Below are 72089 nucleotides of genomic sequence, written 5' to 3'. Positions count from 1 at the left end.
TTATTTGGGTGAGGAAGATGAACTTCCGTCGAGGACAACTTCATTTCAAGAAGGGGAGGATGATGAGGACATCAATACCATTGTTACACCCACAGCCCCTGCTGCTATACATACTGGACCAATTACTAGAGCTCGCGCACGCCAATTAAATTACCAGGTACTTTCGTTTCTTGGTAATGATTTTAATGTTCATAAGAATATGATGCTGCCTAAATTGGATACATTTGTTTTGCTTACAAATGAAGGGACTAGCTTGGAGAAGGATGAACATTGGAGCAAGAACAAGCATGCAGATGATGGCATGCGCAAGGGGAACAAGAACGGAGTTACAAGTGATGATTTCAGGACTTTGAAGCCACCATAACGAGTGCATGAAGCCTTGGACGAAATATACAAGATGCGACTTCATAAATTTCGTCCAGAGGCTATTCTAGGTGTTGCGTCACCTTTTTATTGGGCCGGGCCCATGTAATTTCAAAATACATAAGTATAGGCTATTTTTAGAGTCCGTATGTGTGGGGAAACAAGAGATAGGGTTGGTTTCGGACCCCTCCACCAAGGGCCACGAAATCCCCCCCCCCTCCTCCATATTTACAGCCCTTAGGGCACCGTTTAGACTTTGGGTTTTGTTTAGATTAAAGTTCTCCATAGCTGCAACTTCACGTACTTCATTTGTGTTCAACGACCAGACAAAGACGTCACAGAACCCCACCTTCATCAATAAAGCTTTCATCTTATATTCGCAATATCCAGATTGCAATCTCAATTTCTTGCTTGTTCTTTGTTTGCTCGCAGGCAACAGACCCTCGTGGTCAGGTTGATCGTGCTCCGGCATGGTCAATAACCCCTCAGAAGTTGGTTTAGCGATTGCTAAGGCGTGACGTCTCGCACGTTCATAGTCGGATCGTCAAGGTCGACTCGCACAGAAAATGATAGCCACCCTCTCATCGAAACATCGGGACACCTTTGCCTCTATCAGGCTGCCTTGGTGCTCGACCCAATAATTGATGGATACCATCTCACCCGAGTCCTTATGGACGGCGGCAGTAGTCTTAATCTGATATACCAGGACACTGTCCACAAAATGGGGATAGACCCGTCAAGAATCAGCCAAAGCAATACTACCTTTAAAGGAGTAATACCAGGCATCAAGGCCCGATGCACGGTCTCTCTAGTACTAGAGGTTGTATTCGGTTCTCCCCACAACTTCAGAAGCGAAGAATTAATCTTTGACATTGCTTCATTCTGAAGCGGCTATCACGCACTACTTCGAAGAACGGCCTTCGCTCGTTTTAATGCAGTACCGCACTACGTTTATCTCAAACTTAAGATGCCCGGTCCACATGGCGTCATCACAGTTAGCGGAAATAAAAAGCGTTCTTTACGTGCGGAAGAATATGTGGCGGCTCTAGTAGCCGAACACTGAACGGCATCTCCAACCAGAATAAATGATCGGTCATCAAGACCACGGACACGGTTAGATGAGTCCGGCGCACCACCTGTTGTAATAGCCCAGATAAACCTGAGCTTGGGACGATGGATATACCCCCATAGGTGGCGCTAGGGGCTGCACGCATGTAAAAGAGCCCATAGTTCGGCTTGACCCTACTAATACAATAATAGATTGCATCTTCATGATCGGTTCAGAATAACCAATTCCTCGAATGAAGTCTTTCACCTGGCTTTTTCCTTTTTTTTCAGATGATCATCGTGCTAGCCTTCCAGGATACGGCACAACGGAGATAAAGGCGCGGACGTGCAGCAGGGCCCCGCTCAAAGGTTTCTTTTTAGATTAAGACCCTGCGTAAACCTTTTTTAATGTCTCTTGTTGCTTCTTCCCTTCCGGACACTTAACACAACCGGGAGGGATACTGGTGTTATTGGCATTTCGTCACGCCAGACTAATGCATGTACCTGGAAACTCAGGTCTCATTATCGAGGGCGTTACTCAGCCCAGTATATGTTGCAAAGTCCAAATCCCTTAGGGAGTGTTCGGCGTCGCGAGTTTGGCCTTATATGCATTAGCTCCGAATCATGTCTTTGGTCAAATGTTGGGTTTGCCCGGCTCCCGTGTTTTGCTACCTTACGTTCCACTCTATCGGCTAAGGTGGCACCGGGAGAACTACTGTGATTGTGCCCTGGTTCATCTGGATGAGCACCTCAGTAGAGAAAGCCAAAAACTGACTGTCATGATATAGTGCGAGACTGGTCAACCACTCGATGACTCAGTGGAATCTTTGTGATTCCTCCGCATTAATGAAGGACCTGTTTCCCGATCATGTACGAACGCGCACCATATTCGGATGAACGAGGAAGTACCAGGGGCTATATAGTAGCCCCACCGTCAAACTCCTATGGCTAAGTGAAAGTGTTAAAGTTATATAGTCCGATTGCCTGGTTCGCCGCGCTATCACCTCCTTAATGGACCAAGACGTTGGATCAAGTGTGATTACGCGCTTTTTCGAACACCCTCACAATATATGTGTGGGGGCTGAAGCCAACCACTGCAAACTTTCAGGTTATACACATACATAAACGGTCGCGCGGGAGGCACTACAATACTTTCGGGAAAAAGTATAAGCATAGCCTTTATAATCAAAATAGCATTGTTTTTACAATACATGTCACTCGAACATGGCACTCTTCGAGCACTGAGCCTCTATTAAACGGGCGCCCTCCAGGACTTCTTCAAATAGTGTGCGGCCGGGTCCTGGCCTCCCGTCGGACCCCGGGTCGCAACAACGGTGGCCTCCGTCCCTTCCCAATATGTTTTAACACGGGCAAGAGCCATCCGCGCGCCCTCTATGCATGCCGACCTCTTCACAGCGTCAATATGCAACACAGTACCAAGGAATTGTTGCACCAAACCAAAATAATTGTCCGGCCTTGGTCCCTTCGGCCAAAGATGATCCACGACAGACCTCATAGCAAGCCCGGACAACCTATGGAGCTCAGCCCATGCGGCCATCTTTTCATTCAACGGCAGCGGACGCGTCGGGGCACTGAACTACGACCAGAACAACCTTTCTACCTCATGATCCATCTCATCTTTGTAAAACTCAGTCGCATCAGCAGCACTCTTTGCCAAGTCCGCATACGCGTCTGCAGCACTCCATAACTGATCCAGAGGGGCATACTTCGGATCTCTGAACTTCATCCGCAACAAAAAGGGCCTCCCAGCGGTGATATCTCCGGCTTCACAAAGCTCCTCCCTTATCCCTCTAATTTCAGAGCGAGTTTCCTTGGCTGCCTCCAAGGCCTTCTTTAGGTCAGCCGCTTTCGCTTGGCTTTCCTTTTCAAGGAGCTCATAGCTGCCGGCGCCATCTTTCAGCTCAACAGCCATCTTGGCTATTTTTTCTTCGCTCTGGCGATGAGCAGGCTGTTCGGCTCTTAACTCTTCAACCGCCTTCAGGGAGGCCGCATCACTTATTCTGGCTTGTTCCTTGGCTTGGGCAAGTTCCGCCCGAAGGGTCTCCACGGCGGCAGCTCCATCTGCAGTCACAGCATATTATAGATACTAGCATCATGCTCCTCTTAATATTTGCTGATAAGCCAAAAATACATACCCTGTGCCTCGTCAAGCCACTTGTTCACAAGCGCGATGTCAGCATCTGCCATGTCAAGTTGTCACTTCAGTTCGGCAAAATCAGCAGTCCGGTCAGCCGCCGGACCCCCAGCCGCCTGCACATGGAAGCAGCACGATCATTACCTAGGACTATGATCCTCTGTTTGCCACCTCTGGATGGCAACCAGAGTCTCAGAGGCTATATAGAGCACACCTAGCGTGTGCGGTGCCGTCAAAAATACATATATTATTTTGCGTACCTCAAAGCCTCTTAGCAGGCTCGTAAAAGCTTCATTCAAACCGCTTTTGGTGGATGAAATCCTCTCAACCACCATACCCATTAAGGTACGATGCGCCTCTGAGATAGCCGCTCGCTCCAGAAGACCCATTAGTGCGTCTGGTCGTGTGTCGGACAATCCCGGACTCTTTCTGTTGCCCTCCTTGGGAGCCGAATACTCCGGACTTTGGGCAGCCGGAGTGTTAACTTTTGGCCTTGGCGGATCAGGAGAAATCCTCCATGACGACACCTCGGGGTCGTTCGCCCCATGTGGCGGGGAGGCAGGGGGAGGCGTTTCGCTCTCCATCATCTCTGGAAGAAGATCCCCGAAGACGAACTCTGTGGAGAAGGGCTACGAGCCGGATTGCAAGATATATGTCTCGTTTATTATTCTTAGAGATAAAACAGGATATATTTACCGAAGTACTTTTTTTACTTACAGCTCGGTTGAGGGTTGTCCCCCTTGCGGGTGCTGTGCGGTAAGGACGCCCTCTGGGGCAGGGCTCCCAAGCGAGGGTTTCTTCCCTCGTTTGGAAACCTCTGTTTCCAAGTCTTCAGAGGAGTCCCTTTTCTTCCCGTTAGGAGAGGGGATTTTAGATTCACCTCCCCGATTATCCTCCTTCGTTGAGGCACTTACTCCCCCGATTTGGATGTGTAAAGTATGAAGCCCGCCTGTGGCTTCTCTATTCCTCCCCTCATCTTCTCCTGATGGCACCTAATACGGTGCGCGCTCAAGCATCCTGGTTAATAAAGGATCCGGCGAGCCTTCGGGAAGGGGGGCCGAACACCTGATCCTCACCGCCTTTCTTATCCAGTCCTGGCAGAGAGCAATTTTTCAGAATGATGTTGTAACAAACATAAAGGGCGGCATGTTCGGTAGCGGAATTACTTACTTGGGTATCCGGATGGTTGTAGTTGAGACCCGCATCCTCGGTGGTGTCCGGACACTTTATTCGTGATCCAAAGAACAATCCATACATCTCTTTGAGCGTCACGCTGAAGAATTGTTGAATAGTTCACGGTCCTTCCGGGTTGAACTCCCACATACGGAGAGATCGACATTGGCATGGCAGGACCCGATGAACCAGCATTACTTGCATTACCTTGACAAGACTGACATCCCTCTTAAGGAGGTCTCGGATGCGGCTTTGCAGTGTTAGCACATCGTTAACTAGCCCCCAGTCCAGCCCCTTGTTGACCCATGACGCCAGTTGAGGCGGAGGGCCCAAGCGGAATGCTGGAGCAGCCGCTCGCTTTGTACCTCGGGGAGCTGTGATGTAAAACCACTCCCGTTGCCATAAGTCGGAAACCTCCATGAAGGAACCCTTTGGCCATGGGGCGTCGGTGCTTTTGCTTATTATAGCGCCTCCGCACTCCGCGTGACACCCGTCAATCATCTTCGGCCTCACATTGAAGGCCTTGAGCCATAGGCCAAAGTGGGGGGTGATGCAGAGGAAGGCTTCACACACGACGATAAAAGACGAGATGTGAAGGATGGAATCCGGAGCTAGATCATGGAAATCTAGCCCGTAATAGAACATGAGCCCTCTCACAAAGGGATCAAGACTAAAACCTAGCCCTCGGAGGAAGTGGGAAATAAAAACGACACTCTCGTTGGGTTCGGGAGTAGGGATGACCTGCCCTTGAGCAGGCAGCCTGTGCGGGATTTCGGCGGTGAAATACCTGGCCTCCCTAAGCTTCTTATGTCCTCCTCTGTGATAGAGGAGGCCATCCATCGACCTTGAAGGTTGGATCCGGACATGGTTAAAGGTCCAAAGCGCTTAGCTTGAGCCTTGGGTGTTAGAACTCGAGGTGGGGGAAGGGAAGGATCGAGCGTGGGAAGAAAAGGACAGGCCTTGGCCCCTTTATAAAGAGGACGAATATCAAGCGTCGCCCGCGTGGCCGTTTGGAACTTGCCTAAAATCGAGGAGTCATATTAACAAGTGTGGTTGGGTTACCCACACCTGTATTGATGAGAATCCCGTGATAAGGGGAACACGATCTCTACTTTGACAAGACGTGCCAATAAAACCACCTCACAACACGTGCAGTGGCAGGCTGGGAAAAACGGTTCGTAATGATCGGGCCGTTGCATATGTCACGCTAGGAAAGGTTGTCAACAGATTAGATTTGTGGAATATTGTGCTCTCTATGGTGGTATGTGGAATTTGTTTTGCAGAGCCGGACACGATCCTTGTGTTCAAAATCTTCTATGGAGTATTCGAACAAGGAACCCGCCTTGCAATGCCGAAGACAATCTGCGCACCAGACTCATCGTCATTGAAGCCTGATTCAGGGGCTACTGAGGGAGTCCTGGATTAAGGGGTCCTCGGACAGCCGGACTATATACTTTGGTCGGACTGTTGGACTATGAAGATACAAGATTGAAGACTTCGTCCCGTGTCCAGATGGGACTCTCCTTTGCGTGGAAGGCAAGCTTGGCAATTCGGATATGTAGATCTCCTTCTGTAACTGACTCTGTGTAACCCTATCCCCCTCCGGTGTCTATATAAGCCGGAGGGTTTAGTCCGTAAGACGACAACAATCATAATCATAGGCTAGCTTCTAGGGTTTAGCCTCTACGATCTCGTGGTAGATCAACTCTTGTAATACGCATATCATCAAGATCAATCAAGCAGGAAGTAGGGTATTACCTCCATCGAGAGGGCCCGAACCTGGGTAAACATCATGCCCCTCGCCTCCTGTTACCATTAGCCTTAGACGCACAGTTCGGGACCCCCTACTCGAGATCCGCCGGTTTTGACACCGACACCCCGCGCCCGGTCCCGTCCTTCCCTCATCGACTTCGACCTCCTCCGCTCGCCGGAGTTCGCCGGAGCTCCTCCGCCCCCGATTGGGACCAGATCCACCAAGGCGACGATCCAAACGCCGCGCCTCGACCCGCACCGCTTCGTCCCAGGATCTCCTCGTCCAACTTATCGCGAGGTCGATTTCGCCCGTCCCTGAGTTTTCATGATATGTGTGCACTTTGCCATGTCATAACTTTGTGTGTGTTGCTCCGTCTTGCGTGCATAATATGTCAAAATGTTCATTCATCTCAGAGTGCTCTTCATGATGGACTAGTTTGCATGCATGTTCCTGTTCATATTGATGTCTTAATCTTCGTTGCAAAACTGCTAAGTGATATAAACTGTTGGAATCTGCTGATTGTTAACATCATGTATGCATCTTGTGAGTGGTGTCACTTTGTCCCTGTTAATCCTATGATGATGATATTGATATGCACATGTTCTGCTCTTCATGCTATACATGTTGGTGTGCTTTGCATTCATGTTAGGATGCATCTTGATTTCTTAATCTCTATTGCAAAAGTGCATGTTGTTCTTAACTGCTAAAAACTGATGTAACTTGCCTATTTGTTTTTTTTATATCTTTTTGTGTGATTTTCCTTTGAGCAACATGTCTACATGTTTTAGGATCATATTTATGCCATATTTACAGTGGTGCAATCTATGTATTTTGATATACCCTTTAGTGAGTGCATCAATGCTCATGAAGTGGGCTACTTGCTGTTAATGTTCTGTCAAGTCTGTTTCTGTCATATCATGTTGCTATGTTTGCTTGATGCTACCAATTAATCCATGCATATTCTGGAGATTCTTATTTGACATGTTTTGTTTTCTATGTTATGCTATATCATGCCATGCCTTTTGATGTCCTATATATGTCATGTAGAATATGTTTTCATTAACATTAAGATGCCTACATGTTGTTCCAGATTTCTGTTAACTTCACGATGCCTTGTTGTGAGCTTGTTATTGATTGACCTATGCCTATTCTGGAGATGCTCCAATTACATGTTTTGAAGTATGCTATGAGTGCTTTGTCCAGATGCCAAGTTTGATAATTTTGGATGTCATATGACCTCTGTTTCATGCTTGCAAACATGCCATGCTAATGTTGTTGTTTTACACTTGCTGAAATTGTTTCAACATTCAAACTTGTCTTGTTGGTTCCCACTAATCCGTGAGCCTTATGTATATGATGCCATGATGTTATTTTCTCTTTGTTATGTGTACTTTGATGCCATGCCCTTGGTTGCTAGGTATATTTGTTGTAGCATCTTTGTTTCATGCCCCCAACATGCCATCATATTAACTCTGCTCATGCATATGCTCCTGTGTTATAAAGTTGCTTTTTGCATTAATCCTATTGGTTTAATCTTGATGCCTATGAACCTGAACCTTAATGATATTGGAAGTATGTTATCTATACATGAAGTGCATGTCAAGTTTGTGCTCATATGATTCCTGTAGCATGTTGTTTTGATGATTGCAAAGTGCCTACTTGCTATTTTGGTCAGTTTGTCCTTTAAACTAGTTTGGAGTGTATGTGTTGCACTGTTGCTCCGTTTTGAGCATACTCTATATGAAACTTGCTTAGAATTGCATGTATTTTCATCATGTCATGTTGAATCCTTGTTTGAGAGTGTTTGCTTGATGTTTGAATGCATTATTCATCAATGCCATGTTTGACTTGTTTTGCTCATATCTTCTAGGCCGTAGCTCCGAACTAAATGAACTTTACATGTAACTTGACTAGAATTCGTGTAGATCATCTTGGTGCATCTTAACTTGCTGTTTAATAACTTCAACATAAGGTTTATTCAGATCTGGACCAATTTCGAAATTTGCATATGAGGGCTTACCGGATTTGTTATAAGTTGTTTCCGGCCTCATTTAAACTTGCTTTGAAGTGTTGTTCTTATTTGCATCATCTCTTGACATGAGTAGCATCATATAGCCTTTGTCATGCATCATGCTTGGTTGTGCATCATGTCATGTTTATGTGTTGTGTGTTTACCATGTTGTTTGCTTCTTTGCGGTTGTGCTTCTTCTCGATAGTTCTTGTTTCGTTGCGACCGCGAGGATTCGTTCGACTACGCTTGGTTCATCTTCGTCCGTTCGTCTTATTCATAGACTCGTTCTTCTTCCTAGTAGGATTTCAGGCAAGATGACCGTTACCCTGGATTTCACTACTATCATTGCTATGCTCGTTGCTTCGTTCTATCGCTATGTTGCGCTACCTGTCACTTGTTTATCAAGCCTACCAAATTGCCATGTCAGCCTCTAACCTTTTCACCCTTTATAGCGAACCGTTGTTTGGCTATGTTACCGATTTTGCTCAACCCCTCTTATAGCGTTGTTAGTTGCACGTGAAGTTGAAGATTGCTCCAGGTTGGAACATGATTATGTCGGGATATCACAATATCTCTTATTTTAATTAATGCATCTAGGTAAAGGGTGAAAGGCTCGGCCTTATGCCTGGTGTTTTGTTCCACTCTTGTCGCCTTAGTTTTCGTCATACCGGTGTTATGTTCCTTGATTTTGCGTTCCTTACGCGACTGGGTTTATGGGAACCCCTTGATAGTTTGCTTTGAATAAAACTCCTCCGACAAGGCCCAACCTTGGTTTTACATTTGCCTAACAACCTATAACCTTTCCCTTGGGAGTAATTAACCCAAGGATCATCTTTATTTTAAACCCCTCCCCCCCCCCCCCCTGGGCCAGTACTTCTCTAAGTGTTGGTCCGAACCGAGCAGCCTGCGGGGCCACCTCGGGGAAACTTGAGGGCTGGTTTTACTCGTAGCTTGTCTCATCCATTGTGTCCTGAGAACGAGATATGTGCAGCTCCTATCAGGATTTGTCGGCACATCCGGGCGGTCTTGCTGGTCTTGTTTTACCATTGCCGAAATGTCTTGTAATTGGGATTCCACGACTGATTGGGTCTTCCTGGGAGAAGGAATATCCTCCGTTGGTCGTGAGAGCTTATAATGGGCTAAGTTGGGACACCCCTACAGGGTATAAACTTTCAAGAGCCGTGCTCACAGTTATGTGGCAGATGGGAATTTGTTAATATCCGGTTGTAGAGAACTTGACACTTGGCTTAACTAAAATGCATCAACCGCGTGTGTAGCCATGATGGTCTCTTCTCGGAGGATTCCGGGAAGTGAACACGGTTTGGGTTATGTTTGGACGTAAGTAGTTTCAGGATCACTTCTTGATCATTACTAGTTTGCGACTGTTTGCGTAGCTTCTCATCTTATTCTTGTATTCATAAGTTAGCCACCATATCATGCTTAGTCGCTGCTGCAACCTCACCACTATCCATTCCTTACCCATTAAGCTTTGCTAGTCTTGATACCCATGGTAATGGGATTGCTGAGTCCTCGTGGCTCACAGATTACTACAATAACAGTTGGTGGTACAGGTAATGTGATGATCATGACGTGAGAGCGATGCTTTCTTATTTTGGAGTTCTTCTTCCGCTTCTTCTTCGTTCAGGGGATAGGCTTCAGGTCGGCAGCCTGGGCTAGCAGGGTGGATGTCGTTGGAGTTTCTATTTGTGTTTCATCCGTAGATGGATGTTGCTCTTATGTATGAGGTTATTGTATTCATGTGACATTGTATGCCTCTTGTATGTATCCCCAACTATTATGTAATAGTACGTTGTAATGATATCCACCTTGCAAAAGCGTCTCCAATATGCGCTTCTATCCTTGGTGGGACCTTCGAGTTCCTTTAGGATAGGATCGCATATTGGGCGTGACACCGGGTCTGGCTTGTGTTCATCATACTCGCCATCTCCTATCTCCTCGTCGTGGGCACTTTATTGGTCGTGGAGGGAAGGTATCTCCTCATCGTGGGCACTTCATTGGTCGTGGAGGAAATGAAGGTAAGGCGTGCTTGGCTGAAGTTCGTGCATGCCTTCACATGGACCGTCATGCTCTCCTAGCTCAGAGCTTGCTACTGACAGGAGTTAGCATCCATTGTATATGCAGTATCTCCTAGCACTTTTTTGTATACCTCTTTGAGATCATTGAGCTATATATATTCATTTAGAGGCCCTATGTATGTCGAACTCTAGTAATTGTCGAATTTCTATTATGGATTTGAGGAAACTGAGACTATATATCTATGTAGAGGCTCTATTTATGTCGAACTCTAGTGGGAATTGCTCGAAGAAATGAGATTTCTCATGTCGCCTCTTTGAAATCTTTGTCGTCCACGTTAAATTCAAATTTATATGTAAATATGACATAGATGGCAATTTCTTAGTAATATTTACATATATTGTAGTAATATTGCAATGTTACCTTTTCATCGTTGTAGAAACCCACTTCATATGCACTGTCATGACCACCTTGATAGAATGTGGACAATTTGCTTATCTTGTCTGATGCATCGAACATGAAGAACAAATTCTCTTTCCATAGATTCGATTGCACTAACATTCATGCTTTGGACATGCCATGTTTAGAATATTATCCAATTTCTCCTTTTGTTGCTTCGAGCATGATGAGCAATTTGTCTTCTCATTGTCTTTCTTAATAATGTTCTGATTTTTTTTCATGAGGAAACTGGGTTTCCTCATACTCCCTCCCTCTTATATTTCATTACGGAGGGAGTAAATGATAAGGGGATTTGGACTCATTTTATGTGCTGCATGATTCCCATATTTCATACACTTGCTACACTTTACATCCCCGTTGTGTTGAGCATAACAATTATCATTGCATAATGGACAGCGTATTCTTAGATCGTGCATCAAATATATTTAAGCATTGCATATCTTGTGTTAACTCTCATGTGTATATACATATCATGATGGATGATGTGTATATCTATCACGCACACACTTTTTCGTTTGTCTCTATGTTGTGTAGATACTCATGCTTACTTGTCAACTTCACAATCTCATTAGTTGAAAAACGAGCCATGACTAAGGGTTTGTTCAACGACGTTCTTTACGGACGCCCTCAAATGTCCACGGACATCCGGCCGGGCGGGCGGCACCCATCCAATGATATCCCTTGTATGCCCGGCCCCCTCTCCTTTTTTACCAAGTCAAATTTACTCATCTTGATAGCGGTTCTACTACTAAAAACGCATGGGTCAAGAAATAAACAATGTACAATCATAGGCCTCAGAGGTTTAAGTTACACACTCCATACAATAACTCAAAATGAAATCCACACAAATCTTGAAGCTGCTCCATCTATCAGGAGGTTGTACAAAAGCAGCACTAGATTAAACGCAGACACCATGTAACCACCAGTTTAGTACCACGACCAGGGCACTGTACTCCAAATATTAACTATAAACGTTGCTCCTTATTCACAAAACTCACTCATTGGCTTATTTCTTAGATGCCAGTAATTTGGTACTAAGATCACCATCATCGCTTCCTAGCGCACGCTTCTTAAGCGGAAGATACACGGCGAGTAACAACATCCAGACTAGCGATGCGATAATAGTAACCGGCCATGCATCCCGCGGGTTGTTGGAAACCTTCGTAGCCCATCCGATCAGGCCAAGTTAAAACAGCAAATACAGCGCTATGATCACATCCTACAAAGGAGAGACAAGCAGCAGGCAGGATAATAGATCGTTAGTTTCTGAGCACAAGAGAAAAATTCAGGAGAGATAAATTGTATGGAATTCAGCAATGAAGGGCATGGCAAGCAGGAGCCAGAGGTCACAACATATTCCTGATTAGTACAGTGAAAAGGTTAACACGCCACTAAAGCACCGAGCATTAGCAAATCAGAACGGCCAAAATCAGCAGACAGATACTTAAGGTGAATCTATTGGGATTCTCTTGTTATATAGGCTCTTGATACTAGCTGTGAGATTGTTGTCAAAAACAGTTGCATGTATCAAGCACAAAGATTCGATCCTTCTCAGTACTTTGGTAGGGCACAAAGATCTTGTCATGGCCAAAACATATGCTTCGTTTCTCTCCTTTGGGGTGGCAATGAGTGGGCTTCTCACCAATCCACTCTGACCATTATTAGCTCACCGGGAAGTTTGAGCTTACACCAACACAATCGTAAGAGTAATTTACTAGCATTAGAAAGTAGGATGCATCAATGCATAATTATGCCCGACAAATTGACCTGCCTACGTACGAGGTACGACTAGCAACAAATACTAATGGCATGGTTGCATAACTGTCAGAATGAAATTGAAACTGATGCAGGGTAGATCATCTAGAAGCGAGAGAAGTGGGGACAAGAGCAAAAGACTCACCAGCGCGATGATATACTTGAACGCGCGAAGGTTCATCACGGCCAGCCCTCCTCCTTTGTCGCCGCCGGCCAGGCAGCGCCTTTCTCTAGGTCTAATTCCAAGGGGAGATCCGAACTCGGCAACGACATGGGCACGCTGACGGGGAGTTGATTCGCCTTTCTCGAGATGTACGGGAGGATCGGAACTCGGCGACGATGTACGCGGTGAGGGAGAGGGGCTTCGCGGGAAAGCAAACGGACAGGAGGCGCTATTATAATGGGCCGAGAGCAATTCGAGTTGGCTGCGTCGCCAAACAGGCTCTCGGTTTTAGGTAGGACACAAAGATCGTTCCTATCGTGGCCGAACCGGGAGTCCTTGTTTGGCCCGAGGCCCATGTCAAACGCGCTCTCGGGGGAGCTACTGTACGTCCGCTTTGTTCGGGATTTCCTATTTGGCGCATATGCGCCCGCTTGCCAACCGGCGCCTGCAGCGCTCGCTCGATGGGCCGGCCCAATAGTTTTTCTTCTTCTCTGTTTTTATTCAGCAAAAAGACCAGTGTTAGCTGTGATTCGAACCAGGGACCTCGCGTACGTAGTACCGCAGGTGCAACCAGCAGGCCAACACACTTTTTTTGTTTAGAATGAACTTTTAATTTCTTTTACGTTTTTCTGTTTTCCTTTTTTCCTTTTTCGTTTTCTGTTTTCCTTTTTCTGTTTTTTCCTTTTTCTTCTTCCGACTTCGATGAACTTTTTTTTCAAATCGATGAACTTTTTTCAGATTTGTAATTTTTTTCCAAATTTGATGAACTTTTATTCAAATCCGCTGAACTTTTATTGAATCTGATGAACTGTTTTCAAAATTGGTGAACTTTTTTTAAAAATTCTATGAACTTTTTTCAAATTTGATGGACTTTTTTCAAAATTTGATGAACTTTTTTTTCAGATTTAATGAACTGTTTTCAAAAATTGATGAACTTTTTTTGAAATCTGATGAGCTAATTTCAAAATCAATGGACTTCTTCTGAATTTGATGAAGTTTTCTCAAATCCGATGAACTTTTTTTCAAATTTTGTGAACCTTTTCTCAAATGCGGTGAACTTTTTTTCATAAACAGGATGAACTCTTTTCAAAATCCATGAACTTTTTCCAAATTGATGAACTTTTTTCAAATTTGATGAACTTATTTTTCAAATTCAATGAACTTTTGTTCAAGCTATAAAGTAAAACGTACAATATTCAAGAAATTCGAAAATACAAGTTATAGAGTAAACTGTATTGTTTTGTACAATAAATGGCGCGACTCTTATGGTTCTTATAGAGTTCGCGTTTGATTAGAATCACTAGTCATCCGATGCTGTACTGGTTAGCTGGAATATCCTGTTGCCTAGCTACGTGAGTTCAAGTCGTGGTTCTATCACATTTTTGCTTTCTTTTTTCACGACCTGCTCGCTCCATTTGTGGGCCGGCCCACTTGGCGCTGCCAATAGGCGCCGGTTCGCTTCCCCGGCGCCGAATGCGCCGAATAGGAGCTCCCGCTTTGTTCTAAGTACCCTTTTGAAAATTTCTACAGCAATCTGTATGCCTCTGAAAACACGATCGGGATTGAGGAAGTACTATCTCATATACCACCGAGGGTGGATGCTGCCATGAATGACATGCTTAACGCTCGATATACCAACGCCGAGGTGAAAGCGGCTTTGTTCCAAATGTTTCCTACCAAGGCTTCAGGGTCCGACGGCTTTCCTGCACACTTCTTTTAGAGGCACTAGGAGTTGTGCGGTGGTGAGGTAACTGATATGGTGCTACGTGTTCTAAAGGGAGAGGATTCCCTGGAGGAGATAAACCAAACGTTCATTGTTTTAATTCCCAAGACTGCAAGTCCAAAAAACTTAGAACAGTTTAGACCGATAAGTCTCTGCAATGTGATCTTCAAGATTGCATCAAAGGTTCTAGCTAATCGGCTTAAGCTCATTCTCCCCGAAATCATCTCTGAGGAACGTCTTATCACGGATAACTTCATCTCTGCTTATAAATGTCTCCACTACATGAAAACGAGGAAGGTAAAGGGTAACAGATTCTGTGCTTTGAAACTTGATATGATGAAAGCATATGATAGAATTGAGTGGAATTATCTTGAGCGGGTGATGCTAAAACTAGGCATAAGTGCACGTTTCACGGAGATTGTCATGAGGTGTGTTACATCAGTTTCTTTCTCTGTCATCTTCAATGGTGTAAGGCAAGAGGAGTTCAGCCCATCTTGAGGACTCAGGCAAGGTGACCCAATATCCCCATACCTTTTTTTGCTGGCCGCCGAGGGTCTGTCATGTTTGCTGAAGTCGGCTGATCCAAATGAAAGTGTTTGAGGCATCAAGGTGGCGGACGACGCTCCAGAGGTAAATCACTTATTATTCGCTGATGATAGCCTCTTATTTTTCAGTGCCACTCCTGAGATGGCGATGAGGGTGGACTCTTTGTTGCAACGTTACTGCGAGGCATCTGGCCAGCGCCTCAACAAGGACAAGTCATCAATCTTCTTCAGCAAGGGTTGTGCGGATCCTCTGAAGCAACAAGTGAAGCAAATCTTAGAGGTTCAGAATGAGAAAATGTCAGACAAATACCTTGGCCTTCCAGCTGATGTGAGAAGAGCAAAGGAAGGGTCTTTCAAATATCTAAAGGACCGTATATGGAAGCATGTGCAAGGTTGGATGGAGAAGGCTTTATCGGTCGGTGGTAAGGAAGTGCTAATTAAATCAGTTGCTCAAGCGATTCCTACTTATTCCATGGCTTGTTTTAAACTGCCTCGGGGCCTTTGCCAGCATATCAATGGTTTGTTGAGGAAATTTTGGTGGGGATCTAAGAAAGGTGAGAGGAAGACTGCCTGGGTTTCATGGGAAGTCATGTCACAGCCTAAGAGCATGGGTGGCATGGGCTTCCGCGATATTGAGCTCTTCAACTTGGCGCTACTTGCCCGGCAAGCATGGCGACTGCTGACTCAGCCGGATTCCCTCAGCGCCAGGATTCTTCGAGCGTTATACTATCCATCTTCTTCGATCCTCGAAGCAGAAGTGGGAAAGAATCCATCACAAGTATTCTGAAGCGCATTGGATCGGGAGAGAGGACTAATATTTGGCACGATAATTGGATCCCCCGCGACTTCAAGCTTCGGACGGTTTGCCCAAAATCCTAGAATCCTCCCCAACTAGTTTCTGAGCTTATAAACCCGGTCACCTTTACATGGAACGGTGCGATGCTACATGAGCATCTGTACCCGATGGACGTGGAGGCAATCCTCAATATTCCCCTTGGCAGCAAGGTTCAGGATGACTTCTGGTCGTGGCATTACGAGAGAAGAGGGATCTTCATAGTGAGCTCATCTTACAAATTGCTTGCAGCGACTAAGCAACAGCGTACGGATTGGCTAGAGCACAACGATGGTCACTCCAACGTTACAGCTGACAGACGTTCATGGTCCAAACTCTGGGGAGCAGCGGTGCCCTCAAAAGTTCGTGTTTTTGCTCGGAGACTAGCCAAAACCTCCATACCCACAGGGGTTGTTCGACAACACAGAAGCATGACCGATTCCGCTGAATGCTCCATCTGTCACGCGGCGGTGGGTACATGGCCGCACGCCCTCTTTGACTGCCATATGGCTCGCTGTGTTTGGGCTCTCTCTGACGAGGATATCACTGAAACAATCATCTCCAACCGAACGGTCGATGCTAAATTGTGGGTGCTCTGGTTGGTGGATACTCTTCCCACGGCAGACCTGGCGCGTGTGCTTGTAACAATGTGGGAAATCTGGTGGGCGAGGCGCCGAGCTATCCACGACGAGCAGTTTCAGAGCCCCCTCGGTACCCATATTTTCATCACCAAATTTATGGCAGAGCTTGATCAGATCCCAGAAAGGGGGGGCGCGTACCAAGTGTTGGGGAACGTTGCATAAAATAAAAAAATTCTACGTTCACCAAGATCAATCTATGAGTTCATCTAGCAACGAGAGAGCGGAGTGCATCTACATACCCTTGTAGATCGCGAGCGGAAGCGTTCAAGAGAACGGGGTTGAGGGAGTCGTTCTCGTCGTGATCCAAATCACCGGAGATCCTAGCGCCGAACGGACGGCACCTCCGCGTTCAACACACGTACGGTCAGTGTGATGTCTCCTCCTTCTTGATCCAGCAAGGGGGAAGGAGAGGTTGATGACGATCAACAGCACGACGGCGTGGTGGTGGATGCAGCAGGGATCCGGCAGGGCTTCGCCAGGCGTCTGCGGAAGGGAGAGGTGTAGCAAGGGGGGAAGGGAGGCGCCAGGTGTCAGGTTGCGGCTGCCCTCCCATCCCCCCTCTTTATATAGGGACCCCAGGGGGGCGCCGACCCTAGGAGATGGGATCTCCTGGGGGGCGGTGGCCAAGGGGGGAGACTTCCCCCCCAAGGCAAGTGGAGGCGCCCCCTCCCCTAGGGTTCCCAACCCTAGGCGCAGAGGGGGGCCCAGGGGGGCGCACCAGCCCACCAGGGGCTGGTTCCCCTCCCACTTCAGCCCATGGGGCCCTCCGGGATGGGTGGCCCCACCCGGTGGACCCCCGGGACCCTTCCGGTGGTCCCGGTACAATACCGATGAACCCCGAAACTTTCCCGATGGCCGAAACACGACTTCCCATATATAATTCTTTACCTCCGGACCATTCCGGAACTCCTCGTGACGTCCGGGATCTCATCCGGGACTCCGAACAACTTTTGGTTTGCTGCATACTAATATCTTTACAACCCTAGCGTCACCGAACCTTAAGTGTGTAGACCCTACGGGTTCGGGAGACACGTAGACATGACCGAGACGGCTCTCCGGTCAATAACCAACAGTGGGATCTGGATACCCATGTTGGCTCCCACCTGCTCCTCGATGATCTCATCGGATGAACCACGATGTCGAGGATTCAAGCAACCCCGTATACAATTCCCTTTGTCAATCGGTACGTTACTTGCCCGAGATTCGATCGTCGGTATCCCAATACCTCGTTCAATCTCGTTACCGGCAAGTCACTTTACTCGTACCGTAATGCATGATCCCGTGACCAGACACTTGGTCACTTTGAGCTCATTATGATGATGCATTACCGAGTGGGCCCAGAGATACCTCTCCGTCATACGGAGTGACAAATCCCAGTCTCGATCCGTGTCAACCCAACAGACACTTTCGGAGATACCTGTAGTGCACCTTTATAGTCACCCAGTTACGTTGTGACGTTTGGTACACCCAAAGCACTCCTACGGTATCCGGGAGTTACACGATCTCATGGTCTAAGGAAAAGATACTTGACATTGGAAAAGCTCTAGCAAACGAACTACACGATCTTTGTGCTATGCTTAGGATTGGGTCTTGTCCATCACATCATTCTCCTAATGATGTGATCCCGTTATCAATGACATCCAATGTCCATAGTCAGGAAACCATGACTATCTGTTGATCAACGAGCTAGTCAACTAGAGGCTCACTAGGGACATATTGTGGTCTATGTATTCACACGTGTATTACGATTTCCGGATAATACAATTATAGCATGAATAAAAGACAATTATCATGAACAAGGAAATATAATAATAATCCTTTTATTATTGCCTCTAGGGCATATTTCCAACAGTCTCCCACTTGCACTAGAGTCAATAATCTAGTTACATTGTGATGAATCGAACACCCATAGAGTTCTGGTGTTGATCATGTTTTGCTCGCGGAAGAGGTTTAGTCAACGGATCTGCGACATTCAGATCCGTATGTACTTTGCAAATATCTATGTCTCCATCTTGAACATTTTCACGGATGGAGTTGAAACGACGCTTGATGTGCCTGGTCTTCTTGTGAAACCTGGGCTCCTTGGCAAGGGCAATAGCTCCAGTGTTGTCACAGAAGAGAGTGATTGGCCCCGACGCATTGGGTATGACTCCTAGGTCGGTGATGAACTCCTTCATCCATATTGCTTCATGCGCTGCCTCCGAGGCTGCCATGTATTCCGCTTCACATGTAGATCCCGCCACGACGCTCTGCTTGCAACTGCACCAGCTTACTGCTCCACGATTCAACATATACACGTATCCGGTTTGTGACTTAGAGTCATCCAGATCTGTGTCGAAGCTAGCGTCGACGTAACCCTTTACGACGAGCTCTTCGTCACCTCCATAAACGAGAAACATGTCCTTTGTCCTTTTCAGGTACTTAAGGATATTCTTGACCGCTGTCCAGTGTTCCTTGCCGGGATTACTTTGGTACCTTCCTACCAAACTTACGGCAAGGTTTACATCAGGTCTGGTACACAGCATGGCATACATAATAGATCCTATGGCTGAGGCATAGGGGATGACACTCATCTCTTCTTTATCTTCTGCCGTGGTCGGGCATTGAGCCGAGCTCAATCTCACACCTTGCAATACAGGCAAGAACCCTTTCTTGGACTGATCCATTTTGAACTTCTTCAATATCTTATCAAGGTATGTGCTTTGTGAAAGACCTATGAGGCGTCTCGATCTATCCCTATAGATCTTGATGCCTAATATGTAAGCAGCTTCTCCAAGGTCCTTCATTGAAAAACACTTATTCAAGTAGGCCTTAATGCTGTCCAAAAGTTCTATATCATTTCCCATCAAAAGTATGTCATCTACATATAATATGAGAAATGCTACAGAGCTCCCACTCACTTTCTTGTAAACGCAGGCTTCTCCATAAGTCTGCATAAACCCAAACGCTTTGATCATCTCATTAAAGCGAATGTTCCAACTCCGAGATGCTTGCACCAGCCCATAAATGGATCGCTGGAGCTTGCATACCTTGTTAGCATTCTTAGGATCGACAAAACCTTCCGGCTGCATCATATACAGTTCTTCCTTAAGATAGCCGTTAAGGAATGCCGTTTTGACGTCCATCTGCCATATCTCATAATCATAGTATGCGGCAATTGCTAACATGATTCGGACGGACTTCAGCTTCGCTACGGGAGAGAAAGTCTCATCGTAGTCAACCCCTTGAACTTGCCGATAACCCTTAGCGACAAGTCGAGCTTTATAGATGGTAATATTACCATCCGCGTCCGTCTTCTTCTTAAAGATCCATTTGTTTTCTATCGCTCGCCGATCATCGGGCAAGTCTGTCAAAGTCCATACTTTGTTTTCATACATGGATTCTATCTCGGATTGCATGGCTTCAAGCCATTTGTTGGAATCTGGGCCCGCCATCGCTTCTTCATAGTTCGAAGGTTCACCGTTGTCTAACAACATGATTTCCAGGACAGGGTTGCCATACCACTCTGGTGTGGAACGTGTCCTTGTGGACCTACGAAGTTCAGTAGCAACTTGATCCGAAGTACCTTGATCATCATCATGAATTTCCTCTCCAGTCGGTGTAGGCACCACAGGAACATTTTCCTGAGCTGCACTACTTTCCGGTTCAAGAGGTAGTACTTCATCGAGTTCTACTTTCCTCCCACTTACTCCTTTCGAGAGAAACTCTTTTTCCAGAAAGGATCCGTTCTTGGCAACAAAGATCTTGCCTTCGGATCTAAGGTAGAAGGTATACCCAATGGTTTCCTTAGGGTATCCTATGAAGGCGCATTTTTCCGACTTGGGTTCGAGCTTTTCAGGTTGAAGTTTCTTGACATAAGCATCGCATCCCCAAACTTTTAGAAACGACAGCTTAGGTTTCTTCCCAAACCATAATTCATACGGTGTCGTCTCAACGGATTTAGACGGAGCCCTATTTAAAGTGAATGTAGCTGTCTCTAGAGCGTATCCCCAAAATGATAGCGGTAAATCGGTAAGAGACATCATAGATCGCACCATATCCAATAGAGTGCGATTACGACGTTCGGACACACCGTTACGCTGAGGTGTTCCAGGCGGCGTGAGTTGTGAAACGATTCCACATTTTCTTAAGTGCGTACCAAATTCGTGACTTAAATATTCTCCTCCACGATCTGATCGTAAGAATTTTATCTTTCGGTCACGTTGATTCTCTACTTCATTCTGAAATTCCTTGAACTTTTCAAAGGTCTCAGACTTGTGTTTCATCAAGTAGACATACCCATATCTACTTAAGTCATCAGTGAGAGTGAGAACATAACGATATCCTCCGCGAGCCTCAACGCTCATTGGACCACACACATCAGTATGTATGATTTCCAATAAGTTGGTTGCTCGCTCCATTGTTCCGGAGAACGGAGTCTTGGTCATTTTGCCCATGAGGCATGGTTCGCATGTGTCAAATGATTCATAATCGAGAGACTCTAAAAGTCCATCAGCATGGAGCTTCTTCATGCGCTTGACACCAATGTGACCAAGGCGGCAGTGCCACAAGTATGTGGGACTATCGTTATCAACTTTACATCTTTTGGTATTCACACTATGAATATGTGTAACATTACGTTCGAGATTCATTAAGAATAAACCATTGACCATCGGGGCATGACCATAAAACATATCTCTCATATAAATAGAACAACCATTATTCTCGGATTTAAATGAGTAGCCATCTCGTATTAAACGAGATCCAGATACAATGTTCATGCTCAAACTTGGCACTAAATAACAATTATTGAGGTTTAAAACTAATCCCGTGGGTAAATGTAGAGGTAGCGTGCCGACGGCGATCACATCGACCTTGGAACCATTCCCGACGCGCATCGTCACCTCGTCCTTCGCCAGTCTCCGCTTATTCCGCAGCTCCTGCTGTGAGTTACAAATATGAGCAACGGCACCGGTATCAAATACCCAGGAGTTACTACGAGTACTGGTAAGGTACACATCAATTACATGTATATCACATATACCTTTAGTGTTGCCGGCCTTCTTGTCCGCTAAGTATTTGGGGCAGTTCCGCTTCCAGTGACCCTTCCCTTTGCAATAAAAGCACTCAGTCTCAGGCTTGGGTCCATTCTTTGACTTCTTCCCGGCAACTGGCTTACCGGGCGCGGCAACATCCTTGCCGTCCTTCTTGAAGTTCTTCTTACCCTTGCCCTTCTTGAACTTGGTGGTTTTATTGACCATCAACACTTGATGTTCTTTCTTGATTTCTACCTCTGCCGACTTCAGCATTGAAAATACTTCAGGAATAGTTTTCACCATCCCCTGCATATTGTAGTTCATCACAAAGCTCTTGTAGCTCGGTGGGAGCGACTGAAGGATTCTGTCAATGACCGCCTCGTCCGGGAGGTTAATGTCCAGCTGGGACAGGCGGTTGTGCAACCCAGACATTTTGAGTATGTGCTCACTGACAGAACTATTTTCCTCCATCTTACAACTATAGAACTTGTCGGAGACTTCATATCTCTCGACCCGGGCATGAGCTTGGAAAACCATTTTCAGCTCCTCGAACATCTCATATGCTCCGTGTTGCTCAAAACGCTTTTGGAGCCCCGGTTCTAAGCTGTAAAGCATGCCGCACTGAACGAGGGAGTAATCATCAGCACGTGACTGCCAAGCGTTCATAACGTCTTGGTTCTCTGGGATGGGTGCTTCACCTAGCGGTCCTTCTAGGACATATGCTTTCTTGGCAGCTATGAGGATGATCCTCAGGTTCCGGACCCAGTCCGTATAGTTGCTGCCATCATCTTTCAGCTTGGTTTTCTCTAGGAACGCGTTGAAGTTCATGTTGACATGAGCGTTGGCCATTTGATCTACAAGACATTTTTGCAAAGATTTTAGACTAAGTTCATGATAATTAAGTTCATCTAATCAAATTATTTAATGAACTCCCACTCAGATTTGACATCCCTCTAGTCATCTAAGTGTTACATGATCCGAGTCGACTAGGCCGTGTCCGATCATCACGTGAGACGGACTAGTCATCATCGGTGAACATCTCCATGTTGATCGTATCTTCCATACGACTCATGTTCGACCTTTCGGTCTCTGTGTTCCGAGGCCATGTCTGTACATGCTAGGCTCGTCAAGTTAACCTAAGTGTTTTGCATGTGTAAAACTGTCTTACACCCGTTGTATGTGAACGTAGGAATCTATCACACCCGATCATCACGTGGTGCTTCGAAACGACGAACTTTAGCAACGGCGCACAGTTAGGGGGAACACTTTCTTGAAATTATTATGAGGGATCATCTTATTTACTACCGTCGTTCTAAGTAAACAAGATGCATAAACATAATAAACATCACATGCAATTAAATAGTAGTGACATGATATGGCCAATATCATATAGCTCCTTTGATCTCCATCTTCGGGGCTCCATGATCATCTTCGTCACCGGCATGACACCATGATCTCCATCATCATGATCTCCATCATCGTGTCTCCATGAAGTTGCTCGCCAACTATTACTTCTACTACTATGGCTAACGGTTTAGCAATAAAGTAAAGTAATTACATGGCGTTAAATCATTGACACGCAGGTCATACAATAATTAAGACAACTCCTATGGCTCCTGCCGGTTGTCATACTCATCGACATGCAAGTCGTGATTCCTATTACAAGAACATGATCTCATACATCACAATATATCATTCATCATTCATCACAACTTTTGGCCATATCACATCACAAAGCAATTGCTGCAAAAACAAGTTAGACGTCCTCTAATTGTTGTTGCATCTTTTACGTGGCTGCAATAGGGTTCTAGCAAGAACGTTTTCTTACCTACGAATAACCACAACGTGATTTGTCAACTTCTATTTACCCTTCATAAGGACCCTTTTCATCGAATCCGCTCCAACTAAAGTGGGAGAGACAGACACCCGCTAGCCACCTTATGCAACTAGTGCATGTCAGTCGGTGGAACCTGTCTCACGTAAGCGTACGTGTAAGGTCGGTCCGGGCCGCTTCATCCCACAATACCGCTGAAGCAAAATAAGACTAGTAGTGGCAAGAAAGTTGACAACATCTACGCCCACAACAGATTTGTGTTCTACTCGTGCAATAGAGAACTACGCATAGACCTAGCTCATGATGCCACTGTTGGGGAACGTTGCATAAAATAAAAAAATTCTACGTTCACCAAGATCAATCTATGAGTTCATCTAGCAACGAGAGAGAGGAGTGCATCTACATACCCTTGTAGATCGCGAGCGGAAGCGTTCAAGAGAACGGGGTTGAGGGAGTCGTACTCGTCGTGATCCAAATCACCGGAGATCCTAGCGCCGAACGGACGGCACCTCCGCGTTCAACACACGTACGGTCAGCGTGACGTCTCCTCCTTCTTGATCCAGCAAGGGGGAAGGAGAGGTTGATGAAGATCCAGCAGCACGACGGCGTGGTGGTGGATGCAGCAGGGATCCGGCAGGGCTTCGCCAAGCGTCTGCGGAGGGAGAGGTGTAGCAAGGGGGGAAGGGAGGCGCCAGGTGTCAGGGTGCGGCTGCCCTCCCACCCCCCTCTTTATATAGGGACCCCAGGGGGGCGCCGGCCCTAGGAGATGGGATCTCCTAGGGGGGCGGCGGCCAAGGGGGGAGACTTGCCCCCCAAGGCAAGTGGAGGCACCCCCTCCCCTAGGGTTTCCAAACCTAGGCGCAGAGGGGGGCCCAAGGGGGGCGCACCAGCCCACTAGGGGCTGGTTCCCCTCCCACTTCAGCCCATGGGGCCCTCCGGGATGGGTGGCCCCACCCGGTGGACCCCCGGGACCCTTCCGGTGGTCCCGGTACAATACCGGTGAACCCCGAAACTTTCCCGATGGCCGAAACTCGACTTCCCATATATAATTCTTTACCTACGGACCATTCCGGAACTCCTCGTGACGTCCGGGATCTCATCCGGGACTCCGAACAACTTTCGGTTTGCTGCATACTAATATCTTTACAACCCTAGCGTCACCGAACCGTAAGTGTGTAGACCCTACGGGTTCGGGAGACACGTAGACATGACCGAGACGGCTCTCCGGTCAATAACCAACAGCGGGATCTGGATACCCATGTTGGCTCCCACATGCTCCTCGATGATCTCATCGGATGAACCACGATGTCGAGGATTCAAGCAACCCCGTATACAATTCCCTTTGTCAATCGGTACGTTACTTGCCCGAGATTCGATCGTCGGTATCCCAATACCTCGTTCAATCTCGTTACCGGCAAGTCACTTTACTCGTACCGTAATGCATGATCCCGTGACCAGACACTTGGTCACTTTGAGCTCATTATGATGATGCATTACCGAGTGGGCCCAGAGATACCTCTCCGTCATACGGAGTGACAAATCCCAGTCTCGATCCGTGTCAACCCAACAGACACTTTCGGAGATACCTGTAGTGCACCTTTATAGTCACCCAGTTATGTTGTGACGTTTGGTACACCCAAAGCACTCCTACGGTATCCGGGAGTTACACGATCTCATGGTCTAAGGAAAAGATACTTGACATTGGAAAAGCTCTAGCAAACGAACTACACGATCTTTGTACTATGCTTAGGATTGGGTCTTGTCCATCACATCATTCTCCTAATGATGTGATCCCGTTATCAATGACATCCAATGTCCATAGTCAGGAAACCATGACTATATGTTGATCAACGAGCTAGTCAACTAGAGGCTCACTAGGGACATATTGTGGTCTATGTATTCACACGTGTATTACGATTTCCGGATAATACAATTATAGCATGAATTAAAGACAATTATCATGAACAAGGAAATATAATAATAATCCTTTTACTATTGCCTCTAGGGCATATTTCCAACACCAAGGACCTGCATGCACAATCTAAGGACTTGCATGTAATATCCAGGGGCATGCATGCAATGTCCAGGGACTCGCATGGAATCACTGCAGGCGCGGGACAGCCAGCGCGTCTTGCATGGCTACCGCCGAAATCCCACACCACCAAGATCAACGCAGACGGGGGCTTTTCCAAGATTGGAGACAAGGGAGCTTCAGTTGTGGTGTGTCGGGACAAAAAAGGGAACTACCTAGGGGCTTCAGCGATCATTTTTTAAGGCCTCTTGGATCCGGTAATTCTCGAAGCACAGGCTTGTAGCGAGGCGCTAGCACTCGCTTCAGATTTACAAGTTCAGTCTATATGTGTGGCCACAGATTGCCTAGAAGTTGTGTCAAGGATCAAGGACGACTCCCCATGCAAGTTCTACCCAATTCTTCAAGATATCAAGCATCAAAGGGCAGCTTTTAGTGCAGTGGAGTTTATCCACGAGTTAGAGACATAATGGAGAGGCTCATGCATTAGAGTCAGAAACATAATGGAGAGGCTCATGCGTTAGAGTCAGAGACATAATGGAGAGGCCCATGCGTTAGAGTCAGAGACATAATGGAGAGGCTCATGCGTTAGCTAAAGCTGCCGCATCTCTCCCTCCGGGGCGCCATGTGTGACTTGCAACTTTGCCCGATATTATCTGTATTCCCATGACTTTGCATGTTTAATAAAGGGTACAGATTTCGCTCAAAAAGAAGTACCCTTTTGAGATGATTCTCAAAAAAAAAAACGAGTGAACTGGCAAATGCCAAGATGACTTCGCTTCAGTACTGTCCTGGTGTTACATAAAAGCTCAACCACGCATAAAAACTTATCAACACACCAACTTCACACGATTAACAGCAAAACTAACTAGGTACCACCTCCGAACCATATTACTTATCGCTGGTCTAGTACAAAGTTGCAGGGAGTACAACATTTCTGTTGCAACACCACCATTTACAGAGTATCGTCCTAAGTTCACTCTGCAGATGTACACCCGAAACGTGAGTTTCAGACCTGACCAAGCCGGTACCAACACCATTTAGCTGCAGCAACTGGGCTATCAAACGCATCTTCAGAAATCAAAATCAGAACAAGCATTTGCATAGCTGTGGGACTAGGAGGCAAGGAAGTTTCAAAGTGTCCTGCGCCAGGCTCCTGGTCATCATGACCGCAGGTTGCTCATTGTGGCTCACAGCTGCACATGCTCTGTTTTCAGCACAGGATAGTGCAATTCCACAATCTTTTCTGCTACATGGCGAGCTCAAGCTGCTAGTGTTGTACCATGGTCACTCCATCTCAGAATCTTCATCTTCATCCTCGTCTTCGTCCTCATCGAGGATATAGACCAAAGCATGCCTCCGCGATGAGAAGACGCAAGCCACTCCTCTTGAGGCTGTAAACATTACTCGTTATGTGAAATGAATACCAACTAAAAATCATGTGCAGAAATAAACACTCAACCTACCACTGACTGCCAGCGGAGTAGACAAAGCGTGAGGGATGCTACGAACTTTTCCATAATTTGTATCCAATTGGTGTTCCAGCACCTATACATGTTCATGGCAGGAAATTAGCACTACTACCATTTGCCAGCAAAAAAAGTAAAGTCAGCTTCAACAAGCATCTCCTGTCAATGGACCAATTTACAGATCCAGTGCGATTTTGTTTATCTTGTTGCAGCGATTAATTACTACTAATATGGCTACTTTAATTTTGTGTAGTATAACTTATTTCAGTAGGTTTCTCCCATACTGTTCTCATTTAAGTAAATTCGTACCTCCAATTCTTGGAGATTGTAATAATTTGCAGGGAATGTTCTTGAGAGCTGTGAAAAAGAGAGGTTCTCTGTCTGCAGCATAACCATCCAAGATCTCCCGGCACTTTCAGAGCTGGACTTTCCACTAAGTAGTAAAACCACCTGGTTGTCCTGTGAATAATGTTTTCTTATCTAAGATATGCAAAGTGCTTTACAAAAGAAAAGTATTACCTCAATAATTGTAACAGGGGATACCTTGTAAAGAGACAGATCAACACACTCGTATTCCACAGGTATATGCAACAGAAAACCTGAAAGTGATGGTGTGCTGGAGGTACTACGTGAGTTGCAGAAGTCCTTTATCACAGCAACGAAATTTCTTAAATTTAACGATCCATCAGGTATCTTGAAGCATATGTAGTCAGTCGAGCTATATGAAGAAGCACTATGCTGAGAATCTTTATCCTGCTATTTTGAGTAATCAGTTAGGACTTTGAAAAGCGACAGATCATGGACCCAATGCAAAGCATGTACAGAATAAGTTGCAGAAAAACATGGAAATAAGCAATGAGTATGTTCACATCAGGACCATTACTGTGTTGGAAGAAATCACCAAAGAGAACATAAACCTTATAGAACGCAATTGATGCTGGAGTACTGGTTGATGGTGAGGCATCAGACGATGTAACAGGATAAAGAGGAAGCAATCCTTGACAATGTATTTGTGAAGATATAGTAGTGAATGGCATCAAGAAAGCCTCCTTCAAGCTAAAAAATATGGGATATAGAGTTGTTAGCATAGCATAAAACTGCTTCACAGAAGGAACAGTTATTTTTAAGTAACAAGGAACATGTTTAAACTTGTTCTGCCTGTAGAAAGTGAATACACAAAGATTTGAATGGCAGTACATTGAGTGGAGACATATGTACTGGCAAATAATTTGAAGCATAAAATGATTTACCTTTCTTCCAACTCCATAAATTGCTTGGCCAAACTCCTTTCCAAAAATTGTGTGTCTGTAAATCCTCCAAAAGCTACTAGATGCTCAACATGTTTCGTAGTATCACTGAAGAAGTGTGTTGAAAACAATTAAATAAGTTAGCAACACGTCATCACAACTTGGGAGTATGTACCATAAATCTTTGAATCTATGAAAGCAATGCCAAAAACTTCACACCACAAAGGTACATACATGCAAGAATGATGTTTCTTCTTTAAAAACTAGCAAAAGAGCCCGTGCGTTGCAACGGGACAGAAAAACACACACGCTCTTAACTCAATAACCACGACTTGAGACCTTGATACATAGACGTTCTTTATTTTAAAATTGCATCACATTTGTGTTCCCGGCGGTGGTCTCAATGCTCACACAACGAAAACGCATTTGAATGTGGTCAATCCTAAGGCGTCTCTCTCTCACACACATACACACAAACACACACACACACACACACACGCGCGCGCGCACGCGCGTGCTCGCACGCACTCAATCACTGAGAATAAGATGAGAAAAATGTTGTTTTTCCCCGTGAGGTTTTTCAGAGTTGTGCATGCGTGGTTATCAATGTTTTTTTCCCTCTCAATCTGGTTTCAATGTGTGTTTATTTGCAATTTGGATCGCCGCCAGTGCGAAAAAAAAAAAAACCGTGCACTATAGATTATGTTTGCATCCAAATTAATAGTTTAGAAATATTTAATAGCTAAAAGTAACAACATATTTGGATTCTACACATTTTTCTAATCAAATTTCATATATAATATGTTAAAATCAGAGTTACGATTTAAAAGATATGGATAATTTTGTTTTAGATAAACTGCGGATTGATTAACCGAAAGGTCAGGGGGGTTTCTGTTAAAACACAAAAAAACGATTCGTATGACTTAAATATGTACGGCGGGTTGATTACCTAAAATCTCAGGGGGGTTTCTGAGAAAACTAAAAAAACGGTTCGGTATGACTTAGAGATGGACTGCGGGTTGATTTCAACAAACTGTAGGGACTTTTTTGCAAATAAGGGTGACGGACGACAGAAACCCACCGTGCTTTATTATTAGGTAAAGGTAAAGATAAGCCATGCAGTCAGCAATGCCAAGATACGTAGTATACAAGAAATTTCAAACTGCATCTACGAAAACTTCCATAGTACATCAGTACAACCCATCCGTGTCCAGATATAACCATGCACTTATGTTTATAAATGGTGGATAGTAACTTGCAAATAGGTACTATAAATCTTCAAATCTATAAAGACTAATAAATCAATAGCAAACATAAAACAACTGGCATGCTACTTACATATCCCACTCAAATATCTGATCTGTTTCGAGTAACTGCTTGATTGGATCCTTATCAAGAAGAAACTTCAGAAAAATCACCACAAGTTCACTACAGAAGATGATGCACTGCTAGTTAATAGCAAAGTTCCTGCCAGGAGAATGAAGAGGACAATAGAATAGAAAGACATAAACCTGTTTGTGGATGGAACTTGATCGGTTGGTTCACTTAACAATATCTTAACACACTTCAAAACCCAGCTGAAGAAATTTTGAAACTGGAAAGTCAATGAATCAATGAAAGTTACTGCACGATAAACTCCCAAGGTACATCATCATCACTAACCATAACTGAATAGGCAAAAAAAGGAAATTATATGTGCACAGTTGTTCAGGAAGGAGCCTCATTTTAAGATGACCTAAGTCCCAATTTTCAACAAATTTGAGAAAACATGAAACAACAAAAGAAAGTGTACCAGATAAAGAACAGTAGCTGCAACTCTTGAAAAGCGCTCAACTTGCACAACTAGCATCCCTACCCTCTCAGTTACACCATCCATAAGCTTTTCATCTAACCCAATGTTCTGAAATCGTGAACGCCATCTTGCAAGGCCCCTCAGTTCTGCAAGTCTGAATGAAATAATTTCGACTGCAGGCTATAAATAAAGAACATATAAGCAAGCAACTCAATTTTAATTACAGAAGCTTGAAATAGGTTACAAGTATAACACTTGTTTAGTCTGGCCAAACGAAATGACTTTAACCTCCAATTAGTGAGCTATGACTTTAATGTTGTGATGTAAAGGAATACATGACTGGTATTCCAACAATACTAACAGTTCTTCCTGGTTTGAGTCACCTAACTTTGTTTTTAATAACTGAGTCACCTAACTAGTAAAACACTAACAACTTTACTAATTGTAGCAGAAAGACGTGAGTCTGCCTAACAGACTCTATAGTATCCATTGGAAGTGAACCAAAAATATAGACAACAGTGCCGCTATATGTTGCTGTGGCATCAGTATATAGTAGCTGACCTGAAGATGCTCACTGACAACAATACGAAGTTCTCTTCCAGCACTTTCAATAGTTTTAGCTATCCTCTTGAGACCCTTTCATATATAAAATGACAAGTTTAGACAAGTTATATAAGAAAAGAAGGTAAGCAAGTTATGGCAGTAGCAACAAATACCGCTTCACCAAGGGAGCTGACTAGAAATTGATGTAGAGCCGGACTTGTATGTGTCCCAAACAAAAGGCTCATAAACTCATCCTCGGAGCTAGATTCCATCCCTGTAAACGGTCAAAAACTTACACCAACGTAGAAAAATAAAGGTATGTGATTCTTGATGGTTATGGTTTCAAAAGAAATCGATCATACCATGGGCAGTAAGCAGAGAGGGCAAGGCACTAAATTTCTCATGAAATAAGTTCATAGCATTCGACCATTGTTTGGACATCATAGATATGGAAGCACGGACAACTTCGACCAGATCTTGAATACTTGACGCTTGTTGGGACACCTGATGTAGCTCATTTTTCCTTTACAACATTTTTGGTGATGAGAGAAACAGAATAAGAAAATATTTATTCAATTTTAGTAGGAACAGCACAGCAGTCAATATCTTTCAAACTTTAGCACTGAAATACTGCTGCTATATTTTTGGGAAACAAAACAACAAAAGCCTAAGATATTTACACCTGATCAATGAAAATAATTAGTTATTAAGTAAAGTGGACCGTCAGAGTTCAATCATTTAGGTGCCAGTGAATGTGTTATTCTAGCACCTTTTGTGGATCTATTTTTGTTTTCATACAAGACCACAAGAAGAAGATGGTTCCTGAACAAGGACAGAAGGCATTAAAAGGCAATGGAATTGGTATGTCATTACCTGTTGGAAAAGATAGAAGTATCAAGGTGTAAACAATGTACCCCAACAGAAATATCATAACTGAGAGAAAGGTTGTCAGTATTAATCAGCTTTCCGGAGCACAGAAGAACCAACTGATGGAGATTTCTTGATAAAGAGACCTGATATTAAGAACAACTATTGCTCAGAATATCATATCCAGCAGACTGACACATGCATAAGAACCTAAGAAGTGAAGACTTACTGACCTTGCTTATGGAAACATCCTGAAGTCGGTAGCTAGTTCTTTTTCCAGAGGATTGTACATGGATTGGAACCTTATTTATGTTCTGAAATATCAACGATAAACTCATTACTGATGGGGTATGCCCCAGAACTAATGATTTACAAAGACAAAATAACTATTTCAATATCCATAGATCGTAAAAATATTACAGAAATAACTATTTCATAATATCATATTTACTGTTAAGGTATACAAGTCTTGGTGTCAAAGTAACAAAACGGTATTAATGATAAGAACAACCTTGAGAATCAGAAGAAAGCATGCATAGCTAATTATATTGATTGTAAATGTAGAGCACTCAGTTGTTGTGTTTACTTACTATCTTTCCAACTGGAAATATTCCAAAAATACTGAAGCAAATGCAACCATCTTTATCACCAGTGGACAGAATATTAAACCATTGACACGAAGCACTTGAAAATGCCTGAATGGCTTCTTCATTCTCATCTGCAAGACCAGTATCTCCCGAATTGAGCCCACCTATCCTAGGCATCACGGGAGCAGGAGGAAAGAAACGTGTAGTGCGGTCTTCATAAGATAACAAGTCTTTCTTGTCAGTCTGAAGAAATTAGCAGAGGGCTCTAGTAAGGAACTTTTTCACTAAAACCCTATTACTATTCCCAGTAAGTGCAAAATTCATGCAGTTGCTCATCTCCAGTTGCAAGTTTCAGTAATAGTTTTCAATAAGATGCAAGCTATACGAGATTTGACCAATAATATCTTGAGTAAATATAGTAAATGTTTTTAGAGGGAATAAATATACCCTTGATAGTGGTTCATCTTCCGCCCAATTCAGACATACAATGGCAACATCATGAGATTTTATACTTCGTAACATCTTCCCATTCTGCAATTAGCACTCACGTTATTTATACATACACGAAGTGGTAAAGTAAATAGAAGTAACAAGTAAACTGTAATAGCATGCAAGATTGTTTGAAGAGCAATACAAAATCACAAATTGCACAAGAGTGAAAACAAAAAATAGGTTATGTACTTATGTTACAGCCTTCGAGATCATATAAGGAGTTTTTATAATAACTACTAACACAGAATGATTAAAAATTTATTGCAAATTCACTTACGATGAAATTGCAATAGATTGCAAATTTTAAATGGTGCTCAACAGAAAATAAAGCAATTTGAAATGTGCTGTGTCAACGTGTCTGCTTTTAGGTCAACTAACCACTTCATTACATTACTGAGACACTATTTTTTATGGGAAGATCCAGATGCCCTTATGTATGCACATAGTTGTCTCAGAGGTCCTTGGGAGCATGTGCCCCAGTGATCTTCTAATAATTCCATAAATAGAAGTCATAAGTTATGAAGGTCAAAATGGGAACAGTGCCATTAGCAAATTATAAAGGGGAACCATAAAGATATAAGGTTTGCATGAAGTATGAAAAAAATTGTCCAGCAACAAAAAGGAAGAGGTCAATAATTTCTACCCATTGCTTTCACCACACACACCTCAACATCATGCAAAAGAACCAAGCCATCTTCTGTACCAAGCGCTACTATTTTACCGTCAGGGCTCCAGCAAATTGATGTGATGCACTTCCCTGAAAAATAATAAACATTTTACTATTTGTGTCCACTACCTAACAGACACTGTCAATTCAACTACTGAGTAAAGCATGCATCAAGGGCCCCCTTCGGGTTGAAGGTTTTTTTATGCAACTTTGTAGGATTTCATTCTAGGATTTTTTTTGTATGGATGCCTATTAGAACACCGAAATTTCTATGGATTGCCTTCCAACATCCCAAGTTTAAAGGATCTCTCTAGTAGGGGTTAAACTTTATGGAAATTTTCCTTTGCGCACTGTATGCACCTTTTCTATCTTTAAATTACAGCAAACTTTTGTGTAAGTCTAAAGAGACATGTTTGCAAGTTCCTGTAGGATCCAGGAAGTCATGACATCTGCCTTTTTTAGAATCCTGCATTCCAAAGAGGCCCTAAGGGTGCAAGTATAATAAGATTAAGACTGAAAAAATAGATGAAGAGTGTTCTCAGCTAGTGGAGGGTGTCATGTAGAAGGGATCTCACTTCTTCTAAACACAAATTGCCAAAGCATCTGGCTTTTACTTAGGATACGACTGCAAAATATGCACTTATGTACTTATTGCTAAATAGGCAAGGTGCACCTCAAACACATGACGTGTACGTCTTTGAACATACCGAACATGAGAAAATGCCAATAACTATATTTGTTTCTTCAGCATTCAAAAAGAAAGAAAAAACAGTAATGTGATAGATGTCTCATCGTTTTTCTTGAGCACCAGGGGGGTGGGAGGGTAGCAACCAGGGGATATAGTCCATAGCCGTTGCCAGTTGAAGCGATGGAGGAGAACCTTGGAGTCATCAGTAACCATAGCAAGGAGATCCTTCTCTGGATTCCACTCTGCCAGTTTGATCTAACAATTGTAAAACACATGTAACTTAGAGCATATTAATATGAATCAATGATAAATCAATAACAGAAAATGGAAAAATGGAGCACAGTACATAAAGAGGTGAACAGTTAAATTCAGCAGCAACCAATGACGGATCTGTGTTGCCTACTGTTTAGTTCGCTAATGCACATGGAACGTTGATACTGAATAGTGTATAAAAAAGGAATTGAATGAATCAAGCATGGCTAAGGGCCGAAAGATGGACACTGGATGCAAATGCCAAAGCTAAACTCGACAAACCAGTACGGTGTTTGTCGCTCCATATCATCAAAATAGCGGGGCTCCTGATCGCGTTGGGGTCAAACGAATCGATCCACCGCTAAGTTCCAGCCAAAAGCCCTCTCAGCCGCACGAATTGACAAGAGGGAACCACTAGGTCCCGGCCCAGCCTTCTTAGGAATTTCAGCAAACGGTTGGCGTGCGGCAAGGGTGCGGCCACCCTGGATTACCAGCCCAAATCCACCCGCGTCCTCCCGCCTCGTGTCCGAAGCCCACGAGCGGCGCGAGCAGATCCTCGCCGCCACCTTCACCGGAGCCCACGCGGCGAGCCGGCGGACCCCTCTGGTGGCGACAAGGAGGAGAGAGGGACGGGGAAAGGCCGGCGGCGGGGCTAGGTTTTCGGCCACCCGAGTCGCCCCTGCCGGGGCAGGGGGGACCTGCACTAATTCGGGGAGGGGAGGGGAGGGGAGGGGCGGTGCAGAAGCTTCAGCGCAGATTGGTGAAGCTCGTCGAGGCGAGCTCGCGCGCGACGGGGGGCGTTTCGGCTGGCGGGAGAAGGAAGGGAAAAGCGAGATACCTGGAAGGGGATGGGCTTGTCGAACTGGAGCTGGAACGGCGTGCCGGAGGCCGCCGCGGACGACGACGCCGCCTCCTCCATCTGCTCCTCCGCCATGGCGACCTGCTGCTTGGTGGGTGGTCTTTTGGGGAAGTTCTTTTGGGCGGCGGACAGGCGGGAAGAAAGAGAACGTTTTTTCAAGGAAGAGAGAGAGAGAGAGAGCGCCTGGGCCCCCGATTGGATCATCGTTTTTGAGTGAAATACACCCTTGTAAAGAAATCCGGGTGGGCTTCGATTACGCGATTGCTTGGTCGTTTTGGCCCATAAAGTTTACAGGGGTTTTCCAGATTACACTCGGTTTTGGCCGGAAACACTCCTCATCAGGTCTGTATTTTTCTCGTATCCCATGTCCCGTCTCTCTTACCTAGTCGAGGAGAAGCCGAGAAGGACACACGCCGCCGCCGGACGGCCGGAACCACACGGAACACGAGCCTGGCAGGTCTCTGGTGTGAGCGCCGCCGCAGGTGGAGCTCCCACCGGCCGATGTGTTGAGGCGGCGACGAGCAGGGGGCTTGTGGTCCTGGTCAGGTAGAAAGTGTGGCTCTCGAAGGAACATCAGTAGGGAGAGCGGAATTAGCTCCTTAGGCGGCAGCGACTGCGGAAGCATGGCCTATGGCAATGTTGGCGGCGACAGCCGAAGCTAACTCTGCAACAACGGTGACGGCGACTACCAAAAACAGATGTGGAATATTTACACAGACGCCCCCTGTTTTTTCCTCTTTTTTTCCTTTTGGTTTATTCCTGCTTTTTTCTATAGCTCGGACATTAAAAATTTCTAAATTTTGAAAAGTTACAAAATTCTGGAAAAAAATGTTCATAAATTCAAAAAATGTTCATGATTTCAAAAACAGTTTGGGAATTCAAAAATGTTCACGTTTTAACAGAATGTTCACAAATTTGTAAAAAAATATTCAAAAAATAAAAATGAATTTAAAAAATATTCGTGATTTCAAAAAAGTTTGCGAATTTGTAAAGAAATGTGCACCAATTTAAAAAAATCATGATTTCAAAAACTTATTCATGAATTTGAAAATGTTCATGATTCAAAAAAATTAGGAGAATTCGAAAAATGTTCATGTTTCAAAAAAAATAGGAGAATTCGAAAAATGTTCATGATTTAAGTGAATGTTCACAAATTTATTAAAATGTTCATGATTTCAAAAAAATGTTTGTGAATTTTAAAAACGTTCATGATATCAAAAAATGTTTATGGTTTTACAAATTTTCTCAAATTTAAAATATGTTCGCAAAAAATGTTCTAAAAAACCAAGTGTAAAAAAAACTTTGACCGCCAGAGGGAAAGATCCATTGTTTTAATATTCTGCGCACGCTATTGCGGCCTTTGGTGCCAGTCATCAGGTGGCCTCCCAGATATAGCTGGAAGATCTCCCTGAAGATGTACTCGTTCGACAGGCCAGCGATTTAGTTGGGCTAGTTTAAGTATGGAATCACAGTGTTCCTTTCAAAAAATCTCTCTCTTTTTTTGCGGGAATTCAAAAAAATCTCTCTTCACACCAAAAAAAAAGTTTTCTCCTGGTTTTTCTATCACAGGCCATTGAGAGTGGGAGAACTACAAATCAATGCCATAGTTATGTTTTTAGGTTCTTCCATTATAGTTTTTTTTTTCGCGACGACATTATAATAAAAATTGGGCGGCTATAGTTTTATCATGGTCTGGCGTTCATAGACCATGCACCCGACACCAAGAAGCATTTGGTGTTTTGTTTGGATGGATAGTCGGCTCTAGTTCAAGTGGATTATCATCAATGGGCAGTGGTGGTAGTGATGATGTTGTGATGATGATAGTGATCAAGTGACAATTCAACGGCTTGCCTTGCAAGGGGTGTGACCCCAACCACACACGTGCTACTAGACACCTCATGGGTGGCTATGCGGCTTTTCAAAAAAAAAAAAAAGGTTAGCCCTGCTTATACAAATTTGATATTCATTTGACTCCGGTTTGAGATGTGACTTTTGAAGAACTTTGATTGATTATTAAAAAAGTCAGTTAGTTTGCTAAAAAATGTAGCTTAACCTACTTGGGCATTCCCACAAAAGAAAACCTTCATGCTTGATTTCAACCGACTTGAATATTGAGAGTACTAGAGTTGCACAAAAATATGTGCAACTTAAGATACAGAAATGTGCACACATTTTTATAATTTAAAAAATGTTTAACCGACCAACATCACAGGATAAGTCACCTAAGAATGAAGTACAACTCATATAGACAATGACCAAAAAATCAAATTACAAGCTAAGACCGAAGAATTTCTTGAGCTTGAGGGCATGTACAATGGTGGCATATGGATACATATGCCCCATAACAAAAAGTAATTTGAGGCATCTACATTTATTTTTTCTCCCCAATGCAAGATACAACTAGTGGGCCTCATTAAGAAATAAAAAATAAAGACTCTATCACACATACATCTCTACTTTTCACTCCAACCTTTTCAGCTTTTATCACCGGACCACACTTTTTCTTTCAAGCACCCGCCTCCTAAAGAGGATCCCGCTTCCTTATCTGAACCTACTTTACGTCATATCCGATCCTACATGGCATGCGAGGCATCACCTTGAGGCTATGCATTGTACATGCCCTGATGCCAGCTTCCATCAACCTTGTCCAACACCACCAAAGCGGTCACCAAAGTAAAAAGAGGAAAGATCACCTCTTTGTCCAAGCTCAACGCGGCTCCGTTGTTGATCCGCAACTTTTCGGATCTCCAAAGTATCTCTTCAAAGACAAAGCCATTACCGTTTACTAGAAGGCATGTAAGTTTTCTTCAATGAAGAGCAAGGCAATGAAACAGAGAAGCCAAGCTGTTGCAGACTGGTTTCTCTACCAATTGACTGACACTAATTGCAGAGTAATGCATCAGCGATGCTAATTACTGGGGGTGATAAAACAAGAACAAGACATGCCAAGGCCCTCAATTCTGCGTTGCCATGTTCCACTGAGCACTGGTTTTCTCCATCTCGTGCAGAAACGGAACCTACTGATGGAGGATCAGGGGTCTGCAGACTGAACTTACTACCGTACGAAAGCAGAAACACACGGCAGAGATTAGTGCAAGCACTTGCTGCTGTTCTAAATCAAATCACATACTGAAGAAACCATAAACAGCATCAACGCGCCATTATTCTAAATCGCATCTCAGTTTGCATTCCGATCCATTGGCGCGGATAAAATGCAAATTGGCCGGACATGGCTGTGTTCAGTTCAGAAAAGTAGAAAAGCCAACATCAGTCAAATCATCACTGGCACGGATATAGAACCACGACTGCAACGTTTTCTGGATACTGATATCAGTTTGCAAAAGCAACAAGTTCACCTCTAACAACCAAGGAGCCAACAGAGCGTTGGCAATCATCCACCACTACCACTACTTGCAGAGAGATAAGCAGAGTCAGCAGCAGCCAACTACTACATTTGGAACAACAAGGCGACGCAATCAGAGATTCAGTCTAGGAGGAGGTGAACTTGGTGACGGCCTTGGTGCCCTCGGAGACGGCGTGCTTGGCGAGCTCGCCGGGGAGGACGAGGCGGACGGAGGTCTGGATCTCCCGGGAGGTGATGGTGGGCTTCTTGTTGTAGCGCGCCAGCTTGGCCGACTCCCCGGCGAGCTTCTCGAAGATGTCGTTGATGAAGGAGTTCATGATGGACATGGCCTTGGAGGAGATGCCCACGTCCGGGTGCACCTGCTTCAGCACCTTGAAGATGTAGATCTTGTACGTCTCCACGCTCTTCTTGGCCTTGCTGCCCTTCTTCCGGCCCCTCGTCTTGCCCTCGCCGCCCTCCTTGGCCGCCGTCTTGCCCGCCGGCACCCGCTTCTCGGCCTTGGGCTTCTTGCCCGCCGGGGTCTTCTCCGCCGCCTTCTCGACCTTGCTCTCGGCGGCCGGCTTCTTGTCTGCCTTGGGGGCCATGGCTGCTGCTGCTTCGGAGGTGGGAGAGGGAGTGGGAGGTGTTTCGCTTGGAGGTGGGGAATTGCAGATGCGAATGGAGGCGGGGGGCGGAGGAAGTATAGCGGGGAGGAGGTGCGCGCTGATTGGTGGAGAGGCCAGTGCCTCGGATCGATGACGTGGGCGAGATGGTGGGCAACAGGAATTTTTCTACGTGGCTGGCGGGAATTTTGCAATTTCGGCGCACAGAAACACAATTTAGAAACATACTCCTTTTATTACACCTTTTGTAGTCTTTTTGGGATGCAACACCTATATATAAAAAACAGCTATTACTTCTCTCACAATATGTTACTCGTGCGACCTAAAAAAAATAACTATGTTACTTGTGGCCCGAGAGCCGAGAGGCCACAGTTGTACTTTGCAACCTCGATTCAAGTACTTCCCCTCCCTTCCCTCGACCTTCGGGTTTTGGGTTCTTAGTCCTCGAACGTTTCCTCTAGAGCAATTGTTTGATGTCGCCGCAGACTGTGTGATGGTGTTCTGCGACGAACATGGGCCTCGCTTGGAATAGATTGCAGCTATCGGGGCTAAGGAAATCTTCGAAGGGACCCTCGCGGCGGTTCGTGCTCAGGAGGGACAAAAAAAAAACTTGGGCCCTCAAGCTCGGTTACATCCATGCATAAAAGAGCATGAATCCAGTAGTGGTGTCCCCTCGGCAACCCGGGGAAGGCTCCTATCGTCGTGACCTCTCAGTTGGGGAGCGTGCGAGGCCTCCCACGCATCTGATGAGTCTAAATTTGCATTAGTTTTTACCTTTTAGTTTCTATGTTGTAGCCATAGGATTGTTGGAATTTTTACATCGACCGCGCACCCTTTTGATTGATTTCACCATGATCTTAACCAACAAGAGGATCTGGAATGTTAAAGAGGAGAACACGGATATATGGGTGAAAATCATGTTATTTGACGTGATGGAAACCTATCATAAAGAGAGGCGATTGAGTGGAGCAATTTCCATCGAGAACAGGGGACCCAGGAGAGAAAGACGATGCCTGGTACGAGCGCGACCTCTCGTACCATCGCTCGTACCAGGTGGTTTCGCCTCCCTGGATCGACTATTTCACCACGACGAATTCGAAACGAATCAGAGTTAAAATGACACGAGAAACTTCACCGGAACTATGACCCTAGCCTCCGGAAGGGATTTGAGGGGGAATCAATAAAAGGGCTTTGTCATGCCAACATCTCGACCAAGGAGACTCCGGCATTAGCCATCGTCATCAACATCCCCTTTTCATCTCTTTGTATTATCACACCCTTGGTGGAAACCTATGTGTATTACATTGATCGTTCATCCATGTTTACATTTTTATCCCTGTGATTTGTGTCGTCTCTGTGTCCAAGTACTACCCTAGTTCTCGGGGATACGGAGGAACCCTAACATGTTTAGGTGTTGAACGCCGAGTGGATATAAAATCTTCTTTTGCATACTTGAGTTAATATTATTCGTGAATGTTGTGTAAGTGTGGCGCTCATAGACCATGCGACAGACACCAATAAGCGTTTGGTGTTTTGTTCGGATGGATAGTCGTTGTAGTTCAGGTGGGTTATAATCTGGAATTGGGTAATGATGGTAGTGATGATGATTGATAACGGCTTGCCTTGCAAGGGGTGTGCCCCCAACCACAACATGCTCTACGATACCTCATGAGTGGCTATGCGGCTTAAAAAAAAAGAGATTAGCCCGGCTTATGCAGATTTGATAATATGCAGTTTCTTAGAAAAAACTGTAGCAAAAGCATTTGAATTAAGTTGGAGATGCGACTTTTGAAGAAATTTGATTATAACTAATGAAGTTACATAATTTGCCAGCATCATTGGATAAAGCCTTGCTGCAGATCTTTGGAACCAAAATGCACATCATTTGAATTATGAAACCACCAACTTGTTACCAGAAATTGTTTTTCCAGAAATTAAAATTCCTGGCCAAGGGCAAAAAATACATGCACAGGGGGCAGGGAAACGTGCATGGGGAGGTACTGACAACAAGCTAGAGGCTAACGATCCGGGAGAGGATAAGCACAAAGTGCACATGAACCTCGGTAGTCTAACAGATCTTCTCAATCAAACAAGTTCTTGCGCTGGTCAGTACCCAGCCAAAAGAAGTTAAACTCTTCCACCAATCATCAAAAGGGCATACAAACATTCATATCAGAAGAGTAAAACCATCACTGAATCAGATTTGATAGCTAAAATTGCAAGGATAGAACGCAGAAAGTGGGCAAAAACAGCATCAGGTTCGAACTACATATAACATCATATAATGTGCGACCCACACATTCGAGATAACATGAAGACTACAGTTCTTCACAGTGAAACAGCAGTTCAACTTGCTATCCGGGCCTGAATCCATCTTACAAGACTCTGAAATGAAACCTAAGGGGCGAGCGAAATCCTCCACACTTCAAAGTAACCTGCATTCGATGCGACATATAACATTAGCAGGGGATCAAACAGAAGGCTGTAAATCAAGATTTACAATCAGAATTTCGAATCATAATTATGCACCAAATAAGATATTATGGCAACAGAATATCATCAAACTAAAATTCTTGAGCATACACGAGAAATACACCAAGCAATTCCTCATCCCTACCATCATTCTGTCCCTCCCTCTTATTCAGTGTAAGTAAAAGATGTTTTTATCAAATTCAGTATACCATACACAAATTTACATACAGGACCAAATTCAGTATACACAAGTAGTGCCCATTTTCCCACTTCACTGTGCAATTTGCTCAAGAGAAAAATGCCAGCACATATTATATATTGCAAGTGTGTGATAAGATTTTACACTGATCAAACAAAATATACATGGATGAAACATGAATAACTGACAACTCGATCTAGAAAATTGTGCATCAGGCAACAACACATTCTGGATGGTAAACATATAACCAGCAATGGATCGATTCTAACCTTTTAGATGCTGCTCGGGTACATGAAGACCCTGACCTTTTTCCCCTGAGCAAAGCAAACACCACAGCACCGTCAGCAGACAACACAAGTCAGTACATCAAAGAGTAGCAAGCATGCCACCAAAACAGACAACCGGAGAAGCTCGACCGAGCAACTCACCATGGCCTCGGCGGGCAGGTTGGAGGTGAACTTGGCGCGGACGACGCCGGTGTTGCCGTGGGGGCGGGAGACCTTGCCCCAGATGCAGCGGTAGTGGGTGCCGTTGCTCTTGGTCTTGGCCTTGTAGACGTAGGCCATCCTCTTGCCGCCGTACCAGGCCACGTCCTCCCTGGTGTTCACCCCCTCGATCTGCACCAGTGACGCCGTCTCGTACTGGTTCGACTTGGACCTGCGCGCCCAACCAAGCCCCACGAACTCAGAGACGCACGCGAGGGAGAAGGAACGAAGCCGCGGCGGCGGAGGGAGCTGCTCACCGCTTGTATCCGAGGATGGTGCCGCGGACGTAGAGCCTCACGCGCTGGCCGGTGCGTCCCTTCACCATCTTGCTGTTGCGGCGGCGCCGGGGAGGGGAGCTGGGGGTTCGGGGTGAGCTGCGCAACCAGGAAGGGGAGAGAAAACCCTAGCGGGCGGCGCTCCTGGTGGGTTATGTATCCCTCTGTGTGGAAGTGGATGGCGGGGATTTGCTGGTGAGGGTTTGTATGGACGGTCGTGATTCGCTTTTGGGGGAGAATGCGCAGCCCAGGCGGGCGGGGCCTGTTGGGTTTGCAGGCCGAAAGAATTTAACTCATTTGGATGGGCTGAGGGAAGGCCGAGTCTGGGGCGTAAGAGGGCTGGAGCCCATATTTCTCGCTTATAGCGAGACGAAGGGAACCCTGTACTAAAAATGTTGACCGTGTACTAAAAAAACTGAACTTGTATTTCAATAATGTTCAACATGCATTACAAAATTGTACTCTCTCCGTTTCTTTTTAATCTGCATATAAGATTTGGTCAAAGTCAAACTTTTTAAAATTTGACCAACTTTATAGAAAAGAAATATTAAGATCTACAATACTAAAGCTATATGATATAAAATTGATTTCATGATGCATCTAACAATATTAATTTCATATTATGAATCTTGATATTTTTATCTATAAACTTAGTCAAAGTTAACAAAGTTTGACTTTAACCAAATCTTATATGCAGACTAAAAAGAAACGGAGGAAGTATAAAATATTTAAAAAATATACAATGTATATGGGAAAAGGTAGACATAAGAAAAATATAAGTTCTAAAAAGATTATTTATTGAAAAAATATTAACCGTTATAAAATAATGTTTCAGATGTATACAAAAAATGTACATAAAAAAGTTAACATGTGTTAAAAAAAGATGAAAAATGATAAGAAAAGTAAAAAATGAAGAAAACCTAATAAAAACCAAATAGAAAAAACAAGGAAAATGAAAAACCTAAAGAAACTACTTCAACAGAACGAAAAATAGAGAAAATCGAGAGAGAAACAGAAAAACGATGAAAAGCAAGAAGGAAATAAAAGAAAACAAAAGAAAGAACAAAAGACCGGTGAAAACCATAGGAACAAACGAAGAAAATGATGAAAAAGTAAAGAAAACAAAAAACCCACAAAGAAAAAAGTAAAAGAAATTAAAAAAGGAGAAAACCCCGAGCAAGAACCAGTGAACTTGGTGAAAAAGAAAAACCAAACCTAGCAAAGAGAAAAAGAGATAAAAAAGGGTTGGCTTAGTAGCGACATCATGTGGGTAAAACGTTTAGGGAGACCTATGATAACCGAAAATTGATTCGCCTGATTACAACGCAAGTTAAGCCTCATTTGACACGCAACACGTGTCCCATTGGGGCCCACTTGCCTGCCCATCCTTATCTTCTCCCATGGTTCACGAGAACCACTCAAAATTTTCACCGAGTTCTGTCCCTTCGTTCGGCACATCTCGCCATGGCTGCTGGCCTGCTGCCCAACCTCCAATGGTTGCTGCGCAGGTTCCACACGTGGGTGATGCTAGTGTTGCCCGGCTCTCGATGGTGTTGTCAGTGTGGCCAAGCGACGCTCGTCGGCGTCGGTGTTGCGGCGCGACACATTTCGTCGTTATCGGCGCAGCTATGCGGCACTCATGCGCTCAGCTGCTGTGCAGCTTGCTGCAACGCAGCTGTTGGGGAACGTTGCAGAAAATTAAATTTATTCCTACGGTTTCACCAAGATTCATCTATGAGTTCATCTAAGCAACGAGTCAAGGGAGTGAGTTTTCATCTACATACCACTTGTAGATCGCGTACGGAAGCGTTCGGGGGAGCGGTGATGATGGAGTCGTACTCGGCGTGATTCAGATCACCGATGACCAAGTGCTGAACGGACAGCACCTCCGCGTTCAACACACGTACGATACGGGCGACGTCTCCTCCGTCTTGATCCAGCAAGGAGGAAAGAGAGGTTGAGGAAGACAGCTCCACCGGCAGCATGACGGCGTGGTGTTGGTGGAGAAGCAGCACTCCGACAGGGCTTCGCGAAGCTCGTGACGGAGAAGGAGAGGTGTTGGGGAGGGGAGGGGCTGCGCGTTGGCTTGTGTATGCAGCCCTCCCCTCACCCCTCTATTTATAGGGGAAGGGGCAAGGGGGGGCGGCCCCTCTAGATGGGATCTAGAGGCGGGGCGGCGGCCAGGGAGGGGGGACTTGCCCCCCAAGCAAAGGGGGGCGCCCCCTCTAGGGTTCTCCCCCCCCAACCCTAGGCGCATGGGCCCAAGGGGGGGGGCGCCCAGCCCTCCAGGGGCTGGCTCTTGCCCCACGCAGCCCATGTGGCCCCCCGAGAGGGGTGGCCCCTCCCGGTGGACCCCCGGAACCCTTCCGGTGGCCCCGGTACAATACCGATATGCCCCCGAAACTTTCCGGTGTCCGTTTGACAACTTCCCATATATAAATCTTTACCTCCGGACCCTTCCGGAACTCCTCGTGACGTCCGGGATCTCATCCGGGACTCCGAACAACATTCGGTATTCACATACAAGTCTTCCTAATAACCCTAGCGTCACCGAACCTTAAGTGTGTAGACCCTACGGGTTCGGGAGACATGCAGACATGACCGAGACGGCTCTCAGGTCAATAACCAACAGTGGGATCTGGATACCCATGTTGGCTCCCACATGCTCCTCGATGATGTCATCGCATGAACCACGATGTCGAGGATTCAAGCAACCCCGTATACTATTCCCTTTGTCAATCGGTACGTTACATGCCCGAGACTCGATCGTCGGTATCCCAATACCTCGTTTAGTCTCGTTACCGGCAAGTCACTTTACTCGTACCGTAATGCATGATCCCGTGACCAAGCACTTGGTCACTTTGAGCTCATTATGATGATGCATTACCGAGTGGGCCCAGAGATACCTCTCCGTCATACGGAGTGACAAATCCCAGTCTCGATCCGTGTCAACACAACAGACACTTTCGGAGATACCTGTAGTGTACCTTTATAGTCACCCAGTTACGTTGTGACGTTTGGTACACCCAAAGCACTCCTACGGTATCCAGGAGTTACACGATCTCATGGTCTAAGGAAGAGATACTTGACATTGAAAAAACTCTAGCAAAACGAACTACACGATCTTGTGCTATGCTTAGGATTAGGTCTTGTCCATCACATCATTCTCCTAATGATGTGATCCCGTTGTCAATGACATCCAGTGTCCATAGTCAGGAAACCATGACTATCTGTTGACCAACGAGCTAGTCAACTAGAGGCTCACCAGGGACGTATTGTGGTCTATGTATTCACACATGTATTACGATTTCCAGATAAGACAATTATAGCATGAATAAAAGACAATTATCATGAACAAGGAAATATAATAATAATGCTTTTATTATTGCCTCTAGGGCATATTTCCAACAGTCTCCCACTTGCACTAGAGTCAATAATCTAGTTACATTGTGATGAATCGAACACCCATAGAGTTCTGGTGTTGATCATGTTTTGCTCGCGAGAGAGGTTTAGTCAACGGATCTGCGACATTCAGATCCGTATGTACTTTGCAAATATCTATGTCTCCATCTTGAACATTTTCACGGATGAAGTTGAAACGACGCTTGATGTGCCTGGTCTTCTTGTGAAACCTGGGCTCCTTGGCAAGGGCAATAGCTCCAGTGTTGTCACAGAAGAGTTTGATCGGCCCCGGCGCATTGGGTATGACTCCTAGGTCGGTGATGAACTCCTTCACCCAAATAGCTTCATGCGCTGCCTCCGAGGCTACCATGTACTCCGCTTCACATGTAGATCCCGCCATGACGCTCTGCTTGCAGCTGCACCAGCTTACTGCTCCACCATTCAACATATACACGTATCCGGTTTGTGACTTAGAGTCATCCAGATCTGTGTCGAAGCTAGCGTCGACGTAACCCTTTACGGCGAGCTCTTCGTCACCTCCATAAACGAGAAACATGTCCTTTGTCCTTTTCAGGTACTTCAGGATATTCTTGACCGATGTCCAGTGTTCCTTGCCGGGATTACTTTGGTATCTTCCTACCAAACTTACGGCAAGGTTTACATCAGGTCTGGTACACAGCATGTCATACATAATAGATCCTATGGCTGAAGCATAGGGGACGACACTCATATCTTCTTTATCTTTTGCCATGGTCGGGCATTGAGCCAAGCTCAATCTCACACCTTGCAATACAGGCAAGAACCCCTTCTTAGACTGATCCATTTTGAACTTCTTCAAAATCTTATCAAGGTATGTGCTTTGTGAAAGACCTATGAGGCGTCTCGATCTATCTCTATAGATCTTGATGCCCAATATATAAGCAGCTTCTCCAAGGTCCTTCATTGAAAAACACTTATTCAAGTAGGCCTTAATGCTGTCCAAGAATTCTATATCATTTCCCATCAAGAGTATGTCATCTACATATAATATGAGAAATGCTACAGAGCTCCCACTCACTTTCTTGTAAACGCAGGCTTCTCCGTAAGTCTGCACAAACCCAAACGCTTTGATCATCTCATCAAAGCGAATGTTCCAACTCCGAGATGCTTGCACCAGCCCATAAATGGATCGCTGGAGCTTGCATACTTTGTTAGCATTCTTAGGATCGACAAAACCCTCCGGCTGCATCATATACAGTTCTTCCTTAAGATGCCCGTTAAGGAATGCCGTTTTGACGTCCATCTGCCATATCTCATAATCATAGTATGCGGCAATTGCTAACATGATTCGGACGGACTTAAGCTTCGCTACGGGAGAGAAAGTCTCATCGTAGTCAATCCCTTGAACTTGCCGATAACCCTTAGCGACAAGTCGAGCTTTATAGATGGTGACATTACCATCCGCGTCCGTCTTCTTCTTAAAGATCCATTTGTTTTCTATCGCTCGCCGATCATCGGGCAAGTCAGTCAAAGTCCATACTTTGTTTTCATACATGGATTCTATCTCGGATTTCATGGCTTCAAGCCATTTGTTGGAATCTGGGCCCGCCATTGCTTCTTCATAGTTCGAAGGTTCACCGTTGTCTAACAACATGATTTCCAGGACAGGGTTGCCGTACCACTCTGGTGCGGAACGTGTCCTTGTGGACCTATGAAGTTCAGTAGCAACTTGATCAGAAGTACCTTGATCATCATCATTAATTTCCTCTCCAGTTGTAGTAGGCATCACAGGAACATTTTCCTGAGCTGCACTACTATCCTGTTCAAGAGGTAGTACTTCATCGAGTTCTACTTTCCTCCCACTTACTTCTTTCGAGAGAAACTCTTTTTCTAGAAAGGATCCGTTCTTGGCAACAAAGATCTTGCCCTCGGATCTTAAGTAGAAGGTATACCCAATGGTTTCTTTAGGGTATCCTATGAAGACGCATTTTTCCGACTTGGGTTCGAGCTTTTCAGGTTGAAGTTTCTTGACATAAGTATCACATCCCCAAACTTTTAGAAACGACAGCTTAGGTTTCTTCCCAAACCATAATTCATACGGTGTCGTCTCAACGGATTTAGACGGTGCCCTATTTAAAGTGAATGTAGCTGTCTCTAGAGCGTATCCCCAAAATGATAGCGGTAAATCGGTAAGAGACATCATAGATCGCACCATATCCAATAGAGTGCGATTACGACGTTCGGACACACCGTTACGCTGAGGTGTTCCAGGCGGCGTGAGTTGTGAAACAATTCCACATTTTCTTAAGTGTGTACCAAATTCGTGACTTAAATATTCTCCTCCACGATCCGATCGTAAGAATTTTATCTTTCGGTCACGTTGATTCTCTACTTCATTCTGGAATTCCTTGAACTTTTCAAAGGTCTCAGACTTGTGTTTGATCAAGTAGACATACCCATATCTACTCAAGTCATCAGTGAGAGTGAGAACATAACGATATCCTCCGCGAGCCTCAACTCTCATTGGACCGCACACATTGGTATGTATGATTTCCAACAAGTTGGTTGCTCGCTGCATTGTTCCGGAGAACGGAGTCTTGGTCATCTTGCCCATGAGGCATGGTTCGCATGTGTCAAATGATTCATAATCGAGAGACTCTAAAAGTCCATCAGCATGGAGCTTCTTCATGCGCTTGACACCAATGTGACCAAGGCGGCAATGCCACAAATATGTGGGACTATCGTTATCAACTTTACATCTTTTGGTATTCACACTATGAATATGTGTAGTATTACGTTCGAGATTCATTAAGAATAAACCATTGACCATCGGGGCATGACCATAAAACATATCTCTCATATAAATGGAACAACCATTATTCTCGGATTTAAATGAGTAGCCATCTCGCATCAAACGAGATCCAGATACAATGTTCATGCTTAAACTTGGCACTAAATAACAATTATTGAGGTTTAAAACTAATCCCGTAGGTAAATGTAGAGGTAGCGTGCCGACGGCGATCACATCGACCTTGGAACCATTCCCGACGCGCATCGTCACCTCGTCCTTCGCCAGTCTCCTCTTATTCCGCAGCTCCTGCTGTGAGTTACAAATGTGAGAAACGGCACCGATATCAAATACCCAGGAGTTACTACGAGTACTGGTAAGGTACACATCAATTACATGTATATCAAATATACCTTTAGTGTTGCCGGCCTTCTTGTCTGCTAAGTATTTGGGGCAGTTCCGCTTCCAGTGACCCTTCCCCTTGCAATAAAAGCACTCAGTTTCAGGCTTGGGTCCATGCTTTGACTTCTTCCCGGCAACTGGCTTACCGGGCGCGGCACCATCTTTGCCGTCCTTCTTGAAGTTCTTCTTACCCTTGCCCTTCTTGAACTTAGTGGTCTTATTGACCATCAACACTTGACATTCTTTCTTGATTTCAACCTTTGCCGACTTCAGCATTGAAAATACTTCAGGAATGGTCTTCACCATCCCCTGCATATTGTAGTTCATCATGAAGCTCTTGTAGCTTGGTGGGAGCGACTGAAGGATTCTGTCAATGACCGCCTCATCCGGGAGGTTAATTTCCAGCTGGGACAGGCGGTTGTGCAACCCAGACATTTTGAGTATATGCTCACTGACAGAACTATTTTCCACCATCTTACAACTATAGAACTTGTCGGAGACTTCATATCTCTCGACCCGGGCATGAGCTTGGAAAACTAGTTTCAGCTCCTCGAACATCTCATATGCTCCGTGTTGCTCAAAACGCTTTTGGAGCCCCGGTTCTAAGCTGTAAAGCATGCCGCACTGAACGAGGGAGTAATCATCAGCACGAGACTGCCAAGCATTCATAATGTCTTGGTTCTCTGGGACGGGAGTGTCACCTAGCGGTCCTTCTAGGACATATTGTTTCCTGGCAGCTATGAGGATGATCCTCAGGTTCCGGACCCAGTCCGTATAGTTGCTGCCATCATCTTTCAGCTTGGTTTTCTCTAGGAACGCGTTGAAGTTCATGTTGACATGAGCGTTGGCCATTTGATCTACAAGACATATTATGCAAAAGTTTTTAGACTAAGTTCATGATAATTAAGTTCATCTAATCAAATTATTTAATGAACTCCCACTCAGATTTGACATCCCTCTAGTCATCTAAGTGTTACACGATCCGAGTCGACTAGGCCTTGTCTGATCATCACGTGAGACGGACTAGTCATCATCGGTGAACATCTCCATGTTGATCGTATCTTCCATACGACTCATGTTCGACCTTTCGGTCTCTGTGTTCCGAGGCCATGTCTGTACATGCTAGGCTCGTCAAGTTAACCCTAAGTGTTTTGCATGTGTAAATCTGTCTTACACCCGTTGTATGTGAACGTAAGGATCTATCACACCCGATCATCACGTGATGCTTCGAAACGACGAACTTTAGCAACGGTGCACAGTTAGGGGGAACACTTTCTTGAAATTATTATAAGGGATCATCTTATTTACTATTGTCGTTCTAAGTAAACAAGATGCATAAAACATAATAAACATCACATGCAATTATATAAAGTAGTGACATGATATGGCCAATATCATATAGCTCCTTTGATCTTCATCTTCGGGGCTCCATGATCATCTTGTCACCGGCATGACACCATGATCTCCATCATCATGATCTCCATCATCGTGTCTTCATGAAGTTGTCACGCCAACGACTACTTCTACTTCTATGGCTAACGCGTTTAGCAATAAAGTAAAGTAATTTACATGGCGTTCTTCAATGACACGCAGGTCATACAAAAAATAAAGACAACTCCTATGGCTCCTGCCGGTTGTCATACTCATCGACATGCAAGTCGTGATTCCTATTACAAGAACATGATCTCATACATCACAATATATCATTCATCATTCATCACAACTTCTGGCCATATCACATCACATGACAATTGCTGCAAAAACAAGTTAGACGTCCTCTAATTGTTGTTGCATCTTTTACGTGGCTGCAATTGGGTTCTAGCAAGAACGTTTTCTTACCTACGAATAACCACAACGTGATTTTGTCAACTTCTATTTACCCTTCATAAGGACCCTTTTCATCGAATCCGCTCCAACTAAAGTGGGAGAGACAGACACCCGCCAGCCACCTTATGCAACTAGTGCATGTTAGTCGGTGGAACCGGTCTCACGTAAGCGTACGTGTAAGGTTGGTCCGGGCCGCTTCATCCCACAATACCGCTGAAGCAAGATAAGACTAGTAGCGGCAAGCAAGTTGACAAGATCTACGCCCACAACAAAATTGTGTTCTACTCGTGCAATAGAGAACTACGCATAGACCTAGCTCATGATGCCACTGTTGGGGAACGTTGCAGAAAATTGAAATTTTTCCTACGGTTTCACCAAGATCCATCTATGAGTTCATCTAAGCAACGAGTCAAGGGAGTGAGTTTTCATCTACATACCACTTGTAGATCGCGTACGGAAGCGTTCGAGGGAGCGGTGATGATGGAGTTGTACTCGGCGTGATTCAGATCACCGTTGACCAAGTGCTGAACGGACAGCACCTCCGCGTTTAACACACGTACGATACGAGCGGCGTCTCCTCCGTCTTGATCCAGCAAGGAGGAAGGAGAGGTTGAGGAAGACAGCTCCACCGACAGCACGACGGCGTGGTGTTGGTGGAGAAGCAGCACTCCGACAGGGCTTCGCCAAGCTTGTGACGGAGAAGGAGAGGTGTTGGGGAGGGGAGGGGCTGCGCCTTGGCTTGTGTATGCAGCCCTCCCCTCACCCCTCTATTTATAGGGGAAGGGGCAAGGGGGGCCGGCCCCTCTAGATGGGATCTAAAGGGGGGGGGCGACGGCCAGGGAGGGGGGACTTGCCCCCCAAGCAAAGGGGGGCGCCCCCTCTAGGGTTCCCCCCCAACCCTAGGCGCATGGGCCCAAGGGGGGGGGCGCCCAGCCCTCCAGGGGCTGGCTCCTGCCCCACGCAGCCCATGTGGCCTCCCGAGAGGGGTGGCCCCTCCCGGTGGACCCCCGGAACCCTTCCGGTGGCCCCGGTACAATACCGATATGCCCCCGAAACTTTCCGGTGTCCGTTTGACAACTTCCCATATATAAATCTTTACCTCCGGACCCTTCTGGAACTCCTCGTGATGTCCGGGATCTCATCCGGGACTCCGAACAACATTCGGTATTCACATACAAGTCTTCCTAATAACCCTAGCGTCACCGGACCTTAAGTGTGTAGACCCTACGGGTTCGGGAGACATGCAGACATGACCGAGACGGCTCTCAGGTCAATAACCAACAGCGGGATCTGGATACCCATGTTGGCTCCCACATGCTCCTCGATGATGTCATCGGATGAACCACGATGTCGAGGATTCAAGCAACCCCGTATACTATTCCCTTTGTCAATCGGTACGTTACATGCCCGAGACTCGATCGTCGGTATCCCAATACCTCATTTAGTCTTGTTACCGGCAAGTCACTTTACTCGTGCCGTAATGCATGATCCCGTGTCCAAGCACTTGGTCACTTTGAGCTCATTATGATGATGCATTACCGAGTGGGCCCAGAGATACCTTTCCGTCATACGGAGTGACAAATCCCAGTCTCGATCCGTGTCAACCCAACAGACACTTTCGGAGATACCTGTAGTGTACCTTTATAGTCACCCAGTTACGTTGTGACGTTTGGTACACCCAAAGCACTCCTACGGTATCCGGGAGTTACACGATCTCATGGTCTAAGGAAGAGATACTTGACATTGAAAAAACTCTAGCAAAATGAACTACACGATCTTGTGCTATGCTTAGGATTGGGTCTTGTCCATCACATCATTCTCCTAATGATGTGATCCCGTTGTCAATGACATCCAATGTCCATAGTCAGGAAACCATGACTATCTGTTGACCAACGAGCTAGTCAACTAGAGGCTCACCAGGGACGTATTGTGGTCTATGTATTCACACATGTATTACGATTTCCGGATAATACAATTATAGCATGAATAAAAGACAATTATCATGAACAAGGAAATATAATAATAATGCTTTTATTATTGCCTCTAGGGCATATTTCCAACAGCAGCCTCGTGGCGCTGCTATGCGGCCTATCGGTGGTTGCCGGTGCTGCAATGCAGCGTTGGTGGTGCTACCGGTGCTATGATGCAACGGTTGTCGGCGGCCGCCGGTGTTGCAACTCATCCCTCAACATTGCTTCCATGCAACACTACCGAGGCTACGCTGCTATGCGGGTTGTCGCCGACCGCCTATGTTGCGGTCAATGTTGAGATGCGGTTGTGAGGCGCCACCAGTGCTGCAGGCCAGCAGTCACTGATGTTCGGCTGCAAGAAGTGTTGCATAGGAGTGGCGGGGTTGTGCTCCTATATGTTGGGAAACATAGTAGAAAACAAAAAAAATCGCACCTACGATCACCCAAGAACAATATAAAGATGCATAACGGGTTGTGATCAACGACCATTACCGACTCCGGGAGTGCAGTGAAAGTAGACGAGTCGGTGTAGATCGTACTTGGAGTCCCTTGAACATTGATGAAAATCCCACGAACCGCCCTTGAACGATCCCTCAAACAGAAGACCGAAAGCACGACCTCTCTACTTGGTAGCAAGCGTACGGTCTTCACGATCAGGTAACGCTTCGCCATCCAGAGCTAATCATCACCGGAGAATTAGAGGGAGGAGATTAAAAGCACACTGGGCTTCTAATTATGAGGATTAGAGGTGGCTAGGGCTAGCTCTAATTAGTCAACTAGGACCAACTAGAACTAGTACTAGATGAACTAGAGGAGGCTCCAAAACTTGTATATCCATAGGGTGGAAGTCATCTAGTATATATAGGTTAGAGCGAAGGGAGAGGGCATCCACCAAAGGGAAAAGAGCCCCCTTTGGTGCGCCAGCCTTGTGAAAGTGCAACTAATCCCCGAGTGGTTTTGGTAATTCATAACAACATATAACAACATATAGCTCATTAAACTAATATCCGTTCAAGATAAATATTCCAGGAAGTTCAATGAATGGCATGGCATGGATTAGTGATGTGGAACCCCTTCAAGGTGTTGAGGACAAAGATTGGCAAAATCTCAAGACTCTTCTTCTTTATTTTAGTGACCCAAGATCACATTAAGTCCATAGGAAAGCCAATACTATTAAAAGGGGACGAGGTGTTGCTTAAGGGCTTGCTTGCTCAAATGCTTAGTGATACTGTACCAAAACCATCAACCACTTTCTCCATCTAAATATGTCAAAATCCTAAACTCCAACTCGGCCCCACCGATTATTTCTATCCGACGGCACCGAGTTCATATCACACAGTCACTGCCAGAAAACCTAATAGTTCGGTCTCACCGATACGGGTCTTGGTCTCACCGAGATGGCCTTGCCAATACTCTATGACTTGTTGCATTTATTTTAGTCCCATCGAGTGATGCAATCGGTCTCACCGAGTTGGCTTGGTAAATTCTCTGTTGCCTTATTGTTTCACTTTGTCTCATCGAGTTGATGCAATCGGTGCCACCGAGATGATGCTTGCCCTAAAGCCCTAGCACATCGGTCCCACCGAGATTCCTAACGTTCACATTTTGTACTAATCAGTGCCACCGAGTTCAATCATTCAGTCTCACCGAGATGGGTCAAATGTGTGTAATGGTTGGATTCTGTGTGGAGGCTATATGTACCCCTCCACCCCCCTTCTCCATATGTGAGAGAGCCATCAGAACATGCCTACACTTCCACCATACATTTTCTGAGAGAGAACCACCTACTCATGTGTTGAGATCAAGATATTCTAATCCTAGCACAAGAATCATGATTTCTAGCCTTCCCCAAGTTGCTTTCCACTCAAATCATCTTTCCACCATAGCCAAATCTTTGAGAGAGAGTTGAGTATTGGGGAGACTATCATTTGAAGCATAAGAGCAAGGAGTTCATCATAAACACACCATCTATTACCTTTTGGAGAGTGGTGTCTTGTAGATTAGTTAGGTGTCGCTTGGGAGCCTCCATCAAGATGTGGAGTTGAACCAAGAAGTTTGTAAGGGCAACGAGATCGCCTACTTCGTTAAGATCTACCCGAGTGAGGCAAGTCCTTCGTGGGTGATGGTCATGGCGGGATAGACAAAGGTTGCTTCTTAGTGGACTCTTTGTGGGTGGAGCCCTCCATGGACTCGCGCAACCGTTACCCTTCGTGGGTTGAAGTCTCCATCAACATGGACGTACGATAACACCACCTATTAGAACCACGCCAAAAATCTCCGTGTCTCCATTGCGTTTGCCTTCTACAAACCCTTCCCTTTATCTTCATATGTAGTGTTTTACTTTCCGTGCTATACTCTTAGAATTGTATCTGTAGGTTGATTGCTTGACTTGTGCTAATTGCTAAAATCTGCCCACAACTAAAATTGGGAAAATGATAGATTTTTATTTGGTCAAGTAGTTTAATCATCCCCCTCTAGACATACTTTCGATCCTACAAGTGGTATCAGAGCCTTGGTCTCCATTTGCCTTGATCTCCATAGTTTGGTGACCATAGCCTTAGTTCCACAACCTAGGAGAGTATGGTGTCTAGCAAGAGAAAAAAACACCATAGAGGTCCTTACTTTGATGGTTGATACGTCTCCAACGTATCTATATTTATGAAGTATTCATGCCATGTTTACAATAGTTTTATATGATTTTGGTATGATTTGATTAGAACTAACCCGGACTGACGTTGTTTTCAGCAAAACCACCGTGGTGGTGTTTTTGTGCAGAAATAAAAGTTAACGAAATGCGCTGAAAATTAACGGAGATTTTTTTGGAAAATATAAAAAATACTGGAACAAAAATCTACCGAAGGGGAGTCCCAAGGGGCCCACGAGGGTGGAGGGCGCCCCACCCCCCGGGGCACGCCCCTGTGCCTCCTGAACTCCCCGTGGGGCCCCTGACTTGTTCTCGATGCCAACCTCTCCTATAAATGCCCAAACCTCCAGAAAATAACCTAGATCGGAAGTTCCACCACCGCAAGCCTCTGTATCCAAGAGAAATCAACCTAGGCCCTCTCTGGCACCCTGCCGGAGGGGTCCATCACCACCGAAGGCCATGGGGACGGATCTCGGAGGGGCCATCATCGCCATGAAGGCCAAGGACCAGAGGGGGAACCTCTCCCCATCCACGGGGAGGCCATGGAGCAGGAAGCACAAGGGGGAGAACCTCTCCTCCTCTCTCTTGGTGGCGTCGGAGTGCCATTAGGAGGGGAATCATCGCCGCGGTGATCGTCTTCATCAACATCACCATCATCATCACCATCCTCATCTCTTTTACGCAGTCCACTCTACCGCACCCTGCTGTAATCCCTACTTGAACATGGTGCTTTATGCCACGTATTATGATCCAATGATGTGTTGCCATCCTATGATGTTTTGAGTAGATATCCTTTGTCTTTGGGTTGATTGATGATCTAGATTGGTATGAGTTGTATGTTTTACTTTGGTGTTGCCTATTGTGCCCTCCGTGTCGCGCAAGCGTGAGGGATTCCCGTTGTAGGGTGTTGTAATACGTTCATGATTCGCTTATAGTAGGTTGCTTGAGTAACAGAAGCATAAACCCGAGTAAGGGGGTTGTTGCGTATGGGATAAAGGGGACTTGATGCCTTAATGCTATGGTTGGGTTTTACCTTAATGATCTTTAGTAGTTGCGGATGCTTGCTAGAGTTTCAATCATAAGTGCATGTCCAAGAAGAGAAAGTATGTTTAGCTTATGCCTCTCCCTCATATGAAATTGCAATAGTGATTACGGGTCTTGTTAACAATTGCCTATGACAATTCCACACACCGACCCATCATTATTCCACACTCGCTATTTATAATACTTAAGTAATATATTCTAACTCTATGATAACATCACCTACTTTTATATTTTAGCTCTCTGATATCATGCGAAGTTATCCTCTTCATACCCACAATGTAGTTTTATTTCTCGTTTCTAGTTGGAAGCAAACGTTCGGTGTACGTAGAGTCGTATCAGTGGCAGATAGGACTTGAGAGAATATTGATCTTGCCTTTAGCTCCTTGTGGGTTCGACACTCCATACTTATCACTTCCACCTTTGGGAGTTGCTATGATGATTCCTTGCACTTGGGGATTATCAAGATCTTTTCTGGCGCCGTTGCCGGGGAGCAATAGCGTGGGGTTGATATTCTCGTGTGTGCTTGTTTGCTTTCTTCACTAAGTAGTTTTTGTTTTCCCTTTTAGTTTTGCTTAGTTGTGGGTGAAACATACAAAAAAATCAAAAAATGAAAATACGAAAAGATTCACTTGCCTCGTATGCCAAAAAAGTTTTTCAAAAAGAGAAGTGATTTGAAAGTTATGCATTGAAGAAGTGAGGGTTGACCTTGAGCACTTGTGTTCATGCTCATGGAAATAATGTAGAATTTTTCATGGAAGTTTCTCTGAAAATAATTATCCCCTTGTAGATATCCATTGTATTATAAAAATAATGTGCCAAGATTTGGTTTTAGGATGATTAGATTGCTTGTTTACTATGTGCAGTACAAAAAGAGAAACTTTGGCTGTAGCGCGTGAATTTAGATTTTTTACTGAAAAGTCAAATGGGTTTGAATCTTTTTGCACATTACTTCTGCACAATTTTTTTAAATTTTAATATTTTTTTAGAATTTTTTGGAGTTACATAAGTTTACTAAATTTCTGTTTTCTATGTGTTGTTCGCTTATTTTGATGAATCTATGGGTAGTATCGGGGGGTATGAACCATGGTGAAGTTGGAATACAGTAGATATAGTGCTAATATGAAATTGGAATGAGTTTACGACAGTACCTAGAGGTAGTGATTTGCTTTATTATACTAACGGATCTCACAAAGTTTTTGTTAAGTTTTGTGTGGATGAAGTGTTCGAAGAACGAGGAGTTACCGATATGAGAAGAATAAAGAGAGGCAAGAGTTCAAGCTTGGGGATGCCCAAGTCACCCCAAGTAAATATTTCAAGGATACTCAAGCATCTAAGCTTGGGGATGCCTCGGTTGGCATCCCATCTTTATTCCTCAACAATTATCCGTATACCTCGACTTTTGTTTTGTTCACATGATTTGTGTCCTTTGTGTTTTTCTTTTTCTTTAAGAACCATGCTAGTATGAGATAGCCCTCCATTGATTCATAGAATGCTTCATGTGCTTCACTTATATCTTTCGAGTATGATCTTATAGAATGCTCTTTGTGCTTCACTTAAATCTTTTGAGTATGGTTTTATAGAATGCTTCGTGTGCTTCACTTATATATTTTGAGCTTGGATATTGGTTAGTCTATATTAATTTTAGAATGCTCCATGAACTTCACTTATATCTTTTGGAGTATGAATAGTATTATCATCAAAACTGGGTTTGGAAGAGTGTCAACTTTAGGAAGTAATGATCCCACTATTTTGGAGGGTGTTGAATCTTAGTATGATATTTATGAAAGTGGATTTGGAGAGGTCTTGACTTTAGTAATGATTCCACTATTTCAGAAGAGGTTCCAATTGATTATGAGAACAAAGTTGCTATCTATGATGATTATTATGATGACACGTATGCTATAAAGAATAATGTTAACCATGAAACTTGTCATCATGATTTTAATTTTCAACTGGAGTATGCCTCGCATGATAGTTATTTCGTTGAGTTTGCTCCCACTATTCCGAATAAGAAGAATTTTGCTTATGTGGCGAGTAGTAAAATTTATATGCTTGTAGATCATGAAAAGAATGCTTTATGTGATGGTTATATTGTTAAATTCATTCATGATGCTACTGAAAATTATTATGAGGGAAGAATATATGCTTGTAGGAGTTACAATAATATCAAGTTTCCTCTCTATGTGCTTAAAGTTTTGAAGTTATACTTGTTTTGCCTTCCTATGCTAGTTGATTCTTGTTCCTATAAATTGTGTGCTCACAAAATCCCTAGGCATAGGAAGTGAGTTAGGTTTAAATGCGCTAGTCATATTCTTCATGATGCTCTCTTTATGTTTCAATTCTTATCTTTTATGTGAGCATCATTGAAATCATCATGCCTATCTAAAAGGCATTAAAGAAAAGCGCTTGTTGGGAGACAACCCAATATTTACCCTCACTGTTTTTATGTGTTCTCATGATTAATCTACTGTAGTAATCATGTTTTATAGCTTTTGTTTCAATAAAGTGCCAAGTAAGACCTTTGGGAAGACTTGGGTGAAAATTAATGTGACCTTGCTGTAAAAAACAGAAACTTTGCGCTCACGAGATTAGCTGTCATTTTTTATAGAAGAGTGATTTGAGTTGATTCTTTTGCAGAAAATTAATAGACAAATTCCTCACATCCACCAATTTATTTCATAACTTTTGGAGTAGCAGAAGTATGGTTTCTGTTCAGATCATTACAGACTGTTCTGTTTCTGGCAGATTCTTTTTTCAATGCATAGTTTGCTTGTTTTGTAGTTTCGATAGCTTATATTGCTCAATATAAATGGTAGCAATGATATGATACTGTAGTAATTGTGTGAGAACAATTATGAATCTTGTCTTTGACAGTACCAAAGTCAACGATTTACTCTTTATCATACTAACCCATCTCACGAAGTTCCGTTAAGTTTTGTGTGATTGAAGTTTTCAAGTTTTGGGTGAGATATCAATATGAGGAGAATAAGGAGTGGAAAGACCCTAAGCTTGGGGATGCCCAAGGCACCCCAAGGTAATATTCAAAGAATACTCGAGCGCCTAAGCTTGGGGATGCCTCGGAAGGCATCCCCTCTTTCGTCTTCAAAACTATCGGTATACCTTACTGAGAGCTATATTTTTATTCGTCACATGATATGTGTTTTTCTTGGAGCGTATTTTTAATTTTACTTGCTGTTTGAATAAAATCATTGGATCTGTAATCTTGAATGAAAAAAAAATCCTCCCATGGCTAGTTAATTATTGGACTACTTAGTGTTCTTCACTTATATCTTTTGGAGTAGTTTGTCATTTACTCACGTGCTTCACGTATATCCTATGAGTAAATGATTGAATGAATTGAATATCATAAATCTGAATTTATATTATGTTTCATATGCTTATAACATGGGGAGTAATGACTTCACACATAATAAGTATAGGTAGTAAACTTATTGAAAGTTAGCAAACGCAAAATTGGTCACTTGAACAATTCATGAAAGAATATTAAAGAAAGAGAGATTTCACATATAAATATAGGGCAAATTGAATTTATACCCTTAGTTGGGTCACCCTCGACTGATTTGCCCCTAATTTTGGAAAACACGCGGTCTTGCCCAGCTTTGACCGCTCCCCTTGCATTTTTGCCCTTCCGGCACGTCTCCGTCCAGTCAGCGCCGTTTGACCGCAAACGACGCGTTACTTTGGACATTTTTGCCCCTGTCGGTGCTATACCTGATACCCCTTCGTCCTCAATGTGCTAGCACAAGCAAACAGAGGATAGAGAGAGTGCCAATGAGGAAAAATGAGTGGGAGGCAAGGCGTGGCGTGGTAGAGCAAGGAGCGGCGACGCATGGCGAGCTCGGGCTCTTCCATCTTCTCGCCGGTGGTCGGAGAGGTAAGTAAAACTCCGGCAACGCTTCTTCCTCCCCCCCAATGTATTCTAGGGTTTGTGATAATTGGGGAAATTTCTGATTCAGGTTGATGGGGTCGGGATTGTGGAGCATGTCTCCGAGTTCTATCTTCCAGATGAAAGTAATTGCGGATTGGAGCTTTTATCAAAGCATCGCTGCCCTAGTCATGGCCTTATTCCTACCCGGCGTATTGCGTGGGGAGGAGCTCCTTGTAGAAATTCTTGTTATACATCTTGTACTCAACTGTGTGCTTCTCAATTTCCACAATACTGCCTCATGATGCCCTCTCTACTTCAGCTTTGAAAGTATATAACAGCTGAAAGCTATCACTATACTTTCCATACAGTTTGTCAAGTGCAATCTCTTTGCCATGGTAGCATCTGTCATATGGCACCTCCACACCATATTTCTCTAACAACTTGCTCTGAATTTCCTTTGTACCAATTCCTATATTTGCTCTGATCCAAGCCATAGAAGCATCTGCTATCCATCTTCTTTTTGTAGCTCTCAATCTCTAAGATCTATTCATACTGGGACATGTATGCTGATATGGGTTGACTTTAATCTGAAACAACCCAAAAAAAACAATGAGATTAGTACAGAAAATGCAATACCTGAAAATAAACTAAAATGCAATACCTGAAAATGCAATACCTGAAATAGTGCGCTCTTCCTCATTAAAGAGGCATGCAGTCTCCACTTGCATCTCTTATAAGCACATTTGACAGTAAACCTTGTTGGGTCACTTTTCAAAGTAAGGAACTCAGTTTCAGACTTGATTGAGAAGCTTGAAACTGCATTTTTGCAGTCAACTGCACTAGGGAAAACCATACCTTCATCAATACATGGATTTTCCCTGTCATACATCTTTACAGGTCTGTCCTCTTCTGCATCTTCAAAAACTCCCATCTCAACATCCTCTTGCTTCTCATCCTCATCTGCATCTGAAAATTCTGCAGGAATGTACTCTTTATCTGCTGCATCTCCTTCATCATTATTGTGCTGGACATATCCAGGATATAGAACCTCATCCTCCACACCAGGTGCATCAGGCAATGCCTCCTCCACAACAGGATCAAGTGGCTTCTTTTGGTTTTCTTGGCTTTCATTGACACTTGCAGTTGCATAAGCACTTGGTGTTCTAGGACCACTTGGTGTTCTACTGCTAGCCCTAGTGCTGGATGCAGATGGCCTGGAACTAGATGTGTTCACACATCTCTGACCTTTAGTTCTTTGTATAACTGTGATTTCCAAATTGCATGACATAGTGTCATGACCGGATTTTTGGGATATCATTTCCCAGAAAATGGCCCTTGTGCTCACCAGCCCCAAGATTACTGTTAGCTGATGAGGCACCAACTTGATATAGAAATTCCAAGCAGAAATACAAAATGTGTAGTATAAGACCATTTTGGCCTATGAGTACAACAATTGGTTTCTAGTGGCTGATGGCGAAAGCGGTTTGTGGTCTTTCAGCGTCTATGGGACTCCATTTCCCACAGGAACAGCTGACCTGGATAACTCCTATCTTCACGAGGCTTCTATCACCATTTCTTAGGTTCCAGGGTTGTCATCGCAACGCTCCTCTCCAAGCAAGAAATCTGGCCACGACAATATCCAGGGACAAGCGAGTGAGTACTTTGAATGTACTCGCAAACATTATGAACACGGGTATAATATAACAAACGATAATCATGCTCTGGAATATTCTATGATCACAACGTCAGTCATAAGATAAAATCCCTGATGCATGCAAGCAGGTTATTTATATACAACATGAATATGCAATAACAGAGTAGAAATAAAATGCACCGATCGGGTGTCTGAAGCAATGCCTCGAATGGATAGTAAATAACAAGCATGCCTCAGTCGGGCGTCTCAGCGACACCACATAAAGGGCTTATAAAGTAAATAAATAACAAGCATGCCACAGTCGGTCGTCTCAGCGACACCACATAAAGGGCTTATAGAGTAAATAAATAACAAGCATGCCACAGTCGGGCGTCTCAGTGACACCACATAAAGGGCTTATAAAGTAAATAAATAACAAGCATGCCACAGTCGGGCGTCTCAGCAACACCACATAAAGGCTTATAAATAACTTAATCACAGTGAATATCCAGGAGGTAGAACCGTCCCAGGGATACTCAATAATACAAATAATGTAAATGGTTAGTCCATAACAGTAATAATCATAATCATCATAAGTCACAAGTCATGATCCATGTTCTGGTTTAGACATTTCTCCTCCGAAGACCGACACCAAGACCGACACTTGACCCATCCCAAACTGTAGTCCTTAACCATGTACACGACTATTGGAATAGATATAACCTCTACAGAGGGTGTACTCTTTACCCACGAGTAACGGATCCTTTAGTCCATCGGGACTAATTCCATTTACGGTCTTTTAATTGAAAACACACCTGACTCACACACACCAGCTTAACTTACCAGTGTTTGGAATCACCCACGACACCTGTCAAGCAAAACTTTAAGTGGGGAGGCTACAACCTCAATTAGCATGGGATCAAATTTATACCACGCGCTACTAAGGGGTGCCCCCTCTCGGTCCCAACCGGAAACACCCATGCCCATGGACCAGGTGGCCTGCCTACCGGATGCAGCCGGTATCTTCCACCATGGCCTCTCTGTACGGTGTGTGCCAAGAAAGGGGTTGACAATTTACTGAACTGTACCCTACCAGTGGCAGGGACAAGTGGTAGTACAAAACAAGTATGGGGGTTACTGGAACAAGACTCGATCTGCGGTCGACTCAGGAGGTTTAAGTATTCCCTGCATGATTAGCATAACAAAAGTATTTTTCAACCAACAGACAAAATCACCACTCATCATATCCCGCCATGCCATACCGGACACAACCGTCCCGACAAGGAACTAGGGGCAAGCTCGTGTCTACCCAAGACAGAGACTTTGCCGGCTTCCTTCCGATATGCATGAAAGGCACGCGAGGGTGATTACTATCACAACATATCAAATTTTAGTAGCTCGGAATCATCAATATGCACTTATGAGTATGTTCATATCATCACATAAAATAACAAAAACTCCGAGACAAGGGGTGTTGTAACCGTATCAAACAACACACGACAATGTTATGCCAGGGTTCATAATGCTCGCCTTCAAGTTGTGGAGAGGCAGGGTGCATTCCAAAACTTTTGAAAGTTTTCTTCTCTCTCCAACAAATCCTATTTTTGAAAATATTCAAATTAATACATACTTCCAAAGCAGTGCAAAAAAGTTGTTTGAATTTTTTTCAAATAAATATGAAAATAAACTAGACAAAATTTGAGAAAGGCAGGAAAAAGAATCAACTCATTTGGAGTTCTATTTAAAAAGTTATAGCCAGTCAAAGTTTAGTCAAATTTCTATTTTTTTAAAATAAAACAGAAAAAGAAAAACGCTTCGAACCTAGCGACCATTAGGGCAACTTCATAATGCAAGTCCATAAGTATGCCAAAACTGGCCATGCTCCTAACATGTTCGATGAAATGCCAAGTGCCTCTAGGCATCTCTTGGGGTGGCCAAAAACTCCAGATCCTAGTCTCTTTAGATGAAAAAGAGGGTGGCAAGGTTAGTTTGTCAAAAACAAAAACTTGTTAGTGCAAGTTTCTGAGAAAACCAATTCTGGACAGAAACTAGAGGCTATCATTTCATGGACCAAAAATATCCCAATGGGTCCACTCGCCTGGACTTAAGGGTTTTGTAGGGTGGACTATAAGCAGGAAAAAAATCATGGCCAATAGAGCAAAATAAAATGGGGTTGCAGTAGAAAATGCCAAACTGGACCAGAGAGCAAAAGAGGATGGTTTGCTCAAATTTTTCAAAGAACACCAGTGTACTTTTGCATAAATTGAATAATATACCCCTACTAACATCCCCTAATTTTGGTGGAAGTTTTAAAGAAATATTTAAATAGGTTGTAGTGCAAAAGAGCAACTGGTCCAGATTTGAAAACTTGGGGTAAAGCTCAAAATCTCCAAATGACTGGAAGGTATTTTTGCATAAAAGTGATTTAGGAACATCACATGTCATCCCCAAATTTTGGTGGGATTTTTAAATAAATTTATCAAAGGGTTGTAGTGCAAATGGGACCTTAAAACTTATGAAAATTTATTTTCAAAGATATAGGGCTCAGGGGAAATAATTATATAAATAATTCCACTGATAAAAGGAATGCTTCAAGAGAGGGTATACAAGTTCAGCAATATTTGAACAATTTTTACTTGTGGTGGAAACTCCACAATTTAGGGGAAAGAGTGTTTCTGAAACAAAAGAAAATCCAGAAAAATAAAATTAGATTTACCAGGGCCAAATTTTAATCAATAAAACATGGTTAAATTTTTGGGGTGTTACACATAGTTGTTGCATTACTTGCAAACACTAGACCTAACTCTACATCACACTACACAGGGACCCAACAAAGTTTGGAACTATCCCAATATCTGATCTCCACAGCATCAAACAATCCCCATGGATACTTGGCACAAATGGCAGCCCTAAAATTAGTATATGAACTAGTGCTGTCCACAACTAAAGGAAAAGTGAATCCACAATCTTTTCCTTTTGTACCATCAGAAAATAAAATAGTGGTCTCCATTCGAACTGAAAGAAAGAACGCTGTAGCTGGATCCATCCTATGGGGGAACAATATCTAGTGACAAAACGCACAAACTTTAGACTAAACCCTAACAAGCAAATCTCATCTGAAAAACTGAGAAAATCAGGTTTGCTACTAACCCTGGGGGGATTTGCCATGCAGATCCGCCCCCGCTTGTCGCCGTTGGTGCAGATCCGCCACCACTTCTCGCCGTTGGTGCAGATCCATCACAGGAGCTTCCCTTGTCGCCGTTGGTGCCGCCACAGCCGCCTTCTCTGTGCTGAAGTGGAGGTGTGTTGTTCCTACCACCGCAGGGGCCACCGCCAACGCTTTCTCCACTCTCCCCAATCACCTTGCAATGGATCTGGCTGCCCGCGCAATGGATCTGGCCGCCCGCCGCTCGGCGCCACAATTTAGGGTTCGTCAGAGGGGAAAAGAGAGATCAAGAGTGGGGAATGAGAGAGTGCGAGTGAGCACGGGGGCAAGCGGTGTCCAAAGTAACACGTCGTTTGTGGTCAAATGGCGTTGACTGGACGGAGATGTGCCGAAGGGCAAAAACACAAGGGGAGCGGTCAAAGCTGGGCAAGACTGCGTGTTTTCCAAAATTAGGGGAAAATCAGTCGAGGGTGACCAAACTAAGGGCACAGAAACAATTATCCCATAAATATACTATCTTGGACATCTTTTGTAATTGTGAGCACTCATTAAAATATGACATGCTAAAAGGTTGATGTTGGACAAGGAAGACAACTTAATGGGTTATGTTTTCCTATATCCGAAACATTATATTGTCTTAGATCATCCAACATGTTGAGCTTGCCTTTCCCTCTCATGCTAGCCAAATTCTTTGCACCAATTAGAGATACTACTTGTGCTTCCAAACATCCCCTAAACCAGTTTTGCCATGAGTCCACCATACCTACATATGGATTGAGTAAGATCCTTCAAGTAAGTTGTCATTGGTGTACGCAATAAAAGTTGCTCCTTAAATATGTATGATCTATTAATGCGAAGAAACTAAGCTTTATACGAACTTGTGATAGGGTAGAAATAAAAGCGACGGACTGCATAATAAAGGTCTTTATCACAAGCAGCAATATAAAGTGACGTTATTTTGCATTAAGATTTTGTGCATAACCATAAAAGCGCATGACAACCTCTGCTTCCCTCTACGAAGGGCCTATCTTTTACTTTTATCTTCTACCCTTATACAAGAGTCATGGTGATCATCACCTTTCCTTTTTACACTTTTTCCTTTATGTTGGATGTAGGTTTTCATAAATTATTGTTGTTGACATTACCCTTGAGGTAAAAGGTTGGGAGGCGAAACTATAAGCCCCTATCTTTCTCTGTGTCTGATTGAAACTTTGAAACCATAAATATCACATGAGTGTTAGCAATTGTGAAAGATTAAATGATAGTTGAGTATGTGGAGTTTCCTTAACCAAAGCTCTTACATAGACCCTTCCCGAAAATAAGATGAATTGCAATTGTTTGATGACTAAGAGCATGGTTTGTTCGTTTTCAAGAAAGTTTATGATCTATACTTTGACATGTGAATAGCTTGTTACTTGATCATGAGAGGTTTTATGAGTTGAGCTACTGTTAAGATATATAATGATGCTAGAAAAAGTGATTGAAACTATCATTGATCAAACTTAAGCACTTGCTAGCATTCACACTTCATAAATTATTTCTTTTATCATTTACCTACTTGAGGACGAGCAGGAATTAAGCTTGGGGATGCTGATACGTCTCCAACGTATCTATAATTTATGAAGTATTCATGCCATGTTTACAATAGTTTTATATGATTTTGGTATGATTTGATTAGAACTAACCCGGACTGCCTTTGTTTTCAGCAGAACTACCATGGTGTTGTTTATGTGCAGAAATAAAAGTTCTCGGAATGCGCTGAAAATCAACGGAGATTTTTTTTGGAAAATATAAAAAAAATACTAGAACAAAAATCTACCGAAGGGGAGTCCCGAGGGGCCCATGAGGGTGGAGGGCGCCCCCACCCCCCTGGGGCGCGCCCCCACGCCTCATGGACTCCCTGTGGGGCCCCCTGTCTTGTTCTCGACGCCAACCTCTCCTATAACTGCCCAAACCTCCAGAAAATAACCTAGATAGGAAGTTCCACCGCCGCAAGCCTCTGTAGCCAAGAGAAATCAATCTAGGCCCTCTCTGGTACCCTGTCGGAGGGGGCCATCATCACCGGAGGCTATGGGGAAGGATCTCGGAGGGGTCATCATCGCCATGAAGGCCAAGGACTAGAGGGGGAACCTCTCCCCATCCAAGGGGAGGCCATGGAGGAGGAAGCACAAGGGGGAGAACCTCTCCTCTCTCTCGGTGGCGCCGGAGTACCATCGGGAGGGGAACCATCGCCGCGGTGATCATCTTCATCAACATCACCATCATCATCACCATCCTCATCTCTTTTACGCGGTCCACTCTCACGCACCCCGCTGTAATCCCTACTTGAACATGGTGCTTTATGCCACATATTATCATCCAATGGTGTGTTGCCATCCTATGATGTTTTGAGTAGATATCCTTTGTCTTTGGGTTGATTGATGATCTAGATTGGTATGAGTTATATGTTTTTACTTTGGTGCTATCCTATTGTGCCCTCTGTGTCATGCAAGTGTGAGGGATTTCCGCTGTAGGGTGTTGCAATACGTTCATGATTCGCTTATAGTGGGTTGCTTGAGTGACATAAGCATAAACCCGAGTAAGGGGGTTGTTGCGTATGGGATAAAGGGGACTTGATGCTTTAATGCTATGGTTGGGTTTTACCACAATGATCTTTAGTAGTTGCGGATGCTTGATAGAGTTCCAATCATAAGTGTATATGATCCAAGAATAGAAAGTATGTTAGCTTATGCTTCTCCCTCATATGAAATTGCAATAGTGATTACCGGTCTTGTTAACAATTGCCTAGGACAATTCCGCACACCGACCCATCATTATTCCACACTCGCTATTTATAATACTTAAGTAATATATTCTAACTCTATGATAACAGCACCTACTTTTATATTTTAGCTCTCTGATATCATGTAAAGTTATCCTCTTCATACCCACAACGTAGTTTTATTTCTCGTTTCTAGTTGGAAGCAAACATTCGGTGTACGTAGAGTCGTATCAGTGGCAGATAGGACTTGAGAGAATATTGATCTTGCCTTTAGCTCCTTGTGGGTTCGACACTCCATACTTATCACTTCCATCTTTGGGAATTGCTACGATGATTCCTTGCACTTGGGGATTATCAATGGTACAAAATTTGCTAGTTGGAAGCATAGGATGAAAATGCATATTCTTGGTCATAACCCCGCCGTTTGGGCTGTTGTGCATATTGGCTTGCAAGGTGATTTCTTCGAGGATGGAAAAGAACCGGATTGTGAAGCGACAGTGGAAGAGATAAAGATGTTGCAATACAATGCTCAAGCTTGTGATATTCTCTTCAATGGATTATGCCCCTAAGAATTCAACAAAATCAGCCGCCTTGAAAATGCAAAGGAAATTTGGGATACTTTAGTTGATATGCACAAAGGTACCGAGTCCTTCAAGAAATCCAAGTTGGATGTGCTTCAAAGTCAACTTGACAAGTTCAAGTTGAAGGATGGTGAAGGAGTCGCCGAAATGTACTCTAGGTTTGCTCTCATAACAAATGAGATTGACGGCTTAGGAAGTGAAGAGATGACCGACAAATTCATCATCAAGAAGATCCTAAGAGCTTTGGATGGAAAATATGATACCGTGTGCACCTCCAAATGATGCCCAATTACAAAGATCTCAAGCCCACGGAAGTCATTGGTAGAATTGTTGCTCATGAGATGTCACTCAAAGATAAGGAAGAGCTCCACAACAAGTCAAGTGGTGCTTACAAAGCTTCAAGTGATGCTCCAACAACATCAAGTGAGAAGCAAGTATCAAATGAAGAATTGAGCTTAATGGTGAAGAACTTCAACAAGTTCTACAAGAATAGAAGCAAAGAGAGAAGCTCCAAATCAAGGTCCTACAATGATGAAAGATCTTCTAGTCGTGATCGTAATTGCTACAATTGTGGAAGACCCGGACACTACTTCAATGAGTGTATGACTCCCTACAAGAAAAGAGAAGACTCACCAAAAAGGAGTAGAAGAGATGAATCACCTCCAAGAGAGAGAAGGAGTAGAGATGATCGTTATGAAAGAAGACCCTCTCGTAGAAGCAAGGATTCAGAAAGGAAGGAAAAGTCATCAAAGAGCTACACAAGACGAAGACATCAAGCTCACGTTGGTGAATGGTTATCCGGTTCCGACTCCGACAGCTACTCTAAGAGAAGTTGTTACTCCGACTCCGACTATACTCAAGATGAAGGTGTTGTCGGTCTTGCACTTGTGTCATCCAACTCCTACGACATATTTGACTCACCAAATTAAGGAATTGGAAGATGCTTCATGGCTAAAGGCCCTAAGATATCACACCCCAAGAATGTTGATTTCAATAGTGATGAAGATGATTTGCTAGGTGATGATGATTTCCTTGTTGACACCACTAGTGATGAAAACTATGATGAACTTGCTAGTAATCATGCTAATCAAGATGAAACGAATGAAAATGATAAGAAGGAGATTGAGCGTCTAACTAAAGAACTAAATACTCTTAAGTTAGCTCATGAAACAACTCTAGAGGATCATAGAGAGCTCCTAAAGACTCATGAGAAGCTACACTTCAAGAAGCTAAATTTAGAGCAAGAGCATGAGTTTCTAAAGGCTATGAATGATGATCTTCGGAATAAGAGTTCTTCTTATCTTGCCAAGCGTCTCCTCTTGTCTACTTATATGCCACAAGTAAAATCTAGCAATAAGAGCAAGAAAGATTCTTCCTCTAGTAGTAACAATAACCATGTTAAATCCAATATTGTTGCTTCTAGTAGTTCTCTTGATTCCACTAATGATTCTCTTAGCCAATTTACACTTGAGCAAGAAAATAGCTTATTGAAGGGAATTATAGAGAAAGGTGTTTACAAGAGCCTTGCCGGGAGTAAGCAATTTGAGGAGATTGTATGCAAGCAAGGTAGGCATTAGAAGAATGAAGGTGTTGGTTTTGAATGGAAGTTCAAAGACAATGGAGTTGAGTGGGAAGAAGATCAATACCCCAAGACGAAGTTTGTTCCTTAACAAGAGAAGTATGACCCCACTTCTTTCAAGGGAACACAAGCTCAAGACGATCTTCCACCACAAGACCACAAGCTAAGAGGCAAGGACGAGCTTCAAGAAGATATTGATTCATTTGAAGAAGCTCCTGAGGCCATGGTCAAGTAGGTTCCCAAGACTACGTCAAGCTCTACATCATCAAGTACGACTACAACTCCAATCCCATCAAGTTGATGTGGATCCCAAAGAAGAAGAACTAGAGTGTTCTTGAGGGTGACTCTGCCAACATACTTCACTCATACTCATTTTGGCGAGGACTTGTGCAATGAACTTTCATATCTTGCACTAGCTCATGGAGTCACAAACCCTCTTGTTGGTAAGACAAGGGCACTACAAAAAAAACACTTCCATGATGATACGTGTTTGTCACAGTAGGTCACGTTTTCTGTCATGCATGTACATCCATAACGATTTTATGATAGAATCAAGATTGTCATACCTGTGCTATCGTAGAAGTGTTCCATGACATTACCAAAATTATCATCACGGAAGTGTCCACTTCCATGACGATAAATCACGCGACATAGAAGTGCTTTCGTCAAGGGTGACCAACATGTGGCATCCACCGTAACAGAACACCGTTAAGCTATCAGGTCCAGTTTTGGATCCGATAACCCGTTAATAGCCTCGACCAATGGGGATTTTCCACGTGTAAAATCATCATTGGCTGGAGGAAACACATGTCGGCTCACCGTTGGGATAGATGTCATCCACATTGGACCGTAGGCGCCTATGATATGTTGACACGTGGCATGGCCCAATAGAGGCCCATTCCTGTGAAAAGGCTGGCCCGTTTGACTTGGTCAAAAGGTGACGGGCCGTCCCACGGAAAGCCTATTAATGTCCTGTTCGCATATAGCCCATTTACAGCCCGCTAACCCAGGGCCCATTACGACCTATCCGAATTAGGCCCAGTAGCGTCATATGGGCTGTCCAATATAATTCCAGATCGTTTTAAATTCCGGCCCATGTATGGCCCATGACGTCTTTTGGCCCATATGAGGCCATTTGTAACTCTTGGCCCATTAACGGCCCGTGGTGAAACTGGCCCGTAATGAACAGTGTACCACTTTATACCCATTAATGGCCCATTATTCCATTGGGCCGTTTCAAGCCCACGTTATCTTTCGGCCTTCTTAGGGCCCATTTATTCTTGGGCTCATTTCCAACATTCCTTTACTTACAACCTGTTACTGTAATTTTCTGCTTGTGGGCCAAATTCAGCCCATGGATACAGTCGGACCGTTTGTGGCCCGTTATTACGTTGGGCCCTTTTCATAGCATCATCAAATACGACCGATTAACGACGACCTGTTATGGTCGGCCCATGAACGAACGATTCCAACTCTAGCCCATTTACAACCATAATGTGGTCTGTTATTGGCCAATGTTTGGCCAATCGATCATATGGCCCGTAGAAGGCCCATTGATGATATGGCCCATAGAAGGCCCATTGTGTCTACGGCCCAAAGAAGGCCCATTGTGTCTACGGCCCGTAGAAGGCCCATTGTTTCTATTCCCCGTAGGGGCCCCACTGTTTTTACGGCCCATAGAAGGCCCTCTACGACCCGTAGGAGGCCCAGTGTCACTACAGTAAATATGTAGCCCATGTTTATTGTGGCCTAGTTTAAAAAAATAGGTTATTGCGGCCACTAGCAAACCACGGAAAAAGAACTGCACTCAACAAATAAACAAGACAACAAGGAAATAAATAAGCAAGCAACTTACGCTAGGCTATCACGGCTATTACACATATTACATCCACTAGGCATCAAAGTTCGCCACCAGTGCAAATATAGGGAACAAAGTAGCATATCATATACATTGGTTGTCAAAGTTGGCGACTAGCGCAAATAAATGCCGCATCAAAACAAGTCTAGAACTAAAACCACTTCAGAAGATCTC

The 72089-nt window shown here is 44.2% G+C and overlaps 3 protein-coding genes and 1 long non-coding RNA gene across 6 annotated transcripts; all 4 read right to left on the bottom strand.

Annotated features, from left to right (window-relative positions):
* Nucleotides 1–11829: 11829 nt before the first annotated feature.
* LOC123134751 (uncharacterized) lies at nucleotides 11830–13115 on the bottom strand. Its single transcript, XR_006465721.1, has 2 exons — nucleotides 12896–13115; nucleotides 11830–12214 (listed from the first exon to the last, which is right to left on the bottom strand). It is a non-coding gene; the product is annotated as an uncharacterized lncRNA (long non-coding RNA).
* Nucleotides 13116–26265: 13150 nt separating this feature from the next.
* LOC123138744 (anaphase-promoting complex subunit 4) lies at nucleotides 26266–35150 on the bottom strand. Of its 3 annotated transcripts, none has more exons than XM_044558646.1 (19): nucleotides 34975–35150; nucleotides 34028–34139; nucleotides 33195–33286; nucleotides 32485–32568; nucleotides 32041–32280; nucleotides 31684–31764; nucleotides 31457–31596; nucleotides 30946–31106; nucleotides 30757–30857; nucleotides 30602–30676; nucleotides 30104–30220; nucleotides 29760–29842; nucleotides 29587–29676; nucleotides 28252–28356; nucleotides 27919–28057; nucleotides 27545–27757; nucleotides 27311–27460; nucleotides 26999–27080; nucleotides 26266–26926 (listed from the first exon to the last, which is right to left on the bottom strand). In XM_044558646.1, exons 1-19 carry the CDS (start codon nucleotides 35068–35070, stop codon nucleotides 26820–26822), a joined length of 2268 nt encoding a protein of 755 aa, XP_044414581.1. In that variant the 5' UTR covers nucleotides 35071–35150; the 3' UTR covers nucleotides 26266–26819. The 3 variants fall into 3 exon arrangements, with proteins under 3 accessions (XP_044414581.1, XP_044414579.1, XP_044414580.1); XM_044558644.1 differs by having other exon boundaries at nucleotides 30041–30220; nucleotides 34975–35148; XM_044558645.1 differs by having other exon boundaries at nucleotides 27545–27754; nucleotides 30041–30220; nucleotides 34975–35147.
* A 3139-nt stretch (nucleotides 35151–38289) lies between these two features.
* Nucleotides 38290–39021, bottom strand: LOC123138743 (histone H2B.2-like). Its single transcript, XM_044558643.1, has one exon. The coding sequence runs from the start codon at nucleotides 38941–38943 to the stop codon at nucleotides 38485–38487; it is 459 nt and encodes a 152-aa protein (XP_044414578.1). The 5' UTR covers nucleotides 38944–39021; the 3' UTR covers nucleotides 38290–38484.
* Nucleotides 39022–41133: 2112 nt separating this feature from the next.
* Nucleotides 41134–42589, bottom strand: LOC123138742 (60S ribosomal protein L35a-1). The gene is made up of 4 exons (XM_044558642.1): nucleotides 42375–42589; nucleotides 42061–42289; nucleotides 41902–41946; nucleotides 41134–41396 (listed from the first exon to the last, which is right to left on the bottom strand). Exons 1-3 carry the CDS (start codon nucleotides 42440–42442, stop codon nucleotides 41905–41907), a joined length of 339 nt encoding a protein of 112 aa, XP_044414577.1. The 5' UTR covers nucleotides 42443–42589; the 3' UTR covers nucleotides 41134–41396; nucleotides 41902–41904.
* Nucleotides 42590–72089: the final 29500 nt, after the last annotated feature.

Source organism: Triticum aestivum, chromosome 6B, assembly GCF_018294505.1.
Source record: "Triticum aestivum cultivar Chinese Spring chromosome 6B, IWGSC CS RefSeq v2.1, whole genome shotgun sequence".
Taxonomy (NCBI): Eukaryota; Viridiplantae; Streptophyta; class Magnoliopsida; order Poales; family Poaceae; genus Triticum; species Triticum aestivum.
The sequence above is the reverse complement of the archived record's forward strand: the minus strand, read 5'-3'. Positions and strand labels throughout refer to the sequence as shown.

Coding starts and splice junctions, on each gene's coding strand:
- LOC123138744 (XM_044558644.1), bottom strand. CDS start 35,070: ATGGCGGAGGAGCAGATGGAGGAGGCGGCGTCGTCGTCCGCGGCGGCC. Junction 31,765..32,040: donor TATTTCCAGTTGGAAAGATA/GTAAGTAAACAC, acceptor TTGATATTTCAG/AACATAAATAAGGTTCCAAT. Junction 28,058..28,251: donor TTTATGGAGTTGGAAGAAAG/GTAAATCATTTT, acceptor CATATTTTTTAG/CTTGAAGGAGGCTTTCTTGA.
- LOC123138743 (XM_044558643.1), bottom strand. CDS start 38,943: ATGGCCCCCAAGGCAGACAAGAAGCCGGCCGCCGAGAGCAAGGTCGAG.
- LOC123138742 (XM_044558642.1), bottom strand. CDS start 42,442: ATGGTGAAGGGACGCACCGGCCAGCGCGTGAGGCTCTACGTCCGCGGC. Junction 42,290..42,374: donor ACCATCCTCGGATACAAGCG/GTGAGCAGCTCC, acceptor TTGGGCGCGCAG/GTCCAAGTCGAACCAGTACG. Junction 41,947..42,060: donor ACCTGCCCGCCGAGGCCATG/GTGAGTTGCTCG, acceptor TGCTTTGCTCAG/GGGAAAAAGGTCAGGGTCTT.